We start from the raw sequence: 70,550 nt of genomic DNA on the forward strand, positions 1-70,550 counted from the left end.
CTGAGTGAATGCCTGCTCTTGAAGATGACAACCTCGGCTTTCATTAGTCTGATTTATACAAGTGCTGGGATCCTCGGGACTGCAAGACTGGGGAATGGTTGGCTATAATTTATTAGAAAACATGGCAACTGTTCCAGCTTCCCTTTCAGTGCAAAGAGAAGGTAAATTGATGGCCCCCAGCCCTGCACTGGCAAGGGCCCCCGGCCCGGCTAACGGTGCACAGCACGTGACATGGAGCTGGCCCCCGACCGTCCCCCACTTGGGCCCGTCCACCTGCTGCCTGGAGGTGGCCACAGGGGGGTCAGCTGCTTCTCATCGATCGCCCTGCTCGGGATGCCAAATGGTGCCTTTGAAAGTCCACAAAGGAAGAGACACCCGTTCGTCCCTGATCAATTACCTCTTGCCGCCCCTTGCCCGGCACGTGCGGGTGCAGCACAAAGCCTGCTCGTCACGGGTGCTCGATCACTGTAGCAGGATTAATGGTTTTTCAGATGAGAGAAACGCCCGCCTCCTTCTCCCTCATCCCCAGACCAGGCGTCTCCAGGACAATGCTGCAGTGGCCCCCGCAGCCCCCAGCTCCCTGCTGCCCTCCTTGATCGAGGTTGACGGATGTGGGGCGAGTGGGTCTATAGAAGCCCCCAGGCTCCTTCTGGGGGGCTGATGGGCAGGACAGCTGCCTCAGCCTTCCCAGATGTCCGGGAGAATCCATTCTCTTCTCCCCATCAACAAGGCAGCTGGGCAAGCCCTGGGAGCATCAAAAGGCAGCTGGGCGAGCCCTGGGAGCCCCACCTGAGGGGCCTTGGGCCTCGGGCCTCGGGGTCAGACCACATGGCCCTGCACAGGCAGGACTTCGATCCTGAGAGCTGGGGGGCTGGTTTGCTTCTCTCTCATCACCCCAGTAACAAGCTCAGGGCCCCCCTCTGCCTCCTGAGGCTGCCCCAGACTGGGCTTTGAGTGATGAAGAGGATTTTTCTGGCCTAGGAGGATGATTGCATTACTGCTGATAACTTGAAAATTAATCATCATAATAAGACCTGCCGGCTGCTGAAGGAGACGGATGGCTGCCCGCATTCCGGCAACACGGCGCTTCCCGCTGGGCTGCAATCATGTCCTCATCCTCACGGCTCCCCGAGGCCCTGCAGGATGTGAATATTTAATTAATGTCCTTCTCCTGCTCACTGGAGTGTTTGTAAATATGATTCATGGCCGCATTGTTACCTCAGCAGAGCTCTGCTCCGCCTGCAGCATCTCTCGGGCAGAGTCAGCCACCTGGCAGCTTAACATCTCCGTCCTTGTGGGTCCATCCACACCGTGTGCCCCTGCAGGATCTGGCAGCAGTGGGGGCTCCAGGCCGGGACACAGCCCACCTTCCCTTCCACGGAACCCAGGGTGGAAATTGGAGGCCACGCTTCATGTTGGGTTTGGACCACAGTTCATTAATGGGTCTTTGAGGAGGGTGCCCCCCACCCCTGCCCCGGGAGCAGAGGCCTGACTCAGGCTAGTTATTCTAGGGAGCAGGGGACGACCCCATGGGAAGGCCTGACTCCTCCCTAGCCCCACTCAGAAACAAGCACATACGAGAATAGTGGACCATAATTACCAAACATCTTCCCACCAGCGTGAACAAGGCAGATGGCGTTGCTCGGAGGGAAAGGCGTCAGATGGAGGAGCAGGAGCCCGGGGTTCTTTTGTGGACTGTGGGGCCATGTGCTTCCTGACTTTGGGTAGGTCAGCGGGCCTCAATTTTAGCTTCTACATCATGCACACATTAATACCTATTCCATCAGTCTCATGGGATGCTGCAAGTGCTGGGGAAACCATAAAAAATTCTGTGCATTTTGAGGAATGTAACACATAGTCAAGGCTGGAAGGGCTAACTCTCTCACCATACAGATGGGGGATTTGAGGCCCTGAGAGGAAAAGGGACGGGCCTAGAACACAGTCAAAACTGGGACTATGGATCGGCTTATTCTCAGCTAGAGGTTTATTCTGGAACAGAGTTTGAAAAAGAACCATTTCATTCTTTCAGCTCAGTTCCCAGATTGGCTCAGTGGTTCCTCACCCCAGGGAACCCAGGGTGGGCACTTCTCCCCGAGATAGAGTGCAGGCCAGGAATGTCCGTGTGATTGCCCAGGGTGGGGATGGGGTGCTGCAGCCTGGGGGTGGGTGGTCACATGCAGGGGACCAAAGGTAGCTGGTTGTCTGGGCAAATCCTCAGTCTTGGGGTCTGGTGTGGAGGACTGTCTCAAGCTGCCCCTGCAGCTCTCTTAGAGCCCAGGCAGGGCTGACCTTGTGGGGTATCCACCCAGCACATGGGGACAGGCCCTGGGGACACCACCATGGATGGGCCTTCTAACATGGCCCCAAGCTTCAGAATGGAGTCCTCACCTCAGCTTCAAGTGCCTTTGTGATCTAGGTCCCTCCACCCCACCTCCCCTCATTTCCCTGTGTCCGCCCCACTTTTCACTTCTGTTTTACACTGTTCCCCCTTCCATCTGCTTGATAAGACTCCTTTCTTACAATCCAAAACCCAGCTCACCTGTTCCCAGTTCTAAAGTCTTCCCAGACCCTTGCCTCTGGCACCCAGCAGCCCCCATCATACCATTCTCAGAGCATCACCATCCAGTTTATTTATACCTCTGTGTTCTCCCTAGTCTAAGAGCAGCTCTGGTTGAGTGCCTAGCCCAGGGCACGGTACAGAGCAGACTTTGGTGATGTCCAGTGAGTAGATAGGTTGGTGATTGAATGAGAGGACTTCTCTAGGTGGGTTCTCGGCTGGTTCCACAAGTATGCACGTCCATAGAGCAGCTCTTCTGGGGGCTGCACACAGCCCTGCCTTCCCCGGCCTTTGTCTGCTGTGCTCCTCAGGGCCAACAGCCAAGAGGCCCTGGAAAAGGGGGTGGACAGGACAGAGGAGGAGAAGGCAGAGGGGGAGGCTGGAGCCCCATGCATCTGGGGCCCGGCTCCAATCAATGCTGCTTCTCTGGAGTCCAGTGGGAGGCCCCAGAATCTGATGAGCTTATCAGGCTCCTAATCTATGCCCCTCCCCTGGGGGTGGGGCAGGTGGTAATGGTGGTTAGGGGCTTTTGTCCGAGGCCTTTCATCAGTCTCTGTGTCCTATTTTCCCCACGGTAGAGAGAAGCAAAAATATGATCCGAGATGTGGGGCAGCACCTGGCTTTACAAGGCGAGTGAGACCCTTGGGGTGGAGCTCCTGCCTTCACCCGAACTGGAGGCTCTTCTGGGCCCAGGTGACCTCACACCTCGGCTGGGAAGGCCTTTACCCACCTCTTGCCCTTTCCCCCACCTTGAAATGCGGTCATTATTGATGCTGGCTCTGGCTTGTCCCTAACAGATGCCTCTGTTCCTATTTGGCAAGGGTGCTTCAGAGATGGGGAGAGTGGATCTTACAAGGGGAGGTAGGGGTTCCCTGAAAAGTCATTTGGGGGGAGGGGCATAAATGAAGAACAGTAGCAACTGGGCTGCTGGTCTTCAGGGAGGTTAGGCCCCACAGTCATTAGAGCCATCGCCAGCCCACAAAGGGGGTATCAGACTCACTAACTCATTAACCATGGCCCATCCATCTTCTTTCTCTGCCTTGACACATCCATGGCTGCTGACAGCTGACATGACTGTCCTGGAGGCCTCACCCTCAGTGTGGGGATGGGGAGTGGGATTGTTGGGTGGGAGAATAAAATGTCTGCTTGGAAATTTGTTTCAACCACTAGAAAACCACAGAATGTTGTGGGGTCACCAAGAAGCCTGTTGGTGGACTTGTGTGGCAGATCTAGGTTTGGTGTGGGATGTATCGCTCTCTTGCCATGGGGCTTGGGGCAAGTCAGTTCCCTTCTCAAGGAACTTCAGCATCCTTCTCTATAAACTTTGGAGTCCAACCCCTCCCCAGATGGGGTGTTTGTAAAGTTAAGTAAGATAATGGATGGGGATCCTGGCACTGCCCACTTTTTAGATGCCAGGATTGCTACCCTGAAAATGACAACACTGTTTGGCTGTTCACATGCTCTCTTTGAAAACCCTGACCTGACAGCTTCACATCCTGGGCATCAAGTCCTTGTGCATAACTTATGAAGAGCCCTTGGAAATCTCGTCTACGCATTGCCAACTTTCTGGAGGGCGATGGAAGAGATCAGTAAATGATTGGCTGTTTCACGTTGCCCAGCTGTCTATGGTTCAGTCACCAAGATGGGGCTCTGCTGACCCTTGTGTAGATGTGGCTTTGGGCTGTCAAGCTGTTTTCTAAGTTGACTGGCCCTGGACCTCTTCTCCCCATCCCAAACCAGTTCTTAGCACTGCTCACCAGAGACCCGCCAAGAGGCAAGTCTACTGCCAGGTATCAAGTAGTGTGGGCGCAGAAGGGCTTCTCAGCCCCATCTGTGGAGACATACAGATTCCCAGGCTGTATTGGGCCTCAGGCATCTAGAACAGACACTCTCCACCGTTTGTGCATTCTGCCTGCAATTCCTAGGGGTGCCCCCTCCCAGGCAGCCCAAGCTACTGAACATCAATGGCACAGCCTGTGAGATGCCCTGGCTCATCCACCTTTCCTCACTCAGCTGTTTCTGCCTTTGTGAGGCTCTGGCCTCAGCCACAGCAGCAATGCAGACGTTTCAGCCAGAAGATGTGACTGGAACGTGCCATCTCCTCCCCAAGATTCCTGTCCCCAGCACCCCCCTAGTTGTTCTGATGAAACACGTTTGCATTTCTTCCTTACCCTGGGCTTCGTTTTGGAGATACATTCTCCTTTGTCAATGTCCTTCTTTTTAAAAATATGTGCACATATTTTAAAGATTAAAGTATTTTACAGGAAAATTAGGAAATGGAAAAAAAACCCTGTTCATATTTCTACATTTCCTTCCAGTTTTCCCCTCAAATAGGAACTATATTTGTTTTCTTACTTTTATAGCATAAGCAGTTTTCATGTTGCAGTATGGTGTTCACTTTACTTTTTTCAAATTTTCAAAAATAATGCAATGGGATGACTCAATATTATATAGTTTTCTATCCCAAGATACTCTATAAATTCAAGTCTAATCAACATAGTAATAGGATTTTTTTATATTTGGCAGGCTGGCTCTAAAATTTATGTGGAAGAATAAATATACAAAGATCACCAAAACAGCTTTGAAAAGGGAAAGCAAAGAAGGGGAACTCATCTCACCAGACATAAAATATTTCAGAAATCTTTAGTATTTTAAAACCTTGGGCATTGGCATAGGAATAAACAAACAGATCAGTAGGACAAAGTTGAGAATCCAGAAAAGTATCATCCATGTGCAGGTAGAAAAGTGGCACTTCAAGGACTCGTCTGGCAGTCCAGTATTTAAGAATCCACCTTGCAATGCAGAGGACGTGGGTTAGATCCCTGGTCATGGAACTAAGATCCTCGATGCCATGTGCTGCAACTGCTGAGCTGGCCCACCACAAGGAAAGATCCCACATGATACAACAAAGATCCTGTGAGCCACAACTAAGACCTGACACAGCCAAATAAATAATTTTTTTTAGAAAAAGGTGGCACTTCAAACATAATGCACTTACATAATATTCAAATGTTCCAGAATTAAATACCCTCCTTCTCTTTCTTTTTCCTCCCAATTTCAGAATATACAGCATGGAGAATTCCATCATATGGATGTACACTAATTTACTTAACAAGAAGTTTCCTTCTATTAGACATTTAGGACTTGCCCTTTTTTTTCTTTAATACCATGAAGAGCATTGCAATGAGCATCTGTGTCTCTGTAGGTTTTTCCCCTTCTGTTTTTGGATTACTTCCTTAGAAACTGTTCCAGGAGTGGGATTGCTGAGTCAGAGGGTAGGGCCATGCCAGGGCTCTTGGCAAATATGCCCAAAACGCTTTCCTGAAGGGTTCGGCCTTTAGTCACATCTTTCCTTCCTTCATTCATTGAGCTCCTCTGCTGGTGTTGGGACTGGGGAACCAGGTCAGGCAGAGTGTATGTAATTCAGTCAAAGGAGAGGCATGGAAATGATGATCTTTATCGACATACTGCCTAAAACCAGGCAGTATGTCAGCCCTTGGAACAGTACACTATGAGAATCCAGAGGAAGATTCCCCAGGGCCAGTGGTACTGAGACCAGCTGCCTTCCTGAGATGGGCACATGAAGTGGGCAGAAGGCCTCGGGCACCAGGTCAAGGAGTTAGGACTGTGCCCCAGGTCCATGGGAGATGGGTGAGCTATAACCAGCTGATGGAGGCAGGTTGGAAGCAGCTCTCTTGGCTTCAGGTCCTCTGTTCCCATCTCTGCTGGGCTGCTGGCCCTGCCTCAACCTCTGAAACAAGCCAGCCTCCCACATCTAGAGGCCACCCCAGCCTCAGGCTCAACTCTTAAAGGCCCAGAAATGAGCAAAAGCCGCATTCTGCCCTCTGCAGCCCTTGGGAACCTGAACTTCAGGGTCATTGGGGGTGTGTTGAGCTGGCTCTGGACCAAGTGGAGCAGGAGTTATCTATGGAAGTTCATCACAACGAGTCAAGTGCTGGTTCTGCTGTTGATTCCTGAAACCACCTTGGGTAAGCCCCTGGCTTTCTCAGGCCTCAGTTTCCCCACCATATACTGAAGAGTGTGAATCAGCTGGTCTGAGGATTTTGTCAGCCTGGACTTAACACAATGCAAACGGAACCCCAGTTCTAACAAGCATCAGCTGCAATGGGAGAAGCACTGGCACAGGCCAAGCAGAAATGCCTCCCAACTCGTGTGACTTTTCTGGCACACCTCTTCACTATTGCCTCTTTCCAGCTATCTCTGTTCAAGCCTCTTTGATCTGGTTCTGTCCGCAGAGGTGAGTGCAGGCCACTTCCCCTTAGTATCCAGCTCAGGGTCTGTCCTGGGCCCCTGATGTTCCCCCAGGCAGCAGAGGCCTAGCGACAGGCCTCATTCATCTTCCCCACCACCCCCAAGACAAAGGCCTAATGTGTGTGCAGATGGGCCTGCCCTCCATCATCCCTTACAACCAATGGCCGATAATGGTCCTCCAATGAGTCCCCTGTGGCCACCAGCTGATCAAGGGGTGGCCGGGCAATGGCGCATGCAAATACAGGGACTGGATGACAAAGCAAGTCTCTTGGGGGAGGGCATAGAGCTGGGAGGCATGATCATGGCCCCACGGTGAATCACATAACTCATTTCTGACACAGATACGTTATGCCTCTCAAAGACCACTTGCCCCTGGACACTGAGCTGCCAAATTAAGTGACAGGGGGTCTGCTGAGGCAGCCACTACAGAGCAGGAACCCCCACCCCCAGAGGCCTGGCCCCAGGAGCCATCACTTTCTGTGAGGATAGAACCATCCCCTGCCAGGCTTTCTGGGCTGAAGAAGACCTTGGCCACTGCAGAGCGCTCATGTTTGTGCAATTAAGAAAACGGGATCTCAGGGAGAGCCGTGATGTGCTCCAAGTACATGGCTGGTTGGGGGCAGAGCTGAGGCCAGAGCTCAGGTCTCCTAACTGCCCTCCCAAACTCTTCCCCTCACTCTGTGGACAAGTCCCAGGGGAGGCCTTGAAGGGCTCTGATGTACAGTGGGACCTCCCATCCTCTGAAGGGCAAGGGCAGTGACTCTAGCCCATCCTCTCACAGAGCGAGTACAGAGCCTGGACCTTCGCTGGAGCCCAGGGCCTGGTCTCCCACCTTGGCAAAGCCCCTGAAAGCCAGACCCTTCTTAAAAGCAGATACAGAGCAGATGTGGAAGGTGGGAGATGGGATGGAGGAGGTGCCAGCAGTCCTGAAGTCATAGCTAGCCCCTCACTGAAGCTAAAAAGGGCTTTGGATAGAGTGGGCTTCAAAGGCTCAACTCTGCTGCCGGCCCGTCTCAGGGTCTCCGTCAGACCTGCCCTCTCTTTAGACCTCAGTTTGCCTTTCAGAAAAATGAAAGATGACAGAAAAACTAGTGACTCAACCCCTAATAACTCCTATGTATGGAGCATTTTCTGGGAACCAAGCCCTGTGCTAAGTGTGGCTTAGTCATCTCATTAACTGAATCTTCATAACAACCCTAAGACGTTCTCGTCTCTTACAGATGAGAAAGCTGAGACACAAATAGCTGAAGGCACGTCTCTCAGCAGTGGTCAAGTCCAGGTTAGAACCCAGCCTGACAACAAAGTGGGTTTCAGAACATCAGTCTGCCTGTGGCACTCCTCTGGCTTGGGAACAAAGAGAGAGGGGGGCCAGGAAACAGGAAGGGACAGACTTCCAGAGGCCCAGCTCCCTCCAGGAGGGCAAGAAGCATGGTTCTAGAGTCGGGAGGCCCTGGGCCCCTGGGGAGAGACGCAGAGTAGAGAGGACAGTGTGGCTTCGCCATTCTGAGCTGCCTCGCAGCAGGATTTGCTGAAAGCCCTCCATTTTCCTCATGAACCTCTGCCTCCAGCCCCCTTCCTACAATAGGGAACCCTAGACAGCATACTGAAAAACAGAGACATCACTTTGCCAACAAAGGTCCATATAGTCAAAGCTATGGTTTTTCTAGTAGTCAGGTATGGATGTGAGAGCTGCACCATAAAGAAAGCTCAGCACCAAAGAATTGATACTTTCAAATTGTGCTGGAGAAGGACTCTTGAGAGTCCCTTAGACTACAAGGAGATCAAACCAGTCAATTCTAAAGGAAATCAACCCTGAATATTCATTGGAAAGACTGATGCTGAAGCTGGAGCTCCAATACTTGGGCCACTTGATGCAAAAAGTCGACTCTTTGGGAAAGACCCTTGTGCTGGGGAAAGATTGTAGACAGGAGGAAAAAGGGGTGACAGAGGATGAGATGGTTGGATGGCATCACCGATTCAATGGACGTGAGTTTGAGCAGACTCCAGGAGATGTGAAGGACAAGGAAGCCTGGTGTGCTGCAGTCCATGGGGTCGTAAAGAGTCAGACGTCACTTAGCGACTAAACAACAACAGGGTTAGCCACATCCTGGTAGCTTCAGCCTGGTTGTCATGGAGATTTCAACAGCCCCAAACTCTTAGCCTGCTTCCCCCACTCTATCTTTCTGGTTCCGTGTCCTGAGGCTACGTCATGGAGTGAGGTCACCTCGTGGGGCACAGCCTCCAGTACCCAGACACCCCACTGTTCCATCACCTGAGCACATCTAATCCTATGACTGCCCTCCCTCCACTTTCCCGTCACAGTGGCTTTGTCTCCACTCCTGGACCTGAACAAAAAGAGCCCCTGAAGGGGACTCAGAGAATCCCTCAGAGAAGGACTCCTGCATGGCTTGAACAGGGCATTGATGACCCACTGGACTTGGAGACTGTGAGAGGAGAAGCCACAGTGAGGGGAGAGGAATCTGCATGTAGGAAAAGCAAATGCTGAGGCCAAAGAGGCAAGGCCACATCCCAGACTGAGGGTCCCAAACGCAGTAGGTGAGGATTTTAAGTGGACCTTACAGCTCTGCATAACAGAAGTCCCCAAGACCTGGGGGCTGTGAGTACGGGGTTGCCCGGGGCGGGGGGTGGGGGATTCTGGTGTGGATTCAATGGATTTGGGGGGAGGGAGCAGTGCTGGGCTGAAAGTTTGTCCTGAGTCTAAGCCCCCTTCAGGCTTTTGCAGCCCTGCTGTCAGCAGCTCAGAAACAGGAGCAAATCCAAAGTGACTATGGAGGAGGAGACAGTACATACAGGGCAGGGAGAGCCCCGAGGCTACACTGTGGTCCTGGGATCTGCTCTGCCAGTCCCACATCAGGCTGTTAGGCTACACCTTCTACATTTTCCCCAGAACAAGAGGCTCACCCCTAGGAGGCAGTCCCTGCCCTGTGGAATGGTTGTGCTAGTGACAAAGAACCTTCTGGCTAGGAGTTCAGACACCCCTCTATGGCCCCACCTTGAGGTCAGAGCCTGCATTCATTTCTCTGACCAGCACTGCCTGGCAGAAATCTGTGGAGGAGGCTTAGGCACCTCCACTCCCACCCCAAACCCCCAGGTCTCTGCAGGTCAAAGATGCTATTGTCTTGTTTTTGTTTTTTAATTTTTACAATGTTGTGTTGGTTTCTGCCATACAACAACATGAATCAGCTACAACCAGACATATATCCCTTCCCTCCCTAGCCTCCCCCTCTCCCCATCCCAGCCCTCCAGGTCATCACAGAGCGCCAGACTGGGTTCCCGCTACACAGCAACTTCTCACCAGCCGTCCACCTGACCTCTGATAGTGCAGATATAATGAGGTCACTTTCTCCATTTGTCACACTCTCTCCCTCGCCGACCAGGTCTACAAGTCCATTCTCTACATTTGCATCTCCATTCCTTCCTTGCAATGCTATTGTCTTATAGCTGTTCCAGGGAGTACAACCTCCTCCGCCCACCTCTCCTCCGGGACACCTCGGCTGGGCGGAACCTTCAGTCCCATGACTGGGTGCAGGACAGCTGGTATCTACTGGCTGGCGCCCCCTACCTCAGCCTCATTCTCCCCAGTTCTGGAATTGAGGTCCACGGAGGACCTGGGTCAGTTCCTCTCCATCAAGGCCTTTGTTCCGAGAAGAACTCAGCTCTGCATGCACAGGACACTCCAGTAGCAACTACCCACCCCGCCCCCCCAACAATGTGATGAGTTTTCATCCTTTCATCAACATGCCCACCCACCCAGCACAGGCTCCTCACTGATCTCCCCTGGCCCCAGACCTTCCTCTGAAACCCCCTCCCTGGGGCTGAGCAAGGCTCCTCAGAGATTCCCTGGTTCCACCGGCCTTCTTACTCCTCCAGAAGTCATCTGAATGCAGGGGAATGAGAACTTCACTAGGACACGGAGTCACCCCCACTTTGTCAAACGGTGGATTATCCTCAGCCATGGGCCCTTAGAAACTCAGCCTGGATTCCCTCCAGAGCAGAGCCTGAGGCCAAGACTGCCAAACTGGGAGCTTATTAGGAAAGCGATCCCAAGAGCGGGATGGAGAGACAGGGGTGAAACAGGAGAGAAGGAAAGGCCAAACTGAAAATGCATTACTGGGCTGGCCCCCAGAGCCAGCAACTGGCGTTTGACCCCATGGGGCCTTTGATGGGTCATGTGACAGGTGTCTCAGAACTGGGGGAACACTTACCCAGTGGCTTCCGCCCCACATTGGTCAGGACCACCCCACCAGCCGTGATTCCCCCACCCTTCCTGGCGAACGTGGAGCAGCTCCCCAGGCAGGAAGGTGGGGAGTCACGGAGAGGGGAGATGCCATCGGCTTCCACTTGGGCTGAGCTGACTGAAACCTGTGCTGAGCAGGGCCTGGGGGAGTGGCTGGACTGAGCGACGAGGCTGAGGGATACTCAGGGCTGTGCAGAAAGTACCCCTCATGCAACACAGGTGGCTCACAGCCGACATGGCCAACTAGCCAGCAGAAACACCTCGGTCCAGAACAGCCGAGGTGGATCTGAAGGTCAAGGCTGGATGGTGCCTCAGAGCCGATGGTCTCCCTGGACAGACAGATGAGGAAACTAAGGCCCAGAGAGAGCTCTGGCAGAGGCCAGCCAGAGACTGTCCCTTCTAGATCCTCTAGTGGCTAAAGGAGACAATGCCAGCTTCATGCATGGCACACAATAAGTGCTAGGAAATAGGAATTTTATCAATAACAAGGGCAAGAATGATAACCGTTCCCAGTGTGAAGTTCCCTGTCCTGGCTGCCATACCACACAGCTTCCTGGGGCATCTTTGATATAACTGCCCAGCAGGTTCTCTACACGCTTTCATTCTTCTGCTCTTAACTCTGGTGCAGTGGCAGACAGGGGAAAATGTTGATACTTTCAGCTGAACGGAGCATCCCAGGAATGCACTTGAAATTCCTGTCTGGTGTGCGGCTTGGACCTCAGCTTCCTCCCTTAGTCAGGGCTGTGGGAGGTGGGGAGCTTTGTGGCGAGGCTCCCTTTGTTTTTTGTTTTGTTTTGTTTTATTCCCTTTGTCTCTCAGAAGCGCATTCGATACAGAATACCTGGTGCTTTCCCAAGTTTTCCAGCTTGGTGCTGGCACCTGTTTGTCCTGGCAAGAGATTCTGGGCTTAAGCTGTGGAGGGGAAGAGATCCCCCAGTGAGTTCTCTTTGCATGGCTCGGTTTGTCCCCTTGCCTCCCAAGTCCAGGCCCCTCTGCTCAGCATTTCCTTGCAATCCTGCCTTCCGCATTCTGTTGTCAATCTTTACTCCCCCTAATTTTGCAAGTAAACATTCCTAAATTTCACAGGCCCTTACTCCGATGCTGCTTTTCCCGGAGCAGCCTCTGGAGTGGACACCGCAGGATATGACCCAGGCACACCCTGGGTCAAAAATCACCAGTGGTGTGCTGGAGCCTCACATATCAGCTTACCAGAGCAGATTCTGTGCACTGGTCAGTGACATCATGTCAGTAACTTGAAATCACCCACGGGAGCTATATTTACACCACAGTAATTGGCCTATGCTATGAACCAGGTTTTGATGCTTTCTCTGAAGAGTCTGTTGTTAAAGATTCACCAGCACACGGCTGGAACCCCGGTCCTCCTCCTCCTGCTCCTCTGAGACTCTCATCATCCAGGGAGACCCCCACCCCCACTACCTTCCTCATCACCCTCACCTACCAACCTGTCCCGTCTCATTCTCTGCAGACTGGGGGACTGGCTTACAGCTTCCCACCCAATTCCCACCACATTTTTGGACACAGAGCCTCCTCTTGACAGCCCACCATCCTGGCTTCCCTGGCTCACCTCTGACACTCTGCATTTCTTCAGCAGCCTGTTTTTGCAGCCTGACTTTGCTGCTTCCTATGTCACTCGGTAAGTGCCCAGAAGGTTGTGGTGTGGCCCAGCTCCGGCAGAATTCTAGGTCCTACTGGGCTTGTCCAGCCCCCGTCTCTCCCTCAGCACAGCTGCACTCCCCCAGGAGTGTGACCCAGGCCCCTTGTCTATGGTGAGTTCACCCCTGGCTCCTGCCCATTCTTGAGTGGTGTGGGCACTGCGGGTAGTTGGAAGAGGAGGGACTCTGGCCCTCAGGGTCAGAGATACCACCTGCCCAGGGTCTCAGGGAGACTGGGTTCGCATTCCCATTTTTCTGTGGCTTTACTAGGTGTTCTGCATTAACCTTGCTCACTGTGCCAACTTTTCTATAAAATTGTGTGCTGTGTGCTCAGTCGTGTCCGACTCTTGGTGACCCCATGGACTGTAGCCCACTAGGCTCCTCTTCCCATGGGATTTCCCAGGCAAGAATACTGGAGTGGGCTGCCGTTTCCTTCTCCAGAGGACCTTCCCAACCTGGGGTTGAACCCGGGTCTCCTGCATTGCAGACAGACGCTTTACCATCTGAGCCACCAGGGAAGCCCCATACAAACCAAGTTGGTGGACATTGGCACAAAAGCCCTGGGCAGGAGGTGACAGTCAAGCCCTGGCCAGCAGCTGGTGAATCGAATAGAACAGAACCACACTGGTTGCTGGTCAGTGCTTGGGTGCAAGGCCAATCAGTTCCCCAGGCTGCAGCCCTTAGGTCAGGTGTGTGTGGAGGGTGAGGGCCTCAGCTGCACCTCTCCATGCTCTCTCTCCCCTGCTTCTACCATCTGCTCACACTCCCTTGGGGGATCTTCCTAGACTACGCCTGCGGGGATTAACAAGGGGAATCCCATAGCTCGGTCTCCAAGGCCCCTAAAGAAAATGGGGTTTCTATCCTCTTCTCACAGGCTTTGTGAGAACCACTACCTGTTCCAAGGAGCATAACAATAATCCTTGATGGCCGGCTTCCTCCTCCATCTTCTCGTTTGGTTGAGATCAGTAGTTTGCACATGTTCACCTGTATCATAGCCACCCTGGAGGGCTTCTTAACAGACTGCTGGGCCCAGCTTCAGGTCTGTGATGGGACCTGAGAATTTTGCATTTTGACAATTTTCCAGGTGATGCTGATGCTACTGATTTGGGAACCACGATTTGAAAACCATTAGCGGTTTAGGACATGCTATTATGACCTCCGCTTTTGAGGAATTTGAGGCCTGAGAGGCCCTTGCTTGGGGTCCCATAGCAGGGACTGAACATTAGGCAGTTTCTGCCTCTGGGGTCTGGAGGAGCCCAGGATAGCCGATTTCAGCTACTCCGTCCCTTTCTGCCTGTATAGGCTGAGTGACCAAGGGCAGGCAGTGACTGCCACCCTCTGGCCAGCAGCAGTAAAGCCCCAAGCTGGTAGCTTCACAGTTCTGGACTGTGTTTTGGGTGGAGACTGCCCAGACTGAGTGGGGACCACCCAGGGACCCAGGTTGCTCGGTAGGAAGACATTTTCCAGGAAGTTTCCTGACTCAGCCTCCCCGGACCAGCTGGAGAAGGAGCAGTAGGATCCCTGTGGGTTTGGATGTGAACCCAAACTCCTGCCTGTGGCCCAGTAAGACTTCTGCCCCCACCTCTCTCAGCCACCCCTGTCCTTCCTGTGACTTTCTATTCCCTACCTTCCCCTCTCCTAAAACTAAGGAATTGGGAATAAAAAAATATATAGACATCTCCCAGTTCAGCCTGGGTTTCAACCCGACTCTACAATTTGCTGGCTGACACTGGAGACATCACTTTCCCTTTCTTAGGGTCAGTTTCCTTCTCTGTGTAAAATAGCATTAATCCCTATGCAGCATGATCACAAGTATTCTGTGCAGTTGTGTTTCTAAGCGCATGGCTCCAGTCATACGTTCACCATTGCATCTCTCCAAATGTTTAAAACCAAAACAAAAATTTGGAGATGTTAGGATCTGGGATTTGTGTATACCAGAAAGTGAACAAGACCATCCACCGGGATATGGAAAGAAAATATTAGACTTCCTGATTATATTTATTTTTATTTCATCTTTTAAAAAAAATTCATTCACGTATTTATTTGTGGCTGTGCTGAGTCTTCATTGATGTGTGGGCTTTCCCTAGCTGCGGCGAGCAGAGGCTATTCTCTAGTTGTGATGCATGTGCTTCTCACTGAGGTGGCTTCTTTTGTTGCAGAGCCTGGGCTCCAGGGCACACAGGCTTTAGGAGTTGTGGCACACAGGCTTAGTTGCTCCATGGCATATAGGATCTTCCTGGACCAGGGATCAAACCAGTGTCCCCTGGATTGCAAGGCAGATTCTTAACTGCTGGACCACCAGGCTAGGCCATATTTCATCTTTTAAAAATTCTATTTCTGTATTTGTTCTATAAGATACACACATGTATTAGCAGAGTAGTACGTACACATCATTTATAAATAATAGTCACATTATGGAGTTGCGCAGAGGAACTGCCAGGGCCCTCTGTCCATGGGATTCTCCAGGGAAGAATACTGGAGTGGGTTGCCATTTCCTTCTCCATATGGGGGTGCATGACAAACATTTTTTAATGATGGGTATGTGAGATCACTGCTTTAGAAGAGGAAGGGTCCTCATAACTTTCTAGAAGTTTCCTTGTGAGGAAATGCACAGAGTAGATCATTTCTGGGTGATGTCTAAGGGTTCCCCTCTCTATTAGCTTCAGAGATGCAAATATGTTTAGGTGTCCAGGGAGACAGTGAGGGAAGGAGACCTTGAGACTTTTGAGACCTTCCTGCAGGTGAGCTGTATGTTTACAACTTCCCAGAAAATAATTGTAAGAGTAATAATAGTGAACGTTTATTATTTACTATGTGAGAGGCACTGTTCTAAGCACATTGTATGTATTAACTCTTTTAATCCTCATATCAACCTAAAAGGAAGGTACCAAAATTATCCCCAATTTAGAGATAAGGGAATTATCTTATTCACCCAGAGAGGTTATTTACCATAACCTCTTATGTATGTTATTTACCATACATAATTTACTCAGAGTTGCAGAGTGGAGCAGCCAAGATTGAACCCAGGCATTCTGGCCCTAGAGCCCGAGCTGTTTAACCCTTACATACCCAACGTGAAAACAGGAAGGGCCTGGGGGCCTGTCAGTGGGGGCAAGGAGGACGGAAGGAAGGCAAGTTGATCCAAGAGTGGGAGCGTCTTTGGGGGTGGAGTGAGGGGTCTGGCCGTAAGGGAAAGGCACCATGCGACCAGCCTGCAGGCGGGGCAGGAGGAGGGAGGACAGCGAGGAGGAGAGTGAGGGGTCAGCTGTGGGGGCCAGTGAGGGGAGGCTAGGATGAACCCCACACAGCCTGACATGGAGTTCCTGACATCAGGCTTTGCCAGACGGGGTTCAGGGAAGGACCACAGGAAGCCTGCTTGGAGCTCCTTGAGAGCCCTCACAGGACAGACGCAGCCCATAGATGCCCCCCTCCCTCCACCTGTGCTGAGCAGCAAGCAAGACTCACGCCTGCACCCTACTCCACACCCACCGACTCGGGTGTTTCCTAGGAAGTTGACAAAGTCTTCCTGGAACTGGAACAGAGGCAGCCCTTCCTCTCAAGGAAGTGGTGAGGTCCCTGCTTTTGGAGGTGTGCAACCAGAGGCCTCATGATTCCATGATGGGGTTGTGTAGAGAGAGATAGGTGTGGGTTAGACCTGCAAGGCTCCTTCCCCTTTTAAAATGCTCAGATCTGTGACTCTGAGTGAAGGAAGAGGAGAGGAGTTGAGTGGGAAGTCACAGTGGGAACTGTGACCTTTTATCACTTTACTTACCTCAGCCTCTGGCTGGATCTGGTGCTGGCTGGAAAGGCAGCAAGCCACTCTCTGGGAACAGCTCTTTCTCTGCAGGGTTGCTGCCTTTCAGGGCGGCCCCATTATGCCCTGCAGAGCTTTTCAGGGCAGGCTGTACACCCGAGTTATTTCACAGCTTGGATTTTCACTTGATTTTTTTTCTAAAATCCTTTCCATCCCTCCTGATCCACAAGATAATTTATAGATATTTAAATGGCAGGCAATCATATTATCAGTTCTCTCCCCATTTGCTCTGCTACTGGACTTTGAAGGATCTCTGGTTTTTGGTAGAAAATAATTATATATTTTCTTTAACGTCTAACTAGAACTTAGTATTTCCATTCCTTATAAATGTAGGCAATAAGTGCCAGAAGTATTAGTATTACCTGTGGCTTTGTTACCAATGCAAATCACAGATATTCTCCTATCACATCACAGCTGTTGCAGATCATTTGAAATATTGTTTATATGTATTGCCACTTTGAAATTATAGAAGTTGTTAGACCTGCTGCATTCATAAAGAAACACATATACTACTATTTCACAAATATTTTGATAATTATTTTGACATAATTGGTTTCCTCTGTAATCTGTGTTTTGTTTTGATGCATTTAAAAACATCACGCTAAGACTTCATGAGATGCCAAAGATGTTTATGACACAATAAAGGCCAGTTAACCTATTTGCAGGGCAGGAATAGAGACACAGACATAGAGTACAGACTTGTGGACCCAGTAGGGGAAGGAGAGGGTGGGATAAATTGAAAGAGCAGTGTGAAACATACACATTACCATATGTAAAATAGATAGCTAGTGGGAAGTTGCCGTATTGGGAGCTCAACCCAATGCTCTGTGACTTAAAGGGGTGGGGGGGGATGGGAGGAAGGTCCAAGAGGAATGGGTATATGTATACTTATGGCATCACACACTCAATGGACCTGAGTTCTAGTAAACTCTGGGAGTTGGTGATGGACAGGGAGGCCTGGCATGCTGCAGTCCATGGGGTCGCAAAGGGTTGGACACAACTGAGCGACTGAACTGAACTGATGGCTGATTCACTGTACAGAGTTTCTCCATCTTTGGCTGCAAAGAAAATAATCAATCTGATTTCAGTATTGACCATCTGGTGATGTCCATGTATATAGTTGTCTCTTGGGTTGTTGGAAAAAGGGTTTTGTATGTTCTCTTGATAGAACTGTTAGCCTTTGCCCTGCTTCATTTTGTACTCCAAGGCCAAACTTGCCTGCTTTTCCGGGTATCTCTTGATTTCCTACTTTTGCATTCTAATCCCCTTTGATGAAAAGGACATCTTTTTCTTTTCTTTCTTTCTTTCTTTGTTTTTTTGGACACTTTTTTCTGATGTTAGTTCTAGAAGGTGTTGTAGGTCTTCATAGAACTGGTCAACTTCAGCTTATTTGGCTTCAGTGGTTTGGCATAGACATGGATTACTGTGATGTTGAATGGTCTGCCTTGAAATGCACCGAGATCGTTCTGTAATTTTGGGGACTACACCTAAGTACTGCATTTCGGACTCTTTTGTTGACTATGAAGGTTACTCCATTTTTCCTAAGGGATTCTTGTCCACAGTAGTAGATCTAATGTTCATCTGAATTAAATTTGCCTGTTCCCGTCCATTTTAGTTAACTGATTGCTAAGATGTGGATGTTCACTCTTGCCATCTCCTGTGTGACCACATCCAATTTACCTAGATTCATGAACCCAACATTCCAGGTTCTATGCAACATTGTTCTTTACAGCATCGGACTTTGCTTTCACCACCAGAAACATCCACAACTGAGCATTTTTTCCCCTTTGGCCCAGTCACTTCATTCCTTCTGGAGCTATTTGTAATTGTCCTCTGCTCTTTCCCAGTAGCATATAGGGCACCTTCCAACCGGGGATGGGGACAGGGCGCGCATATCTTTTTGGCTTTTCATACTGTCCATGGGGTTCTTCAGGAAAGAATATTGGAGTGGATTGCCATTTCCTTCTCCAGTGGACCATATTTTGTCAGAACTCTTCACTATGACCCATCCTTCTTGGGTGGCCCTGCATGACATCGTTCATAGCTTCATTGAGTTACACAAGGCCCTTTGCCACAATAGAAACTGAAGAGATTAAGAAGAGCTGGGAAGTATACACAGAATAACTACACAAGAAAGGTCTTAATAACCTAAATAACCACGATGGTGTGGGCACTCACCTAGAGCCAGACATCCTGGAATGTGAAGTTAAGCAGACCTTAGGAAGCATCACTACAAACAAAGCTAGTGGAGGTGATGAAATTCCAGCTGAACTGTTTAAAATCCTAAAATATTATGCTGTTCAAGTGCTGCATTCATTATGTCAGCAAAATTGGAAAACTCAGCAGTGGCCACAGGACTGGAAAATGTCAGTTTTCATTCCAATGTCAAAGAGCAATGCCAAAGAATGTTCAAACTACTGTACAATTGTGCTCATGTCACATGCTAGCAAGGTTATCCTCAAAATCTTTTGAGCTAAGTTTTAGCAACCAAGAACTTCCAGATGTACAAGCTGGGTTTAGAAAGGGTAGAGGAACCAGAGATCAAATTACCAACATTTGTTGGATCATAGAGAAAACAAGAGAATTCCAGAAAGACATCTGCTTCATTGACTACACTAAAGCCTTTGACTGTGTGGATCACAACAAACTGTGGAAAATTCTTAAAGAGATGGGAGTAACAGACCACTTTACCTGTCTCCTGAGAAACCTGTATGGAAGTCAAGAAGCAATAGTTAGAACCAGACATGGAACACCTGATTGGTTCCAAATTGGGAAAGGAGTATAATAAGGCTGTATATTGTCACTCTGCTTATTTAACTTATATGCAGAGTCAGTCAGTTCAGTTGCTCAGTCGTGTCCGACTCTTTGAGACCCCATGGACTGCAGCACACCAGGCTTCCCTGGTGAAGTGCCGGGCTGAGTGAATCACAAGCTGGAATCAAGATTGCTGGGAGAAATATCAACAGCTTATAATATGCAGATGATATGCAACAGATATGCAGATGATACCACTCTAATGGTAGAAATTGAAAAGTAACTAAAGAACCTCTTGATGAGGGTGAAAGAAAACAGTGAAAAAGCTGGCTTGAAATTCAACATTCAAAAAAACTAAGATCATGGCATCTGCTCTTGTCACTTCATGGCAAATAGAAGGGGAAAAAGTGGAAGCAGTGACAGATTTTCTTGGGCTTCAAAATTAACATGGATGGTGACTGCAGACACGAAATTAAAAGATGCTTGCTCCTTGGAAGGAGAGCTGTGACAAACCCAGACACAGTATTAAAAAGCAAAGATATCACTTTGCCACAAAGGTCCGTATAGTCCAAGCTATGGTTTTTCAAGTAGTCATGTATGGATGTGAGAGTTGGACCATAAGAAAGCTGAGTACCAAAGAACTGATGCTTTCAAATTGTGCTGGAGAAGACTCTTGAGAGATCAAACAAGTTGACCTTAGAGGAAATCAACCCTGAATATTTACTAGATAGTCTGATGCTGAAGCTGAAGCTTGAATACTTTGGCCACCTGATGTGAAGAACTGACTCATTGGAAAAGATCCTGATGCTGGGAAATATTGAAGGTAAAAGGAGAAGGGGGCAGCAGAAAATGAGATGGTTAGATAGCATCACTGACTCAATGGACATGAATTTGAGCAAACTCTGGAGATAGTGGAGAACAGAAGAGCCTGGCATGACAGTCCATGGAGTCGTAAAGAGTCAGACACAGCTTAGCAACTGAACAACAACAAATGGCTGATTCATGTTGTTGTATGGCAGAAACCAGCACAACATCATAAAACAATTATCATCCAATTAAAAATAAATTGTTTAAAAAGCCAGCTATCCTTGCTTCACAGTCCAGATGTTTTTGTTGTTGTTGTTGTTGTTTAGCAGCTAAGTCGTGTCCGACTTTCTTTGCAATTCAGTGAACTGTAGCCTGCCAAGCTCCTCTCTCCATGAGATTTCCCAGGTAAGAATACTGGAGTGGGTTGCCCTTTCCTTCTCCAGGGCATCTTCCCAACCCAGGGATTGAACCCTCATCTCCTGCCTTGCAGGCAGATTCTTTACCGCTGAGCCACCCAGGAAGCCCCACAGTCCTGATACTAAGGCCAACAACGTCATATGCCTCGGGCTCTAGCAGTGTTCTGCAGGTAAAAGGAGGTGCACAATACATCCTTTGTGGAAGAATGATAAGAGTTTCTATCACAACTATAGAATTATAGAGTTGGAAAGTCTTTAGAGAGCAATGAATTTCAAACTTCATGGTCATAGCTCACAGCAGGAAAAACATTTTCCTTTGTGATCCATTACCTGTCTGTGTGAAACAAGTTTTTTTATAAAGTATGACATATCTTCAAATGCATGATACACTCTTCTATCTCCTATTTTTCTTAATCTATTGTATTTCTTTTTGAGAGATGGTAATTAAATTTTTATTCAGAACAACTATAATGGCTGACAAAGATTAAATTAATCCCCAAACTATTTGCTTCAATTGGAAATTAATAGTAGTCGATTTGGAAGCAGGCACAAAAAGGTGAAAGCCTTAGCATTCTGACAACAGATAAAAGGCATGAAAGTGGTCAGTGTGTTCTCAGAATAATCTAGAGTGGAATATTTACAGTTAATGCACAGAAAAAGAAAAAAAACACATAAGCCCAAATCACACAAATTAAAATTCACTTAATTACATAGTTGTAAGCACTTTTCTAGACAAAATTTCACCATTCTTAAAGTAGGAGTGTTCAAAAATATTTCTTTATAAAAGCTAAAAGGAAGTAAATATGACCCAATTGCCCTGGTTAAGAAATCATATAATAATCAGTCTATTTTCAAAACCCAGAGAAACCCAGAAACTCTGTCAATAAAATTAAAGGGACAAAAACCAAGATTGGCCAAAGCTGGCAACCAGTTGTACAGGAAGACAGTAGATCTCCTCATTTCACTGTTAAAAGCCATTGCATTGGGGATTGATATTAGGTCCTTTCCACACTCTATTAGCCTGGATCCTGGCCATTGCAGTGTCAATTTCTGTTTGTTGGGTTCTGTGGAATTTCCCTGAATGCTGTGGTCCAGTCAGCACTTACGTCAATATGATGGGAATCACCTCCAGTTTGAAGACACGCTTCCTGGCCTGAGGGTATAATTTGTACACTCTTCTTTAGCTTCAGGGACAAATGCACTCTGGTCAAGTATATCCAGAATGGTTACAGGGATAATGTGACTTTTAACAGAGGCCATGTAAAAGTTTTGACAATTCAAGGTTAACAAGTGAAGCCTGCTCATTTTGACCCAAATTTTCTAACCCTGTGACATGTAGGGGATCCACTGGGGCTGGATGAAGTTTCCATTGACAGAGTTGTCACTGAAGGAATTACTGAGGACCAGAGAACAGGCACTGGGAAACTTGTGAGTGTATTTAGCAAATTTCTGGGCCGTAAAATCTCCTCATAAGGCCCTCAAAGATTTTATCCAGTTGTACGGACAAGAGTTGTATGGTCTAACAGTTTTCTGAAATCATCATAAAACTCAAGATGTTTTAATAAACTAGATCCTGAGAAATTAACTTTCAGGGGTAGGCGGGGTAGGGTAAGGGTACATGGATATTTCAAGGTTTTACATTCACTATGACCATACTTTACCATCATCCCCTTCTTCTAGACTGTTTTTGGACTTCTAAACCAGTTTTAATCAGGAGAGACTGTGATCTCTGTCTCATGATAAGCTGAAAGAAAGCTTAACCCTTCAGAGTGCCCGCCCCCGCCACCCAGAACTTCCACTCCCTACTGCTCAGAGAGATTGGGACAGTGACCAGCAGCCAGGAGGGGCCGGGCAGCTTTTCAAGGATGGGGTGCAGTGGTTTCACCCTTCCATCTCCTTTTAAAATGCTGGTCATTAGCTTCTAAACTGATATGCATCACAGTAACCTAACCGGCTGTGTCCAAAATCATCACGGGCGTTGACTGCAGCCATGAAATTAAAAGATCCTTGCTCCTTGGAAGAAAAGCTGTGATAAACTTAGACAGCCTATTAAAAAACAAAGACATTACTTTGCTGACAAAGGTCCGTCCAGTCAAGTGACGTGAAAGTGAAAGTCGCTCAGTCCTGTCCGACTCTTTGCGACCCAGTGTTTTATACAGTCCATGGAATTCTCCAGGCCAGAATACTGGAGTGGGCAGCCTTTCCCTTCTCCAGGGGATCTTCCCAACCCAGGGATCAGGTCTCCCGCATTGCAGGCAGATTCTTTACCAGCTGAGCCACAAGGGAAGCCCATCTAGTCAAAGCTATGGTTTTTCCAGTAGTCATATATGGATGTGAGAGTTGGAACATAAAGAAGGTTGAGCACTGAAGAACTGATACTTTTGAACTGTGGTGTTCACAGTTGACAGTTGATTCTTGAGAGTCCCTTGGACAGCAAGGAGATCAAACCAGTCCATCCTAAAGGAAATCAACCCTGAATATTCATTGGAAGGACTGATGCTGAAGCTGAAGCTCCAATACTTTGGCCACCTGATGGGAAGAGCTGATTCATTGGAAAAGACCCTGATGCCGGGAAAGATTGAAGGCAGGAGGAGAAGGGGACGACAGGATGAGATGACTGGATGGCATCATCAACTCAACGGACATGAGTCTGAGCAAACTCTGGGAGACAGTGGGAGGACAGGGAAACCTGGCGTGCTGCAGTCCATGGGGTCGCAAAGAATCAGACACGACTGAGCGACTGAACAACAATCGGTTGTGACTTTACAATTGAAATATAGAGCTCTATTTCACTGAAAAAAATTTGAAGCAATAGAACTCTTGCAGTCATCAGGTGTAGTCTATCTCAAAGTACAAATAAAGAAATTAGAACCCAACAGTTGTTGAAACTTAAAACTTCCGCAAGCCGGTTCTCAGTGGCCCCGCCCCGGGGGAAACCAAGGTGACCGGGGCGTGGCCTCTTCCCCTTCTCGCCCATCCTCCTCCAGATCCGCCCCGCGTGCGTTGTAGCGACCGCAGAGGGCGCTGCGGCGTGGGCCTGCGCCTGCGCCTTGGGGACCGGCGAGATGCCCCGCCTCTTGGTGAGCTCATCACCCCGCGTCGCGGTCGCGCGGAACCTGGCGTCAGAGAATCCGCGGGGCAGTGCAGCCGGACAGTGAGGCGGTGAGTTGGTTCGCAAAGCCGTTGGGGATGGCACTGATCGGTGCCGATAACGGTCCAGGCTGGAGGGCGGGTGAGCGAGAGTGGGCCCAAGGCTACCTCTAGGAGGGTTTGCTCAGGAATGCCCCACGCCGCAGGGCCTGAGGGTGGTGGCTTCCGTGACTCCGTTTACTCTGGCTGCCTCTCGGTGTGTGGGGCCTGAGGGGAGAGGATAGGTGGCCTCATCTTGCATCCTGAGGATGTTCTGTGCAGCCTCGAGGTTAGGACTGGTCTCAGTGTCGATAGACAGAACTGTCTTAACCGAAGTTTTCCAGTGGTAGGCCACGCTGCCTTTTTCGGTAGCGAGCTGGACAGGTAGAGGCACAGTCTGAGTTATCTTTACTTCAAGTACCACGTAGTATTGCGGGTTACTGACCTCCCTGAGTACTTTAATAGGGGCATGTGTAGTGTTCTTTGGAAACATTGAGGAAGCAATGAATTCTGCCTGGGAAATGAGAGGAGAGTTCTCTAAAGAAGGAAGGTGAGAAAAGAGGATTTTGGGGTCCTCTTAACGCTGAAGTTATTGTAGGATAAGAAACTGATGTAAAAGGTAGTGTAACCTATACTATAGCTTGTATCCACCTTCTCCTGTCAGACTAACCTTGGGGGAGGTTTCTTAACTTCTCTTGAAGTCTCACTTTCCTTATGAGGAACGTAGAGATTATAATAAGAATATCTATTAAATGAGATGAGAGGGTTCAGTGAGCTAACCTACATGTAATACCTAAAACAGGGTACATCATGGTACCCTGACTCATGGTACATCGTCAAACATACATTCATTGATAGAAGCACACCTCTATCTTGAGGAGCCTGGCTTCTTGGAAGTTGACTTCTTGCAGACCTTCCTACTCTTGATTCTCCTTGTTGTGGGGAATTGTTTCTGTTGCAGGGATGTGAGGCAGGATTTGGAAGTGCAGATGGTTGGTGCCCAAGAGAGTGTGAATACTGTTTACTCCAGCGAAACTGGCATGACCTCCTGTCTGTCTTTCCTACCCTTGCCAAGACACTGTTCTTGGGTCACAAATGAATTAAGCAGTACCACCTTGACTGAGATCTTCACAGGCAAAGGTTATTTAGAAATTGTTTGTTTTTTCTGTTATCCTTGGAAAACCTTCACAGTAGTCTTTTTGAGTTTGCAAATTTAAAGCAAGTAACTTGAACATGGATGCCTTAGATGTGGCAGAGGATATGCCTCCTCTGTCCATGGTTAGAATTGAAGGGGCCATGAACTTGGATGAGAAGAAAAATTGCATCCCTATGTTCTCAAACTTCTAACTGAAATTTAGCATTTCCTTCAATTATAAATATAGTCAGCAAACCAAGTATTAACAGGGTGACTTTGTCACCAATAGAAATCACACATATTTTCGTATCTTAGGATATTGTATAAGTTCATCATAACTTTGAAATTATGGTAGTTGTTAGATTTGCTGCTAAATCTTGTTATATAATGTGTAAATAAAGAACCACATATGCTATCACAAAATCTAATTTTTGTATTTGGTAAAATATTATTTCTGTATACAGTTGATCCTTACTATTCTCAGGCTCTGTATTTCCAAATTCATCTACATTCTAAAATTTATTTGTAGCCCCAAAATCATTTGCAGCGCTTTGTGATCTTGGACATGTGCGAGGTGGTGAAAATTTTGAGTGAACTGACACACATTCTTAGCTGCAGTTGAACAAGGAAGCACTCTGCTTTCTTGTTTCAGTTATCCTGCTGTAAACAAGTGTCTTTTTTTCAATCTGTTAGTGTTATGATTTTTGTATTTTTGTGGTTTTATTGGTGACTTCACTGTTTAAAATAGCCCTCCAAACACAGTAGTAAAGCTCTCTTAGTGTTCCTAAGTCCAGGAAGACTGTGATGTGTCTTACGGAGAAAACACATCTGTAGATAAACAGCATATAGGCGTGAATTATGTTGCTGTTAGCAGTGAGTTCAATATTAATAAATCGCCAATGTAAAATAAGGTGTCTTTAAACAGAAACACGCATAAAATAAAGTTACTTATTCATCAGTTGGCCCAAATTTACCAGAGTCTTGCAGGAACCTAATATAGTGTCTCCCCCAGAAGTAGTGGATCAGTGTTCACTAACTTGGTATTCAGTGACTTTATGGAACTTAACTGACTGGAATAATGAGAATGGACTATACTTGGTTTCCTTTCTAATCCTATGTATTTTATGTATTTAAAAACATCCTGAAAAGGGGTTTATAGGCTTTACAAAGCTACCTGGGGCGGCTGGGGCGGGGGGCGGGTTCAGGGGTGGGCACGGAGGATTCTATAGCACACACACAAAAGTTTAAGAAGCCTTATTATAGCTTTTGGGAGACATGTAGTCTCCCTCTGGCTCACACCCTCATTTACGTTCCTGCTGGCTCTTATATGCATTTTTGGCTGAGATCCCTGCATGGACTGTAAGAACTTTGCTCCCCCGTATTTGCTTGTTGAGTTTTTAATAAAATAATATTTTAAATTAAAAGATCCTGTGGTTTTATCTCTTGGAAAAGCAGCAAGGAGGGAGACAGGATCCTCTCTGTAGTCAGCTTGAGGAGAAGAAAATATGAGAGGTGGTAGGTATTAGTTGAGAAAGAAGACCATGCCACCTGGTAGGGCTTGTGAACGGGGCCTCTGGGACCGATCTATAGAAAAGTGTCAGGTCAACCCTGGCCAAGAGTTGCCTTACAGTCTTGATCCAAGGGAACCTTCTATAGCCCTCTGTCCTGATGGCCTCCTCTTACTGAAACCCTGGTGTTGTTTCCACAGAGCTGTCTGGCCTTTAGCCCTTCATCCTTGGTTAAGGAGATGACCAACCAGGTAAGGCCTATGGAGAGGAAGAGTGCCAGTTGGTCTCTTTGGGGGTTCGAGCCCAATACATCGTCTGGGTTTGTAGTCAGAAAACTAGCATCTGATTCCTGCTTTGCTTGTGAAGAGGAGGGTATCCTGGGCACCTAGTCACCAGAGGGTTAGGTGGCACTAGTAAAAGGCACAGCACTGAGAGGAGGGTAATTTTATCTCAGTCTGTACCTCAGTTTACAAAGGGGTTGAGGAAGCTTAAAAGAATATGTACACAAAAACAAAAAAGAAAAATTAGAAAGGGAGAAACATGTCTTTGTAATAAAATTTGGGACAGAGTTAACAGGTTAATATGCAGGCTGTGTGGTTTTATACAACTACAAAAATTAAGCTGCAAATTGGACTCTGAGCTTCCTGGTGCTCAGAGCAGGAAAAAGCACATAATTTATTATTCTTTTTGGGTGGGTGGAAGTAGAAGAGACTCTAGCTTCTTTAAGAACTAATTGTTTTCTTTAAAAGACTATAGTTTCTTTAAGAACTAACACTACAGACCTTGCATGAGCTCACAGGCGGTCAGGCCACAGCAAGGGCGGTACCTAACACTGGTGATTATATCTGCTGGGGCACAGGGTGGTGAGTTGGGGGGTGTTTTAGGGAAAGGATGGGACACATCTGAAATCTGACCGTTGGTTTAATGTGTCTTCTGTTCTTTTTTAGTACAGTATTCTCTTCAAACAAGAGCAAGGTAAGCAGCTTGCCAGTTCAAGCAAATTCACCTGTGAAAAGCTGTTGTCCCTGGTTTAAGGTTTTTGTCATGCTGACCAAACATGCAGTTCCCAACCATACTCACTTTACATAAGAATTGGCATGGGCAGCTGAAAACCAAATACACTTCAGAACAAACAGCCACCAACAAAAAAAAACAACCATTAACTTAAGGAGCAGGAGTCAAATGATAGACTGGAGAACTCTGGGCTGAGGAAAATTTTTCCCACTTGGGGAAGGCGTGACTGAGCTTCCCGGCTATCAGAGTGAAAGAAGGAAACTCTTTGAGTCTCAGGACTCTGTTAATACCAGCTCACCTGGGGAGGTAAACTTGAGCCTGGCCATGAACGCAGAAGTTCTCTTGGGAGCCTTTATTCAGGCTCCTCCACTTAAAACAAGTGTAGCGATTCTCACAGAGGGCCTTTGACCCTCAATAAAAGAGGAGGATAAAATAAGTGAATTTCTGTCAAGTCCACTGAGGATATGAGTAGCAGTGATAGTGGTGGGGATGGGAGAAGGAGGGAGGGCAGTCTGTCTGGAAAGGTAACTGGTCAGTGATAATGGACTTCATACCTGGAAAGGAGGGTGTGCATGGACTGTTCACATGTGTCTCATTTCTTCACGACAGCCTAGATAAGTTACATAAAGCCTGGAGAAATTTGTGGAATGCCTAGTAAAGCTCTTCCACTTTAAGTAGTGACATTTAGGCAGTCTGAAGTTTAAACCCAAAGCATTCTTTCAAGTTAGCGAGCATAGGTAACTAGTCAGCTTGTCAGTCAGCTACCTTGTATGCACCTAATGCCATCTGGTGCCAAGCTGGCAGACTTGGGTCAGGTGGGGATTGTAATGGAAGCCGAGATGCTATATGTAACTCACAGCTGTTTAAGTTGAATGTCCTTGTATTCATGTCTTGAAAAGGTGTTCCTGAAGAATTGCTGCCAGGTGTGAAGAAAACCTTCTTATGCATTTGTTACATTTATATTCCTATCCCAGGTCTGCAGACCCATCTGTATGGCCCACCAGATATACAGCTTACAGACTTAGGATTTAAAGTGGACTTTAGTTAGTAGGGAGGTTAGGTTTTTAGGTTTGAGTACCAGCTCTGCCTTTTCATAGCTTTTGACTTTGGGTGAGCTACTAGGCTTCTCTAAGCCTCTTGATTTTTATCTGTAGCATGAAGATGCTGTTCATAGGGATGTTGTGGTTAATTGAAGTAATCCCTACAAAAGGATTAAAGTATTAACTGGCCCATTAAGCATAATAGACTTGTGGCAAAAGGCAAATCATGTGGCACCTATTTTAATTATTTATTTTCGGACCTGTATTATTTACAGTTGACCTGCCTACTGGTTTCCAAAGATCTCTAAGAAATAACTCTTAACAGGTTTGATCTCTTTTGGGGGTGGGTTTTGCTTTAGCCAAGTGAGAGCTATTCCAAACTAATGCATGTCAGACAGCATACTAAAGTTGAAAGGACACTGGACTATTCCAGTACTGCTCCCCCACCTGGTAAACCTGTGTTTGGGGCAAGTAACTTCTTCAGAACCTCTGGTTTTCTTACCTGCCTCCACTGTTCTAATAAAAGCTGTGTGGGAAAGCCATCTGCAAAACAGTAAAGCGGATACAGGTGGATATTACCTCAGAATTGGTGTAACAGTGTTTCTGGTTTATCTTAGCACATTCAGTTTAGAAGTTGCATGAAGACTTTATATGAATGACTTTCTCTTCCAGCCCATGATGATGCCATCTGGTCAGTTGCTTGGGGGTCAAACAAGAAAGAAAACTCTGAGACAGTGGTCACGGGATCCCTGGATGACTTGGTGAAGGTCTGGAAATGGTGAGTGCTCTTTCCTCTACAATACAGCCTTGGAAATTGGGGTTTTTCTTCTGGGCTCCCAAGTTGCAATCAGAGAAGTATTGACTAATTATCTAAGCAAGAAAGCAATGGCGATATGGTGGTATAAAAAGGCAGACTCTTTTTTTTCTCACTTGTTTTCCTGTTATTCACTGTTAAGGCCTTATAGTAGAAAGAAAAAAAAATGCTATGGTTAAAAGTTGGCTGCATTTGGTGTTCTGTGGCTCTTCATTTCCTCTCTTGATTCTGCATTTCACAGACCTCTGGTAATGCATAGTTACAGGAACCCCAAATTTCAGATGCCAGGTACCATGTGTTGTGTGTGAAGAAATCCATTTCTCTGTCCCCCATTGAAGGCGTGATGAGAAGCTGGACCTACAGTGGAGTCTGGAGGGCCATCAGCTGGGTGTGGTGTCTGTGGACATCAGCCACACCCTGCCCATTGCTGCATCCAGTTCTCTTGATGCTCATATTCGTCTCTGGGACTTGGAAAACGGCAAACAGATAAAGTCTATAGATGCAGGACCTGGTAAGAGTTTTACTCTTAGAGAAGATACTAGAGGTTTACGATCCCTTTTTGATACCTTTAGGGAGAGATGTATTTTAGTGTTTAGAAGCTTTTGGATTTGAGATTGGTAATATGGGTGTATGAACTGCATGTTATGTAATACCTTCAGTGGGACTGGGATAGCACTCTAATGAAATACTAGTATCTCAGCAACTAAACATGAGTATTTACATTAGGAGATAAAGATAAGCTATAAATAGCCTTATATCAGTTCCAGTTTTATGGCCAAGTGAGTTTGGGTACTAAAATTATTTCTAAAAACTCAGTTTTCATCACCTTTGGGTTTCACATTGCTGACTCGGGATTGTGGACCTGTGTTTGAACGGTCCACAGTTTCTCTGTTTGCCACATTCTGAGTTGATCCACTCATTGCCTTATAGAGGTCTAGAATGTAAAGCACTGTGTCCTCCTAGAGCTGTGTCATGGTAATCTCAACTAGTTATGATTAAAGTGCTGATTTCCAGTATATGATTGATACATGAAACTTCTAAAGAAACAAATCGATTTTTTTAAAGTTCTGTAGGACAGCATAGTCTTGTCCATTAGCCTTGATAAACATCTGAAGTAATGGGAATTAATAATTTCATTGGGACAAACAACATGGCATTTCGGATTCCTTGTGGCCCTATATTTACTTGTATATGACCACGTAGCTTTCATGAGCAGAGCCTGTTCTGCCAGAATGGGTGATGACTGGAAGAGAGTACAGAGAGCCTGGTGCCTCTCTGGCACAGTCCTCCATGGAGTGATTACAGAACTGCTCAGGGCTTTTCTTAACATAATTCCCTGGATAGGAGCCCCAGTAGATTTGCTTCCCACCAGTTATGTTCAGTAGCATCCTATAGGTTGTACTTATTTTGGAAAGAATGATGGTCCCAGGGTTTTAAGGACTCTGTGTTGTCTGAAAACTGAGTTCATTTCCTCTCAGTGCCAGTATTCAATATCTCTGAGTCTTAACTGTTGGAGCTTTTTAAGGAATACATATGTTGTTGTTGTTGTTCAGTTGCTCGGTTGTGTCTGACTCTTTGTGACCTCATGGACTAGCATGCCAGGCTTCCATGTCCTTCACTATCTCCCGGAGTTTGCTCAGACTCATGTCCATTGAATACATATGTCCAGTTCCTATTTTGGATCCACTGAATCAGTTTTGGAGTGTGTGGGCCAGGATATGTATTTGAAAAAAGTCACCCAAACACTCTGACTCCCCAGATAATTGTTTTTGCATGTGTCGTTGCCCTATTGGTATCTCTTACGGAGGACCTGGGTCCCCAAACTAATGCACAAAGTCTGTGAAGCTGAGAAGAGGAGGAAGAGGTGGATCTATTGCTGCCTCTTCATCTTGGGCACTTAAACCCTCCCATGACGCTAAGGTCACTGTGTGGCTTTGTAGCCCCGGGCACACCACAGTTGAAGAAACGAGTGCTGGATTGGTTCTAAGGAAAAGGATGAAATCTGTATCCAGCTTGCGTTTCCTGACAAATAGTATCTTAAACTACATATTGGTTCCAGTTGTGGCAAGTGATCATTGAAAGATTACTGTTAGGAAAGAAAAAAGATACTGAGATGAATATAAGGTTGGATTTATTTTCTCTTTTGGATAGGAATCTTCATAAAACTATACCAGACCGTTAAACAACAGTTATTTGAGTAAATAATAAAATCAAACATTGCTATTGACAACTAAGGAGCAGCTCAGTTGAATTCACCTAAAGGTAAAACTAGTAAATCTAGGTCTAATGAATTTAGGCAAATGGACATTTACGTTATACCAGTCTTGAAAATATGCCTGGAGAATGTGAAAGGAGGAACAGAAGGAGGAGGAAAGAGAAAGATCTCAGATCCTGAAGAAGAAAGTGAAGAAGTAGAAGAAAGGGAAGATGACAGGGAAGATCCTTCATTTGATACCTCACCCAGGCACTGGCTACAGCAACCTGATGTCAAAGATGTCGAAGAAGAAAGTGGAAGCATAGGGGCATCTCAACATCAGATGGTTCAGGATGTCACAGTGTAAAGAAGAGTTACTCTTTTCACTGATGAAGTGGAACTTAGTGATTAAAATAAATATTATGCAAATGTTAAAGTAAATTTTAGAGTGCAAGGTTAAATTGAGGAATAAAAGTTCCTTCAATTTCTAGGAAAAGGACATTCATCACTACAAGTTTTATATTATTAAACAGCTAATAAGGGAAATGTAAAAGTAATTCCAAAGTGATTTTATTAAACTTCAAGGAATCATAATCAGATTTTCTAATAACCATTATTCCTGTAAACAACTAATTATAATAGGAATAAGAGAACATAATCCTCCTAGAATAAATGGCATAGTCATTAGATAGACACTAAAAAGCAGTCTTGTGAGAGATTGATTATAATAAAAGCTTTTTTAGATCTTCTTGGTTGATTGAGCACTTTTGAAGTTAATTTCCTGTTTGAAACAAGTATTTCTTAACTGATAGAGGTAAATTAATTACTACTTTGAGTATGTGTGTTCAGATTTGCAAGAGATTTTTATTTTAAAACTCACTCTGTTATATGGTACTGACTCATCTGTGGTGGGAGCCCCTATCTGCCATGAGTCAAGTTCAAGGAGACCTCTCTCCTGTGGGCTGAGAAGGGCTTGACCTCTTTGAGCCCTGCCCTCAGAGTAAGGAAAGTGACTTGGGAAGGAGCCTTTCTTCTCCCTTTCATCTGATAAGCACTGTTTCTGGGCAGGTACAGGAAGGGCAGGACTTAGGGAATGTTCCCATGCAAGACTGGGCATGGGCAAAGGGACCTCGACCAGCACTGAACAACTGGACTATTCCTTGATCTCTAGGCTCTGACCCCAAGGCTCCTAAAGCTCTTTGAGATTGCCTGTGAAGAGTTTCCCACATAACTGAGAAAAGAAATGCTGAAATATCATCAGTGGTCCAGATGGAAGTATAAACCACATGTGCTTACCCAGGCTGCCCATGAGTCTGGAGACCTTTACACAGAAGCACTGTAATACAGAAATAGCATCTGAATAGAACCTTTGAAATCAGATTGTGTGATATAACTTAAAAACTAGTTGATTAAAAAAAAAAAAGCCTCTTTCCAGTCCTTATTCTCTTGCTAGTTTGTGATAAATACTTTGTCATATTATAGTTTTATATAAGAATATTTTTGGTCTCTTCATTTATTTGCAGCTTATTGAGGTAGACTTTCACCTCTATAATTACACTCTGAAATTAACCCATTATACAGTTTAACAAGTTTTAGTAAATTTCCACAGTTGTGTAGCCATCACTCCAATTCAGTTTTAGAACACTTCTATGTCCCCCAGATGTTCCCTCACGCCCATTTATAGTTAACCTGTGCTCCCACCCTCAGCCTCAGACAACCACTGATGAGCTTTCTTGTCTCTATAGTTTTGCCATTTTGAAAGATTTCACATAAGTGAAATTGTATTGTCTTACATATCTTTCTTTAGCATAATGTTTTTGAGGTTTATCCATGTTGTAATATGTATCAGTAGTCTGTTCTTTTTTATTGCTTACTAGTAAGTATTCCGTTATAGGGATATTCCACATTTTGTTCATTCATTCATCAACTGATGGATACTTGGATTCTCTCCAGTTTTTGAGTATATTTAATAATGCTGCTGTGAGCATCCAGCTTCAGTTCTGTTCATGAAGATGTGTTTCCATTTCTCTAGAAGTGGAATTGCTGAGTATTATGGTGTGTGTTTTCAATTACGCTGTCAAAACTGTTTTTCAAAGTAGCTATATCATTTTATATTCCCTCCAGGGTATGAGGATTTTGGTTTCACTACACCCTTGCTAACACTTGGTATTGTCCTGTCTGTCTACATTTTTAGTGAAAAGTTAAGAAACCCTTAAATTAAATTGGTATAGAATTAATATCTTTACAGCATATTAATGTTGGGCATATTAATGTTGGGCTTCTGACTGAAGCACCTGAACAGTGCAACTCAGTGACTTAACAGCCGTTAAAAATGACATAGTTCGTGGAAACCTGTATGAGGAGATAGGAGACAGTGATTCTCCAGCTTCACAAGGGTCTTTGTGAATTTCAGGCCATGCTATGCCCATATTAATACAATTAATATCTTTACAATGTCCTATTCTGAATCAGGACACTATTCCTCCAATTTTAAAACATGTATCTTTTGGTAAAGCTTTAAAATTTTTAAAATTAAGGTCAGATCTTTTCTCACTATAGTTTTTCCTTTTTTTCTGTTCAGTGGATGCCTGGACTTTGGCCTTTTCTCCTGATTCTCAGTATCTGGCCACAGGAACTCACGTGGGAAAAGTGAACATTTTTGGTGTGGAAAGTGGGAAAAAGGAGTATTCTTTGGACACAAGAGGAAAATTCATTCTTAGTATTGCATATGTAAGGAAATATTGTTTTGTTTCTGTCTGATTCTTTGAGTTTACTCTTGTAGCCTGTTGTATTCCTTGATAAACGTTCTGCATTGGTCTCACTAGGAAGCTGCTGGCTTGGTTTGCCCGCCAGCCAGTTAGGCCATAACCAGCAGATTACTTGTGTTTGAGGGGAGATGGCTTAACAACATGGGAGTTTCAAATGATTTTCGTATGTTCTCTACAGAGTCCTGATGGGAAATACCTGGCCAGTGGAGCCATAGACGGAATCATCAATATTTTTGATATTGCAACTGGGAAACTTCTGCATACGCTGGAAGGTGTGGTTCATCATTTTGTGCAAACTGGGTTATCAGATCACAAAGGAAGACTTACTCTTTCATTAAAATGCTACTAAATGGCAAACGAGCCTTAGATTTGCAAAATACCACTCTCAGTTAGAAATCCGAAATGCCTCTAAAGTTCACTTTTGTCACTGTGCTGCTGCTGCTGCTGCTGCTAAGTCGCTTCAGTCGTGTCCAACTCTGTGACCCCATAGACGGCAGCCCACCAGGCTCCCCTGTCCCTGGGATTCTCCAGGCAAGAGAACTGGAGTGGGGTGCCATTGCCTTCTCCGTTTGTCACTGTAGTTGTAACCTAGACATATTAGTTTTTGTACCAGTGTTTTAAATGCTTATTTTGGTGAACAGGCTTACTTTTTATTTATGTGTTAATATATCCTAGCTACATGAGTATCTTATTTCTGTCATGTTTGGCTCTAAAGAACTTTGTGATTGGAAAATAGCCCCTTTTTGTTGATAGTTTGAAGGTAAAGGAAAGTTCTGTGCCCACTCTGCACTGGTGACCTCTGGATAGGAGGATGGGGTACTAGGACAGGGAAAGTGTTGGAGGGAGACCTCTTCAGTGCATCCTTTACCCTACAACAAAGGATTTGGTAGGGAACTAGCATCCTATTTGTTCAGCATACAAATCAGAAACAGTGCATATTTCCATGTTTGACCATATCTTTAGGGGCAGAGGAGTTTTGTGTAAGCAGTGTATCCTGAGGTCCAGTTGGTCAGGGGAGGGATCTGAGGAGAAATGGATCCCAGGAGGAGGGGCCTGGGTTTTGTGCATGTTTCTAGAGCCTTATAAAGAAGGGTCCAATCTGTAGCTCGCCTCTGACTGAAGCACCTGAGCAGTGCAACTCGGTGATTTAACAGCCGTTAAAGATGACATAGTTCGTGGAAACCTGTATGAGGAGGTAGGAGACAGTGATTCTCCAGCTTAACAAGGGTCTTTGTGAATTTCAGGCCATGCTATGCCCATTCGCTCCTTGACTTTTTCCCCGGATTCACAACTCCTTGTCACTGCTTCAGATGATGGCTACATCAAGATATATGATGTGTAAGTTACCTGTTGGGATTCAACACTTCTCTCTTAATGTCAATGCCTGTTTTGTCTCTTATCATTAGGAGGAGCCCTAGCAAGTGAGCTGCTCCCTCTTATGTCTAGGAAAGACATGTGTTCAGGTCCTTTCAGACTCTGAGGTCTCCCCAGTCATTCCTCCCCTGTCAGTATCCCTGCTTTGAGCTTAGGACGATATAGAAGAAGACGTGCGTGGGTTACCAATTAGGATCAGCTACTTGCTACTTCTTTTCCAGCATCCTGTCATTTGTGGGGCATGCTGATTTTAAATTCTTTTGGACAGGTGAGTAGTGTACAGATGAACAGATGGAGCCATGGGCTGTAGCTAGCTTGAAGTAATGATGAAAAAGTTAGAACATTTGTTTTCCGAGGGTGTGACGTTCTAGAAGGCATTCCTCTGCCCTAGTTAGGGAGTTGTCTGTTTATCAGCCAGCTTACAGCAGGTCTAGATAAGGGAGCTTTTTTGTTGTTGGTTTTTGACTCCAGGTATAAAATTGAGTTAGTTAATCTTCAGTTCACAACTCACTTTCATTGTAAACCTGTGCATAGGCTCTTTCTCTTTTCCTTTCCCCCTATATTTCTCAGTCCCCACTCTGTTCCCCGCTGAGGTCTCTCCTATAAGGTGTTTGACGTGTGTCCCTGATTCTTTGACTCAGTACTGCAATCAGTGTGCCTGGTTTCTGGCTTCCGAATGCGGCATTCGAATCCACTGGGTGCATCCGTCACCCTTCTCTATGCCCCAGCGATGGGTGCCACACCATGACCATCCACGTGTGTGTTACTTTGTGGGCCTGTGAGAGTTTTGCAGGAGTTTAAATTTGGGAGCTTTTGGACAATAGAAAGTTGTCAAATAGACATGGAATTAGAATTGCAGTTTCTGGAGTTAGAGCTGAACGAGCTGTTAGGGTCCAAGAGAAGATGTCTGTCTCAGGTTGTGCTTGCTTGTCAACAGCAGGGCCAGTATAAATACTAGCAATTTCTTAAGGGTTCAGCTCTCTTTAATAAGGCTTTCACTGTTAGAGTTTCATCATCTTCCCACCTACTGGTGAGGAAGCACAGGTTAAGGTCCCAATCATATTGCAGGCGAGGAACTCATGCTGAGGTGGTGGTTTGGCCAAGATGCTGATACTGAATGAACATCTGGGACTTTTACCTTCTCATGGTCCCCCAGCTTTCTACTGAGGCCACCTCTCCTCTTAACTGGGGTCTTCTCTACTCCGCTGACTTCAGGGGTGAAACTGCTGACCTTAGTCAGGTCTTAGGATTGTTCTCCTGCCATAGGTGATTTGATTTCACTTTTTTAAAAGGGAAAGTGACTATAGTCATTAGACCTGTCTCATTCTTGGTTAAGTTAAAAATAGTCTGTCCAAGTCATACCTGTTGTAAAGAATACATTTTGATACCTTCCTTAGACACAGGCACTGGCTCCACATGGAAAGGATGCTAGGTGGGTAGGGGCAGAACCTGCAGCTACTCTGAGATGGCTATTTGCCTGCTGGTTCTGTTTCCTCATCTTAGGAATTGGCTTGTTGAGCCTTCTTTATTTTGAATTTCTAAGCTCTGCTTGTTTAGGATCCTATTTTTGGCTCTTGGAGGCTCTGACATATTTGGGGTTAATGCTATTGAAGATTTTGTTTCTGCAGTATGTGATGCTACTTCAGTGAAAAGAGAATTTCTATGTTAATACTGTCATTTTAAGGATAGCAGATTGGGTCCAATTAAATGGACACAGTACACCTTCCATTTCAGTGATTATATTCTAAAAGTTAACGTCTCCGTTTTATTTGAAACTTTCCCATTTCAGACAACATGCCAACTTGGCTGGCACATTGAGTGGCCACGCATCCTGGGTGCTGAACGTTGCATTTTGTCCTGATGACACACACTTTGTTTCCAGGTACTTATGACTCTTATCAGTTCCTAAAACGTTAGGAAGATGAAGATGGTCATCTTGTATGAATTGCCTTAAAATTTGAAGATGGTGTGACCCTTTTCTTATTCAGGTAGCCTTTGTTTTCTGCAGTGTTTTTTAAATTGTCAGGTTAATTGTTCTTAGCTGGAACAAAGGTGGATTTTTTTGAGCAACTCAGTTCTTATTTCTTCCTTATAAATCTAGGCCTCTACCTACAGTAGGTAGGTATCCTTTATAAGGATACCTGTATTCCGATAGTAACTATAGATATGCAAATCTGTAAAATGTTATGCTTTGAGACCCCAATGTTGTTTAGGCCCAGGATGGCCAAGACAGTTGAAAAACAGGAGATGGATGGCTTAATAGCACTGCACAGAGGTTTCTGGAAGACTCTGAGAGCCTTTATTTTGAAGCTTTAACCAGTTTCCCTCCCATCCAGAAGGAGCCTCTCATCCAAGACTCCTGACAAGAATATTTAATATGAGGGCCAAGCAGATCAGAAGTTTGGGGAGATAGCTGCTCTGTGAGTGGGGAAAGCCAGCCAGTTGTGCCAACATTCTTGACCACCTTTTGGGGACCAGGTCAGCCGCTTATGTACACACGCACCAAGGGGGCCTTTAGGTAGGCTGAGTCAAGGAGTGTGGAATTTTTGGTCAGATTCTTGCCAACTTCACACCTGTCTGAAAACTTTTCTGATACTGATGTTTCCTTTTTTAAAATAGTTCATCTGACAAGAGTGTTAAAGTTTGGGATGTTGGAACAAGGACTTGTGTTCACACCTTCTTTGATCACCAGGATCAGGTATGGCATAATTAACATTTAAATTCCTTTGTCTTTGGATTGCTAGCATTGTCTGCTCTGCCAAAACTCATTCATTTCCCTAACCTTGCTGCTCAGGTTGTCAAGATCAGGTGAGCCTCAGAGCTGAGCTGCTCTGATTGCTTGGATGTCTATCCAGCCAATGTTCCAGTGGACACTCTGGGGTGCAGAGGCTAGGAGTGTGTTGTCAGCCTGGAAACCCACAAGGCATGATATGTCTACCCATGATATGGGTAGACTGGAAAGCTTGGACTAGCTGCACAGCCTTTAAATGACTTCTTTGAAACATGTTGCAGCAATGCCTAGAGCATGCCTGGGCCTTTTTCTAGATACAGCTGGGCCATGGCTGTCTCAGGAAGGACCTGCTTCTTCAGAAGCTTCCGTTCCATCTCACAGCCATCACTTTCTCTTTTGGAGCTGCCCAAAGAAGTGATGTGATTTTTTTTTCTTTGAATATACTTGAAGCCAGAAATTGTTAATAGGTTGTTTGACTTTAAAGATATTGCTAAGTTTTATTTCAGCCTTTAAATTAGGAAAAGAGGCTGTATTCTCACAGGAGTCTTCCTGTGAGATGAATGTGAAATGTTAAGGCATTGTAGGGTAGGGCTTCTCAGTCTTTAATGTACCCTGGGGATCTGGTAACAATACAGATTCAGTAGGTCTGGCCTGCGCCTGAGTTTTTGTCCCAAGCTTCAGGTGAGTCTAGCGCTGCTAGTTCCAACAACTTTTGAATAGCAAGGGTCTTGGGGAAGCAGTATAAAAAATAAAATACCCATGGCAGTATAAAGTCATCTTTCATTAATTACGTATTTTGTATGTTCTTAGGATCATCTCATAGAATCTCTTTGGAATGCATTTTAAAGTTAACAAATGTTCATGCTTTTTTACACTTAATCTTACATTGTTGCCCATGAAGTTGAGAGGATTTAATCTTGACATTCCACTCCTGGATTTAAATATTGTACTCAGGAAGGAAGTCCTGGCTGGCTGTGTTGCTTTGTGTGAGAGAGTCAGTGTGTGGTGCGGTCCTCAGAGGAAGACATTTGGAGTGGAAATAAAGCCATCACCTGGCCCGCTCACAGCACTGAAGTCAGGGCTAGAACACCCACCTCGGGGATAGAGTGACAGGCTTGACCTGATGAAACTCCTACCACATCAGTTCTGTCTGGGAAGAAGGTGTGAATCTGTTAACTCAACATGTAGCAAATGAAATCAATGACATGCAATACCAAGTTATCTAGCTCCTGGGGTCAGGCAGGTTTCATAGGCCTCTAAGAAGAGAGTGAGAATTACTGACGTAAGTTGTAGGCACAAGCAGGTGGACGAGGAGCACAGTTTGCAGTTATCCCCATAGGTGGTGGTGACCTCAGGGTAGCTGTGGGGCCTTTTCCTTCCTGGAGACCTGAGAACCCGTGCTGGTCCCTCATGGGTTCCATCTTTACAACATTAGGTCACTTCCTCAATTGTGAATCTTGGAAAGGTTTGTAAATACCTTGATTTATGTTTAGAAATGAATTATCTGGAGTTGGGAGTGATGATAATTAAACAGTAGTAATAGAAGCTGCGTGATTAAAGGAAAAGCCCCATTCTCACTGTTGAGAAAGCATGAGAACATCCTCATCTCAGTGTTTTTTCTGGATTCAGTATAATGAGAGTAGGGTAAGGGTATTTGTTCATAAAGAATAAAGGTTTAGTAGAACTTTTTCTCTTTATTTACAGGTCTGGGGAGTAAAATACAATGGAAATGGCTCAAAAATTGTGTCTGTTGGAGATGACCAGGAAATTCACATCTATGATTGTCCCATTTAAACATCAACATCTTCCAGGCTAATGCTGCAGAGAATGTATAGATTGATCATGACATTCCTTACCTTTCTAGCTTAATATAGCATTTATTAAAAAGTTTATCAAAAACTTAAATTTTGTAGACACATGTAAATCTTTTCATGTTTTATTGGAAATGCGATTCATACTTTAACATAAAGTATTCTTAATGCAAACACTCATGTTCTTCAACATGCTTCTTTCTCATTTGCCCTGTTACTGATAGAACAGGAAGAGGAGTTGTTGTCATTCTGTGACAGTGAGGATTGCCTCAGGAACAAGGACATGCAGGCATGTACTAAAGTTTCCAGTATAGAAATTTAGGCTCACTCTTCCAGGGGATGAGCCATGCAGAGGCTGTGATAGGAAGCTAATCTATTTTAGAATGTGATCCTGAAAGAAACAGGTTATTTGGGTGGGAACATTCTTTAGTCCTTTCTGAGCATTCTTCTATTTGGTAGATTAAAAATGCCCCGTGCCATACTCTTTTTCACCCTGTTAATTTTAGAGAAGCCTGTAACTTGCGTGGGTATTACTGCCTTAATAATGTTTACAGGCTCAAGCCTGTATCTACTCTGGTTGACCTCCAGCCCTCCCTGTTACCCCAGAGCTCCTATACCTGTTTTCTCAGTGGCCCACTTGAGACATGGTCTGCATGTAACAGGAAAGGTGTAAGTAGCTAACACTCCAAAGTTTGTTGCTTTTTACTGATCATAACAACTTCATATGCTTCATGTCAGGTCCCATGCTTTTCCTCCAGACTCCCCATAACCCATAAATCAAGCCCATCCTCTCTTTTCTCTCCTGCCTCTGCCTTGTTCACCCTCCTATAGCTGAAGCAGGAGGTAGACGGGCGCCCAACCAGAGTAAGGCAATTGGAAATTCATTCCCTGTGGACGGAAACTCCCAAGACAAGAAGAGCAGGATAATTAAGGGAGGAAGCTGGGCCCTGGTCATACTGCATATTTCTCATTCTCAAAGTCAGGAGACCTCCCTGACCACACATGCACAGAAAGGCTCCTTGGAGGTCAAAGGGGAGTGATGCCAAGGGATGTTGTACCCACAGGCCTCTTCAGTAGAATCCATCTTGACTAAGAAATGTGTGCACACACATAGAGGAAGATCCTGAGATACACCAAATATGGACTGTGAACTGGGCAAATCTAAATGACTGGCCAAAGGAAACCCAGAAAAAAAATGCCCTTTAAAAGGCATTCAGACTGTCAGGAGAGTGCAACTCAGGGACTCTTCTCTGAGTCTGCCCATGTATCTATCTACACGTGCTATACTCCTCCCCCCCCCCCCCCCCCCCCCCCACCCTTTTACTTGCTTTACTGCTTTTTGTCTTTGTGTAAATTCTTTTCTGCAAAGCCAAAGGGCCAGGGCCCCTTTCCCTGACCTCTGGGCCAGTGATTAGGATTCGGTGCTTTCCCTGCCATGACCTGACCTCAATCTCTGGGAACCCAAGCCCCGCTTTAAGATGCTACAGCCTGAGGCCACCCAAGATCATAGCCACATAGCCCTGGCCATTTCCTCTGCCTTCCTCAGATGTTCCTTCCTGACTTTCATAGGTTTCACTGCTTTCAGGTTGTTCTCAGGTGTCTGCTCCCAGTAAGAGGCCTTCCCCTGGTCCCTTTCCCATTATTCTCATTCGTCACTGCAGTCTTCATTGCCTGATGTATTTATCCCCACCCCAAATATAAGCTCCATGAGAGCAGAAACTCCATTCCATTTTATCAACCAATATGAGGCAAACTGGCACCTTAGCACTGGTCATTGGAAATAAAACTAAGTAAAAAAATAAAAACACAACCATCTGTCTCATAACAGCTCAATTTTAATTTTAAAGTGACAAATGTACAGGTGGAATAAATTTTAAGCAACACCCTCCAGATCCCATTTACATGACAAGGAGCTGAATGCAATTTTGCCTTATCATCAACTACAGTAGTTTTCTGGCAATAATTCTTTAGGAAGTCACAGCACAGAAACAGAACACCCTGGAGTTGTGGTCCATTTGTAAACTGATTTTCATACAGGCTTAGCTGGAAGAATAGATTTTCTTTCTTTCCTGACTAATGGTCAAAGTGGGGCAGGCAGGCTCCTTCTGTACCTATCTTGAGTAAATTATGCCCACCCACCAGCCAGCAGTGTTCTGCTAGAGTCTGGTCCACCCGCTGAACCTACCTGCCGTGGGTCTGATCTGCCCTTTGGGTCTCCTGGGGAGGCCCCTGGTCTGAGTCACACTTGCAGGCACTGTATGACCAAGTAAGGGTGGATCTGAAAAGTGGCCTCTGCTTTAACCCAGCAGCTGAGAAGGCAGCAGTTTTTCTTTGTGACTGTTACGGGAAGGAAAGGAGCAGTAATGGCTGAAGGTTGAGGAATCTAAATTTATATTGTAGTCTACTTGCCAGGAGTAAACAAGTAATTAATATCTTTTCGAACAAGTTATCATTTACAGTGGTAGTCCATACAGACTGCGGTCCAGAGTAGAACTTTTAAGTTCTCACTAAAACTTTACCTCTTGAGCAGGAAGCCCTTTGTGATATGGCTGTGCAAGGAGATGAACCATCCATCCTTTGGAAAGGAGCTGAATCTGGGAGAATGAGGTGGAAAACACTGAGATGTCCCCTGCCTTCCCAGAGCCTCAAGTCACCCAGGATCACTGGTCAGGCAGGGAAACGGGCTGTGCCACGGCGCTGAGCCACCAGCATCTCCCACGGCTTCTGTCGCTGCACTAAGGCTGCTGGGGATGTGGATGGTTTCATTTTCTTTACAAGTAAGCACTTTGGTGGGACAGCACTGCAAACGCTGTCAACAGAAAACAACAAAAGGCAAGGTGCAGGGGTTGCAGGCAAATAGTTTTATCAGTGTTTCATTTAAAACACTGGTTTGTCCTCACCACAAGGCTTGGAAGGCTCAGGAAGCTTCCAAGAGAGATGATCAGACCCACCCCACTCCAAACACTCAAGGGCATAAGACAGCAGGAACCAAGTTGGCCCTGCAGCCCACTCAGTGTGAGCCAGGCACTGCAGCCAAATCCAGCCCACAGATGTGCTTTTATTCTTGAGGAGAACCATCTGGAATCAAGATTCAGAAATGTCACATTAGCAGCCCTGAGATCATGCCCTCTATAACTTTGCCTTGGGAGGCAGGTGCAGAGGGGAAGAAACTGCAGAGCTGGACATGGGCCAGGTCACCCACTTCGTGCCTGGAGGTTTGCTCAGGGGCTGAGTGCTACTGTCTGGGCTGTGCTTTATTGGTGGAACTGAATTATGGCAAAGCCACTAGAAGCACAAAGTGTCAGTGCGTTCACTGGCATCTCAAAAATATCCTGAAAATGTAAATAAACAGATTTCATATGCAGACTAGAGGTGATTTACACTTAAAACATTTAAATATAAATTAAGCTATAACTTAAGTTACAACCAAAAGAAAAACAAAAAAAAAACCAAAGACACTCAGCAGTTGAGAATGCTGAACACATACACAGGACACCCCAAACACGAGGCCATTAAAGCGATGCCATTTTTCATTGCGCCAACTTTACATTCATGATGTGCTAGTCCCGCCAGGCCACGCTGCACGGGGCCGCGTCATGCCGTCTGGCACTGCACTCCGGCCCGCGGCCCGTCATCGTCCTCTTCATAGGCCTCCCTGTGCTGGCGCCAGTTCTGCTCGTTGGGATTAAACTCCTTCAGCTCCACCTGATCCATGTCCTCTGTAATCCTGACTTTCTGTCGAGGCGGGAGCAGAGCTTCCAGCTGGGAAAGCTTGTCTTGGGGAAGCCAGTGTTTTTCAGGAAAAATAACCTGTAAAGGGTGAGGTGGGAAAGAGCAGTTGTTTCTTCCCTTCCCAATTAAGGCATTTAATTTTATGTCCCATGAGAATAACACACACACACAGACACACAGACACACACACAGAGGCACTTACTAAAAACTGTATGATCAGAATCCCTTTCTCCAGAATAACACACACACACACACACATACACAGGCACTTACTAAAAACTGTATGATCAGAATCCCTTTCTCCAGAATAACACACACACAGACACAGACACACACACACACACACACACACACACACATATACACAGGCACTTACTAAAAACTGTATGATCAGAATCCCTTTCTCCAGAGGTGATTTGTAGATTGGCATTCCTTCATTACGCACACATTTCAGGTCCCCATGCTTTATCACCTCACCTGTCACAAACACACACAAAAAAGGTTTACTTATGAAATAGGAAGATGGACAACGACCTGGAGCCTGGGGCAGGCCCGAGCACACTCACAGCAGCAGGCTAAGGCAGGGGTCATGGAGCATCTGACTAGAAAGCTGGCCCCAGCCAGAATGGTCCCTGTCAGAGGAACTGGTGGGCGAAGGGGATGAGAGGAGGGTGGGAGTGGGACCCTTTCAGATCCATGCGTGGGCTCCTGCAGTGTATCCAAGGAGAAGGGGCTGGAGCCTCCATCATAAAGCAGGTTTAAAAACATGAACTAGGAATCAACACTTAGTTTGGGAAAACAGGGCTATTGTGTTAGCCTGCCTCTTCAGATATTACAAATGACTTTCTCATGAGTGGGAAGAGATTCTCCTCCTCACAGACTCGAGCACAGCTTAGAGCAGGAATCAGCCTCGAAGGAGCCCGGCAGGAGAGCCAGCTTCCTGGGCAGGGAGCTCAAAAGGCACAGGGGTCTCCTCACATGCCCATGGGCCAGAACTGGCCCGGCTTGCACTTGCTGGGTCTTACATTTCTACACTTTTTCAGAAGGTATCATGGGAGTTCAGCACCCCCAGAGCACTTGGTTTACCCCCAAATCTAAAAATATTTTTTCCTTCCAAATATGAAGAGATAAAAGGGTTTCTTTAAAAAAAAATTTAAAAAAGGATGCTTTTCAGCTCAGTAATGAAAATGGGTAGAGAAATAAATACTCAGGAAAAATATGAATGGCGGGGGGTGCGGTGGTGCAAACACTCATTTATTCAGCACCCTACTCCCCTGGATGAACACTCTCCAGAGGAAATCTTTTAAAGTATCTCATGGGAATTTTTCAAAATAAAGCGTGTGGAGGACTCTCCTTGGGGGTCATCCAGCACAGGGCTGTGGCTCACACAGGGCCCTTAGAGCTGCTGACGGCAGCCTTAGCCAAACAGCCCCATGCTACTGGGCTTGTTACGGTTTTCGTTTTGTTTTTAAATAGCTTTCTGTCTCTCTGTTCCTATCAGATGTCACTTCTTATTGCCCTCAGCACCGCTTCTCAGGCTTCTGCTTTAACTCACTGTGGGCAAGGAAGCCCTGGGACCAAGTATGGACAACCACATGTAAGAGAGGGAAAAGAGGATGACTTGGCTCTTCTGTGAGGTACAGATCTGCCTTCAGTCAGGGGGATCACAACCTGCTGAAGCTCTTAAGGCACGTTTTTCTCTAATCTGACTCTCAGCCATTTTCAAGACAGCCTAAGGGGCTCTAGCAAGGAAGGCACTATAATAGCAAAAGAAGGAAGAGGAAATGAAGGAAAGATAAATAAGCCAAAACAACAGAAAAGCTGAAAAGAAAAGGAAAGGACTCAAAAAAAAAAAAAAAAAAAAGATAAATGGGCAAAAAGAAAAAACACAGGTGAAATCTCCAGCAGGAGGTTTTCCGGACACCCTGCCCTCATAACTAAGCAAAGAAATGGGTTTCTCAGGGTTCACTTCTCTCCCTCTGGGGCTCGCCTCCTCTCTCCTGTCCTTGGCCTCTAGGTTCCCTGTGGCTGGGATTAGTTGGGAGGCAGCAAGGAGCCCTGGGCTCCCATCCCATGGCACGGGCCCCAGCTCCAGGGAGCTTGGCCAAGGATGAGCTTTCCCAAAGAAGTCACACAGCATCCCAAAGATGCCACCCAGCTCCTATTCCCAGAAGGACTGGAATCAGGGTTGAGGTGATGTTAGGGGACGCTGGACATGATACCAGGGGTCTTGGGCACACACCCACTCACAATCTAGGGCTTTGTGCAAACTACAATCCTCAAACTTTCCTACACAAGTGAGGGGAGGAATTGGGTGCCTTGCTAACTGCTAAGTCACTTCAGTTGTGTCCGACTCTGTGCGACCCCATCCCTGGGATTCTCCAGGCAAGAACACTGGAGTGGGTTGCCATTTCCTTTTCCAATGCGTGAAAGTGAAGTCGCTCAGTCATGTCCAACTCTTCGCGACCCCATGGACTGCAGCCTACCAGGCTCCTCCATCCATGGGATTTTCCAGGCAAGAGAACTGGAGTGGGGTGCCACTGCCTTCTCCATGGGTGCCTTGGGAGGCTTACAAAATGGAATCTAAAGGAAGATGTTGTATTTAAGTTTTTCATGCATATTTGTATTATAGTGCAGTGCTTTTCCTCAATCCTTAAGTATATCTATATGCAAATACAGCAAAAAATCATATGGTAAAATTTTAACAATAGGCAAATCATACATCAGTGGTCCTCGTGCTACTTTTATTTTCACAACTTTTTGTTAAGTTTGAATTTGTTTCCAAATAAAATGTAAAAGACAAAAGAAAACCTCTGATCAAGACTGGGGTATATAATTCCATTTCATTTATACCCAGAAAAGGAAGAAACAGAAAGAGCCAAAGAGGAAAGTGGCAGAGAAAGAGAACAGGCCAGAAAAGGGGAGAGAGAAATGGATACAGAGGAAGGAAAGGCCCAGAAGGTGGTTGGGGAGACCAGGTGGCTCACCCCACTGGACTGCAGGGTCTTGCTTATTTCCAGTGCTGTTGGACAGGCTCATTGGCTGGTTACTGCCAAGCCCAGCCCTGAACCCATCCCATCTAGCTTTAAGTCCCAGATGCGCACATGAAAAGTTAGACTCCCCAATAACCCTGTGCCCAGCGAGGGGACCAGAACAGCACTGCTCATGGCCAAGAATGGGGTCAAGAATATCTGGGTGGCTCAGCCACCACAACACCCATCTGGACATTCTTTGACATGGACAGCTGACCTGAAGTGCTGTTCACAGGCAGCTGCGAGTTGAGTGTCCCAGCCTGGTCTCTCTCCCTTCTCCCCACAGCCCCTTCCAGGCAGGTCCTCTGAGGCCCTAGCTACAGTGAGCACTAGCCCCCCTGGGAGCTGGGAGCCTGGCATCTAGACACGTGCTGGCAGGCTGAGCTCTCAGGCCCGTGAGAATCCTTCTGGTCCAGAGGCAGCTCCCTCCAGCTCCTGCGCACGTGTGCAGATAAGCAGTTCTCTAGATGCCACCAAAGGTAAGCTGGCAGGCCACATCTTTTTTCAGGAATATTCTATTTTAAAATGTCTCATATGTAACTGACAACAGAGAGGCTAGAGGAATGTGGATGAATCAGCTCAGATCACCACGTGATAGGGGAAAAAACCACCTATTATCAGCTGTGTTTTATTATACCAAAGTTAATTTTTTAAAAATTTAAGTCAGGTTGGTAGGTTCCAGGTAGAATTTTAGGTTCCCACAGATTCCAACTCTGAATTTTTTTCAAGAAGACTATAAAAGAAATTCAAAAAATTCTCGAGACTCTACTGATGATTTTAAATTTACAGAAAATCATGTCACACTAAACTTGAATGTGAAACCAAGGCTAAGTTGCCAGGTTCATCGGGCCAAACACACAGAAGAACTACAAGGAAACACACATTTGAAACATTACCTGATTTGGATGTAATAACAAGGACTCGATCATCCAGTGTTTTTATCGTCTTCTTGAAGCCACAAAGGGCTTCAGAAAGCTGAATTTTCATTTTCATGATCAAGTCATGGCCTCGTCTCTGAAAGACACTATGATCCTTCTGATCAAGCACAATTATGACATCACCAGGCTCCAGCTCGGGCTCCTGATCTCCTTCTCCATGAAATAGTATCTTTTGCCCATCTTTCATACCTATGAAACATCATCCCTTTCTGATTAGCCATTTCTCTTAAAAACCATACTTTCAACAAAGCTTTAGAAGAGGCTCACAGAGCCTTTGGGGGGTTCGTTACTCATCAAAGCTCCCAACTTTGTGCAGGCCTGGGGCTGGAGTGGTGGCTAGGAATACCGGTGACAGAGGCCTCACTCCCCTGCACACATCCCCGGTCCTCAGCCACACGCACAGTAAGGAGAACGGGAGACGAGGCCGCCACCTCGGCACAGCGCAAGCGTGCACTGTCTCCCCAGGCCCCGACGCCACAGCTGACAGCACACTGTGAGCACACGTCCGTTTCTGAGGCACAAGCAGTGCTCTAACCAGTCTCTGTGTGCACCCAGGCACAGGGCCAAGTCCTCCAACCTGTGTGCTGGTTTGGGTACTGAACTGGGGACTTTGGTCTCATCTCTCACCTAAAGTATATTCTCTGGATTAGAAAGACACAAAATAATCAGGGGAATAGCTAAGAGGGGGAAAGCCCTTAAAATGATGCCCCCAGGCAAAATCAATAGCAGGGGGAAGGTGCTGGATTTGGGAGAATCTGCTGCAACAGAGGGGAAATGTGTGGAAAAAAAGGGACGCACAGCTGTGAAGATGTACATGAGCTCTCACGGCCAATGCATGACAAAAGTCATTAGCAAATGACTCTAAAGGATGGTTTGAGAATTGCAAGGGAGGGCAATTAACCAAAATCAAGGTCAAGTGACTTCCGGAGCACTGGAAAACCTTAAGAAGATGCTTTCGATCCAAAGAGCCGATGGCACACACCAAGGGTGTCCCAACAGCAGCTGTGCTGTGGCTCCCTCCCCTGACACCTAACCTGCGTGTTCCACAGTCAGCACCTGAGACGCACTTCTACCAGCCTGGGGTGCTAGTGCTGCGCTGCCTCACCTTTCTCCACGTGCACCTCGATAATCTTCTTCTCTCGGATGACCTTGGCACCGTTGCAGCTTTCGCAGCGGTCCTTGGGGTTGATGCGCTCGCCCTGGCCCTTGCACTCGATGCACACGGTCTGGATCTGCTGCACCATGCCCGGCCCAATCTGCTGGATGTGAATCTGCATCCCTCGCCCCTTGCACACCGGGCACTTCTCCACAGACCCCTTCTTCCCACCAATGCCTGCGAGGAGAGAGGAACGAGGCTGTACTCTTCCCTTAAAAGAGGCTCTGCTGGACGCCACCGCAGAAGGTGATGAGCCATGAAACTGGACACTGGGGTTTGAATTCTATTCACAATCATAAAAAGCCACGTGAGAGAGTCTGGATGATTCTAGGCAAGCAGACAATATCCAGATATTAACATGTGATTGCAAATATTTGTGGTTTTGGCTGTGCCAAGGCAAATTCATCACTTTAACGTCACCAGCTATTTTCTTCCACCACAGAGTGGAAAAACACCCATGCCTGCACGTGACCGTGGAGGCTTGAGAACACATCCCTGCCCATAGGAGCAGCTACCCAGCCCAGCCACTTCTCTATGGGACAGCGTGTGACCAAGTCACCGGATCTGACGTTTCTTGAAAAATTAGATTTTAAAGACCCATGCTAATTACATTTACGTTTAAGTCAAGGACTGTAAACTATGGCCAGCTACCTGGTTTTGTAAATAAATCTTTATTAGAACACAGGTGCATCATCTGTTTCTCTGCTTATTTCCTGTCTATGGCTCTGTCAACGGTTACAACAGAGACACTATGGCTCACAGAGCCCAAAATAGCTACCATCTGGCTCTTTACAGCAAAAGTGTGCTGACCCCTAGGGCTGGGTGAACTGTCTTCATTTCTATATTTTTAAAATAATTGACAACACATTAACTAAATGTGCAATCCAAATAAAAGATGAACAGGGCCAAATAAAATGGGTTTGGCCCTCAGGCCACCGGTTTGTAATTTCTGACCTTCATATTTGAAAAGATCAATTGTTTTTCTCTGAATTGTAAAACAATAAGAATTGTTTACAGATCTGAGGAACCAGAACTATGAGACTCATTCAGAAATGAATCCTTACCTTCACATTTCTCACAAATTACATTTTTCTGGAGAGCCAGTTTCTTTGTGACTCCATTATATAAATCTTCAAGAGTTACAGACAACTGATGTACCACATTCTTGCCTTATGGAGGAGGAGAAGAAACAGTCAGTAATACTGTATCAAATATACCACTGTATTAAATACCACCTATATGACCTTTAGTTGTATGAAGTCTCCAGAGACTCAGACTGTGCCTGTTGTCATTCATTCCCTTCCCTGGGGGAGGCAAAGCTTTTGTTACACCTGGCCCATCCTTCTGGCCCTCTGCCAATATGAGAACTAATACTGTTACAGCTATGAGCTAATTATTCAATCATTTATAGATGTCACAAAGACTTTCCATCTTCATTTTCTAAGAACAAATCTGAGAATCAGAGATCAATGAGGAAACCCATTATGTTAACCCATGAGACTGGTGAAGCAGGCTCCCCATGAAAAGAGACCTTTTCTTACAGATGACACATGAAGTCAGTCTCTCGACCTTCAACTGAAACTCTTTCTTGAACATAATGCCCTTTACTTTTTGAGCCCTTCTGTGACTTGTGACTGACTGCAAACTCTTTCATCTGTGGCAATCTTGTCTGTTCACCCAGGACAGTGGGCCTTTCACCTTCAGGGAGGGCGTCTGTCTGCTCTGGTGCCATCCCAGCCTCTCAGGACCCACAGCATCAGGTCCCCCTCTGCTGCCCATAGGGCTCTTGAGGTCTGAGAGATGGACTGAGATGAGGACTCATCTCAAGGACTGAGATGCTGTCCTTGGTTATTGGCTGTCAACCTTGAGAGATGACTTAATTAAGGGTGTGAAGTTGTTCATCTCAAGACAGTGAGAGAGCTGGGCAAGAGGACACCCAAAGGTTTTAATCACATCCACACTGTCAATTATATGAGCAGGCAATGCACCCAGACAACAGGGTAAAGATTTTTGCCTAATAAACACTTTGTGATTTTTAACACACTATATTCACAGAATTGACAGCCAAGGTTTTAAAGCCCGAAGTCAATTATAATGTGAGAATCAGTATAGCCTTATTCATCCAGGGGCCTCTTGTTGACACCAAACCACCCTTCTTAAACCTCAATGCAGAGCTTGTTTGTTTTTATTTCATTCAGGATTGTAATAAGCTTGGCTATCTATCTGGTTTTGAGGTCTAAAGAAGAGTACCAACTGTAAGCTGGACAGGGGAAGGGGGCTGTAAGAGACCACTGGTAATAGTCAGAGGTGACAGCCTAGAGCCTGTCAGGAGGTAAGGGATAGAAAAATTTGGAAGAACAAACCCCAGAATCAAAAAACAGAGCCCTGGGGCCATTCGCTAAGAGTCAAGTTCCTCATTCCCCTCTGGGGATGAAGCTGCTAGACCTAATGCATTCTGAAGAGATGGGCAAGGTAGTTTCTTTTACAAAGATGTTCAAACGTCAAGGGGTGAATTTTGCTACCTAGAGAATCTCCTGAGGAGGCTGAGGAAATGAGGCTGCACTCCACATGGCAGACCACCAGCTAGAAATAGAGCCCACGGGCCCCACCCGGGTCAGGAGACTCAGAGAGGAGGCGGGCACTCTGGCAGAGTCATCAGTAATAACCACAGGAGGTGCCATTCACAGCTCTTAGGACACTGGGAGTCTGACCCCAACAGGAGAGAAAAGGAGGGCAAGGTAATCTTGAGCTTCCTCCTTTCTCCTCACCCCCATTTGCTCCTTTGTGGGGGTGGGGTGGAGTGGAGCACACCACTTGGGGGATCTTAGTTTCCCGACTAGAAATTGAACCCAGGCCCTGAAAGTAAAAGGGCAGAATCCTTAGCACTGGACCACCAGGGAATTCACCATCCGCTCCTTTATATGTGGGGTTTGGAGAGCGTCAGGCAATTAACTACTAGCTGTATTTAGAGACTCCGGGTAGCCTGGATACTAGACCAGTGATGAACTACTTAAAGTTAATGATTTCTCAAACACGGTAACCACACCCTTTTAAGGCAAGATCCCTCCTGATATCAGTAACACATACAATTTGGAAACTAAAACTTGCTTAACGTCTTTATTTACCTCTTCTCTCTCGAGCCATTCGTCCTCCGCCACCAAAGAACATGTCGAAGATGTCCATGGGGGAAGAGAAGCTGGGGCTGCCTGAGCCTCCTTCCTTAATGGCCTGTTCACCACCCTGGTCATAAATGTCCCTTTTCTTTGGATCTGAAAGCACTTCATATGCCTGGGATATGAGCTTAAACTTTAAAAGAAAAAAAAGAAAAAGATTAAAAAGAGAGAGAAGGTTTGAGTTGTTTATGAAGCAAACTCACCATACGAATGCAGTATCAAAGGGATTCTGCACCCAATCCCGCAAACTGGTGGGTCTATATGTTATCTGGAACCTGACTTTTCCATTCAACCCCCTTGTAGCGTGGGATACACAGGGCAAGCATTACTACAGGATGAGATGCAGGACCACTGCCTCTCTGCAGAGGGTAAGGATACAGAGCGGTAGGGAGGACTTTCTGCATCCTCAGGCTGCACCAGACAGGAAGACGTGGAGCAGAATTAAGACATCATGAGACCAGGCCAGGACTGAACCTACAACCAGAAAAAGCCCAGTGCTCCCAGCATACTGCTGGCTTTCCAGCTCAGGAGGGCTGCTTTCTTAGTTCATTAGCATGAAATTCAACTACAAACATCTTGTGAGCAACACTCTGCATTCGGGCTGCAGACAGTGTGCATAAAACTGTCCTGATCACCCCTCAAAGTCCCTCCCCTCTTGCAGTCTCCCCCGTATCTCACTTATTGGCAATGCCAAAACCTCATTTCCTCTCCCTCACATCTCATCTGTCAACAAATCCTTCTGATGCTACCTTCAAAAGTCTATTTCCAGTGCCCTGAGACAGACAAAACACCCAAGTCTGCCAAAAATGTATCTTGTAATCCAACTGTAAGAATAGAATCAGAGAACCCAAACTGAAGTAGCAAAACTCCAGGTGGCACTAGTGGTAAAGAACTTGCCTGCTAATGCAGGACATATAACAGACCTGGTTTCAATCCCTGGGTTGGGAAGATCCCCTGGAGGAGGACATGGCAACCCACTCCAGTATTCTTGCCTGGAGAATCCCATGGACAGAGGAGCCTGGAGGGCTACAATCCATGGGGTCGCTAAGAATCAGACACGACTGAAGTAACTTAGCATGCATGCACGCACACATTGCAAAACTAAAAGACAGGAAAACTAAATGTAACATGTGACTCTGAATTGGATCCTGTACTGAATCTTACATTGGAGAAAAAAATGGCTACAAAGGACATTAGAACAACTGGAAAAACAGGAATTTTTTTCTCTATGTTAATTGGATAATTTCTCAATGTTAATTTGATAACTGTACTGTGGTTATGTGGGGCTTCTCAGGTGGTGCTAGTAGTACAGAATCCGCCTGCCAATGCAGGAGATGCCGATTCAATCCCTGGGTCGGGAAGATCCCCTGGAGGAGGCAATGGCAACCCACTCCAGTATTTTTGCCTGGAAAATCCCATGGATAGAGGAGTCTGGCTACGGTTTACATAACTATGGTTATGTAAAAGATATTGTTTTCCCCAGGAGAAACATTTAGGGCTAACAGGTTATGATGTGTGCAACTTACTTTCAAAAGCTTTAGCAGGTAACAGAGATGGGGAAAGCAAATATAGTGACATATTTATAATCAGTGAAAGTGGGTGAAAGAAACACACGTTTGTTGTACCATTCTCGTCTTTTCTGTAGATAGAGAAGTTTTTAACATAAATCACTATAAAATATCCAAAATCCATCCCTTCTCACCACCACTATGCCTGCCCAGGTGCAGGCCACCCTCTTTGGCCTGGATAACCACAGTAACTTCCTAATGGAGTCCCATCTTCCACCCTCACCCCAGCTTTTAGTCTTCTGCACACGGCAGCCAGAACCTGTCAGCTAATAGTGTCAACCCTCTGCCTCCTGCCTTCCAAGGGGCCCATTTCACTTGGGGTAAAACCTAATTCTTATTTTCATCTACAAGCTCAACTTGACACCACTGCCTCCAGCTCTCCAAAATTCTGCTTGTGCTTTACCGGCCTCCTGGCTGTTCCCCAACACCTGAGCAATTACTGCTGGGGTTGTGTCCCCCACTGCCACGTCAGTTCCCTGAGGACAGGGAGTTAGGTCAGCTGTGTCCACTAGCATATCCCCAAGCCTAAAACACTGCCGAGCATGTAGAAGGCGCTTGGGAAATACTTGCTACATGAATGACTCAATTCTGGGAATTGAGAAATGAATAAATGAGATAGAGTCTTGGTTCTTCAGAGGTATGGTTTAATCTGTGAGATGGATGTCTATATAAACATCCTATAATGCAGCTGGCTCCAGAAAACACATAGGAAAAAAAAGTGCTCTGAATATACAAATATGGAAATGACAGAGACACTAGGTTTTCTCCTGTACTGCAGATCCCGGATGGAGATCTAGTAAGTAATAAAAAATAACAGATGATAGCTAATAAGTAATAGCTAACAACTGGGTAATTTAAAAAACTGTCTCAGAGACATCAGAGTTATACTCAAGGTAATTAGGTCTTTTGATATATTGATTCTCGCACACCATTTATGTAAAGAAAGAGGCAGCACTCACTACTTACTCCTTTCCACAGCAGAAAAAGAGGTATAGGGATGAGGTGCATAGCACAGAAGATCAGAAAGCAATCAGGCCAGGCTGCCCTGAGAGAGTCCCTGGGGTCTGCACTAGGTAAATATACTTCATGCAACTGTCCACTAGAAACACTCACCAAATATTATGGATACTTGAAAAAGACACTTGGACTTAACAGAACAGATGATTAATCTACAAAGGAAAAGGAATGCCCTCTTCCAGAAGGGCAGATCTCATGTGGGCATGGGGCTCCCACAACCCTGGGGGTCTCGGCACTCCAGAGTCTAATTCAGCTCTGTGCCTGACCCCGTTCTCACAGCAGGAGACTAGTACTCTGTCCAACTCACCTTTCAGACAGTAATAATTTGCCACAGGACTGTTTTGGGTTTTTTTCCATTGGTCTCTGTTGCAGCATGTGGGCTTAACAGCCTTGTGGCATGTGGGCTCTTAGTCCCCTGACTAAGTTGTTGTCCCCAACAACCTGCATGCCCTGCATTAGAAGGCAGATTCTTAACTACTGAACCACCAGGGAACTCCCTGCCACAGGACTTTTAAAAAAATTATTATGCAGCTGGAAAAATGGCTTTGGAGACTATGCAGCAACTTGGGAAAGCACTGATGGTAAAATATTAACTGGTGAGGGAAAAAGACTTATGTGCCTGGATGCCTGTGTACAATCACCCTGGGAAAAGGCTGGAAGGAAGCACAGCGACAGCACTTAGGGTCATGTGTACTTGGTGGGTTTTCCTCAATATCCTGACATTTTCTGTACAGTGCTGCCCTCTTAATATTTTTGAATTTGAACGTCTGTCATTCAAACTAAAAGTTACAGTGAAATTGGCCAAAAGAGCAAAGTCCTCTCCAAAGCTGGCTGGGGTTAACAGTCACGACTGTATCCCCAGTCATGGCCCCCAAAAGGGGCTCGCTTACCTACACACTGCCTGTGTGTCTTTCAGAAAACCAGCTGCAGGGAAGTAGAGACTCCAGGCAAAGCACCTGACAACAAACACAGGCACCCAGCGCTTAGCAACGCAGGACAACAGGGCACAAAGCGAAGACCAGCAGCCCAGCAGCCTTCCCCGCTGCCCCGGAGCAAGGAGCAAGGGACGGGCTTAGTCTATTTTTGAAGAGATGTTAATACAGTGACTAACTCAGCAGGAAAAAAATAAAAAAAAGGTTCCGCCTATGGCAGATAAAACAGACTTGCACAAAAAAGCAAAGGCCTACACATTGTGCCCACTACATAGAAGGACCAGAAAGGAGGTTATCTGGTGAGTGAACGCATGAGTCCTCTCTAGGCAACTTATAGTAGAGTTTCTATAAACCGGGTCCCCAATCTCCTCAACTCCTTTCGATTCTGGGGAATATGGGCAGCAGACAGGAACCACAATTAAAGAAGGTTGAGGACAAGTGGTTCACGCTGTGGTCAGAGGCAGTCTCCTAGAAGAAGTTTTAGCAGAGAACTAAATTAAAGGACGGTGGGGAGGGAGAAGTATTGTATTCCTGAAACATCACAGAACCCCTCCCCCACCTCCCCCTAAAGCTGCAAGGGACCTGCCAGACACTTCAACAGCCTCACTTACATGACACTAATTCAATACCTGGTTATAAATATTAGCTTAAAACAAATCAACCACCTCTGCTCAGACAGGTATACATATATGCAAGGCAACACCTACAGAAATGTATTACCAGTCAAGTCTAATTTTAAAAAAAGCTTCAGAACACCAGCAGCCTACTCACTCCAACTGCAGGCACACAGCCATGACTTACGCTTGGACAGCGCTCTGAGATCTGACCTGAACTGGGGTCAGAAGGCTTTCCCACACACTGCCCCTGAAACGTGAAATTAGAAGCCTGGCTGTGCTCTCCTTAAAGGATGTTCTCAGAAACAGCTTACAATGAATATAGGGAGCAAATCTATGAATCACCAACACTACATAAAAAGCCAGTGACTTTCAAAGCTACAGTAAGCCACCTAAATATAGATGAGAAAGAACACAAGTAACAGACAAATGGTCTTACAGGAAAGCATTTTAAACTTGTGACAGCCACACTGGGCACATGTGGCTAAATATAAACATTGTATCACTGTTGCCACCCAGCCAACCTTCTTAGGCAGCTTTCTCCAGCTTGCAAACGCTCCCACAGACAGGTATTTTGATACTAGCGCTGTTTCGGGCAAGTCTAAGTGCCAGCCGAGTGAACTACCGCTTCAAAAGTGGTCCAAGTGTCATCGCTATCACCTACTATAAAACCCCACCTCCCAACAACCATCCAGGACATCCCAAGTTTTATAAGACAACAGCAAGCAGTCAGAGGAAGAGTGATAAGGCCAATAAGCTTTCCCAAGGATGAATGCCTGATCCTTCTAATCACCTACTCTGGTGGGTAATGAGCCTCCTTGGGCATAAAAAGCAGGTTGATTCTTCTCCTATGAACAGGATGAAGAAGTTTCATTTAGGCCTTTCATTTATGTATGCAGAGTATTTTTCAGCCTATTATTAGTCCTTCGGGTCAACTGCGGGTCATCGGTCACAGAAAACCTGAAATGTTCATATAAAATGATGTGTCAGATTAAAAATCTCCGTGTCCCTGTTTAATAAAGAAAAGGTGATTATTCAGTGTCTGACAACCTTGATCAGGCAGGAGATAGGCACACAGGACAAACTCAGTCAGCCATTCTCCAGAGGGACACCGGGGTGTCCAAGGTACTGGTTCAGATTAAAGAAATTCATCTCCAGGGCTTGTGCATAAACAGGGAAAACCAGAACAAGAATAATTGAAATCCAGTCGTTCCCAGCAGGAACACAACTTCTGGTCGTGTGTGCCTCAGTTTCCCTGCGTGTTGGCTGCCTTTCTAAGAGGAATGTCCGCAAACCCTAGGAGAACGCGGCCCCCACTTTTCCATCCCGGCCCTCCCCAGCATTCGGAGGCGCCCCCTAAACACTTGTGGAGCGACCAGAGGAATGAATGGGCCGAGCGGGGGGTCGCCAGGGGTCACCAGTCCCGATACTCCACCCGGCGAGCCCGGGGCTCGGCGAAGTGCCCTCCATCTGACCGCGCCGCGCCCCCTCGGCCTCGGGCCACCCCAGGCCCCGGCCCGGCCCCGCGGCGGGGTGCGCGCAGCACCTGGCGACCGCCTCATCAACAAGCGTGGCTCGGGTTCCCCGCCGCCTTCAATAATTCACAGCCCCCGAGCTGCGGGCTGAATAATTGACGGCGGGCCCCGCGCGAGCCCGGCCCGCGCCGCCCCGAGCCCGGCCAGCACCTTCTCGCCCTCATCCGGGTTCTTGTCTGGGTGGTACTTGAGCGCCAGCTTCCGATAGGCCTTCTTGATCTCCTCCGGGGAGGCGCTGGGCTTCACCCCCAGGATGTCATAGTACTGGGTCTCCTTCACCATCTTGTCTCTGCGGGGTGGGGCGGGCAGGACGGTCAGCGCGCCCCGGACGCCCCAGCCGGGCCCCTGGCCGGCGCCCCCGCCGCCCGCCCGCGCGTCACGGTCACGGCCGCAGCCGCCGGCGCCCCCGCCCTCCCGCCCGCCCGCGCCGGGCCGACCTCCGCGCCCGGCACCGCCGCACTCGAGCCGCCGGCTCCTCCGCGGCGGGTTTTATTCGGCGCCGGCGGAAGGTTCCGCAAGGAGACAGTGACGCCACAAAGGCCCAGAACCTTCGCGGAGGTTCCGGCGGCGCCTGGACCTGGTGGGCTGGGGCGCGGCGGCAGGTTCTCAGCGGACACTCCCGACGCCCCGTCCCGGCGCGACACCTCCGGCTCACCCGGTATCCTCTGTCGTCTGCTCGTCCGGCCGCCCTTCTGACTCCCCGGAGGTCCAGTTCTGACTGCCGCCCCGGGCCATGTTGGGGTGTTTGGAAGACGGCTTCGGCGTGGAGGGTGCCTTCCGACGGCCGTCCCGCCGACCCGAGGCCGTCCCCTTTCCCTTCCGCGGGTCCGTGGGTCTGGCCGGCTCGAGGATCGGGTGGCCTGGAGGGCAGCGTCGGCGGGAACCCTGCCCCAAGGGGTTGGACTGGGAGGGCTGCGCCCCGCGTTCCCCACCCGGCCTCTCCCTGGGGGTGTGGCCGTCCTCTGTTTGGTCATGGCTGGGATGCGCCCTGAGGCCTGTCTCTTATTGTTGCATTTTTGAGGGGGTTGGAGTGGGTACAGGCCCTCTCCGGTGCTGGGGCCGCATTTCCCGAGGCCCTGCAGCTGCTGGCATCCCCCGGGGCATCTTCAAGGCTGAGCTGAGCCTAAGCCCTTCCAGATGCGTACAGTGGTGCTTTGCTGGCATCAGCTGTGGACGGTGGTCTCAACTACCCACAACTGAGAACCCCTGAAGTCTTCCAAGAGTAAGCAGTGACGTCCCACCAGATGATGCCCGTTAGACAGGAGCAGTGACGTCCCCCATGTCTCCCAAAGGTGGGCAGAGACCCCTCCCCTCCGAACCACCGAGGTTGGTCCAGGCTGGTGGGCACAATGGGCATGGGGAGTCGGGTAGGAGAGTGGTTCTGGAGACTGCAGCAGGACCCTCCCTGCCTGGTGCGGTAAGAAGACCCTGACTTCCTTCCGCTGTGCCCAGCTTCCAGTGGGTGCCTGGGAGCCAGGACCGCTACTTACTGCAGTGACGTGGGCGTGGCAGGCAGCACTATCAGAGAATTGCAGGCCTTCTGCTCCAGCCCAGCCTTGGCTTCTGCGGGTGGAACACTGTCAGGGAGGGGAGGCCGCTGCTCACCTGCCTGGAGTCCCTTGGCCTCGTTTTGGGTCCTGTGGCTGAGGCGAGCACCATCCCCTTCTCCAGGTAGTCCGTGGGGGTGAGAAACGGCTTTTAACTTCCAAGAGAAATTAAGCTGCTCATTTCTGTTCTTGGAAACCTTGCTTTTCCCCTCTCAGTTAGACCACTGGAGAGCAGAGAACTCAGAGCAGGAAGTCAACAAGCTTGATTCCATATCCAGATGTTATTAACTAGATGAGCCTTAGCCTCTCTGAACTTGTTTCTTCATGAGCAGGACATGGTCATTGCCACTTGCCTGCCACCCCCACGGGGCTCTTGCAGGAATCAGATGGGATGATGACTGAGGGCTTCTAAGACTGTGGATCTCAAACCTGGCTGTTCATGGGCATCATTTGGGAGCATCTAAAAATCCCTGTGTCCAGGCTGCACCCCAGACTAATCGCATCCAAACTTCTCTTGGTGGAACCCAAGTGTCAGTCCTTTTCAGGTTCCTCAGGTGATTCCAGTGTGCAGCCAGAGCTGAGAACCATTGCCCTGCACCACACATTTACCCAGATTCAATAGTCTGAACCAGTGACAGTGGCAGGAAGGGTCTATGTGAGTGGTCAGAGCCTAGATGCATGGAATGGGACTGTGAACTCTGGAACCAGTGAGAACTAAGTTCCAGTTGCTACATCAGGCTGCCTGCCCTTGGGCAGGTGATTTAACTGCGCCTTAGATTCCTCAGCCTTTTAATAGGGATGATATTAACAGTAACTGCCCCACGACCTCCTGAAGCACCTGGCACGCAGTCTCATCACACCATGATGCATTTTGTTCTTTTTCCTTTTATCTAAGCCGAAAAATGTTAGTCACTCAGTCGTGTCTGACCCTGTGACCCCATGGACTGTAGCCCACCAGGCTTCTCTGTCTATGGAATTCTCCAAGCAAGAATACTGGAGTGGGTTGCCATTTCCTTCTCCAGGGGATCTTCCTGATCCAGGGGTTGAACCTGAATCTCCCACATTGAAGGCAGACTCTTTACCGACTGAGCCACCAGGGAAGACCTATCTAAGCTGAAGAGGATGACAAAGATTCTTTCCTTTATGAAACTCTAGCCAGGCTCCTCAGAGCCCTTTTCTCAACTTTGGCCTCAACCTTGACCTGTAAAGGCTTGAATAAGTACTAACATAGTTTCTAACTGCTCAAGACTGCCTCCCTAAGATGACACAAACACTGCCCCAGACTGCTTGCCTGAGAAAACTCAAGGCTGCCAAAGATTTTTATTGTTTCTTCCAGCCAGCGCCTGAGGACAGGGCCTCTGTCTTCCAATCTCCATGGGACAATTGAATTCTAACTTCGGTAATGTCAGTTAGCAAAGGCTATTGGCCTAGTTGAATTTACACTTGACCTTTGGTAATTTTTCACTTCTCTGACTCTCCTGAGCACCGCCCCCCTTGCCTCCCTCCCGTCTCCTTCATTTTCACTTTAAAATACCCAGCTATTTCTGTGCAGATTAAAGCAGAGTTCAGTTCATGCTGATATCTTTTCCCTACTGCAATAGTTACTACTCATTAAAATCTCTCTTTACCACTTCAGCTAGCGTCCAGGTTTGTTTCCCTTTGACAAAGGCTTTGAAGATCTAGGACATTTGTTTCCTCAAATTATGCACGGGAGGATTTGAGGCTGTGCATAGACATTTCTTACTCTATCAGTTCTGTTTGTTTTCAGGGTTCACTTTTTCTTCATTGCAACCTTTATGGAAAGTGACATTGGTTTTTGAGTCACAGAAAGCAATGTAAAGTTTCCTTTTTATTTTTTTTTTTTGTTTAGGTTAAAAATGTAGATAAATATGTAAGGTAAGTAGTACTTGTTAAGTAAGTATATGATAGTGCAGGTGGCACAAGGAGAAAGCAAGAGTTGTGGTACTTGGAAACTAGGGAAATGCCGGTCCAATTCCACCCCCGTCACTTTGCAGCTGAGGAGACTTCTCGATGAAGAGGCAAAACTAAAAGGCATAGATTGGGCATTTTCCCTGACTTCCAGTATCAGAGTCCCCTTGTGACCCAGGGTGGGAGGAGAGTCAAAGCAGGCACAGAAGTAGCTTTCGCCAAAGCTGCCTGGAACAGGTTCTCCCTGGAGTCAGCTGAAGTGGGAGAGCCACCCATGAGTGGGGAAAGGGTCTGGAAGGACTTCTGGGGGAGGGTCTGAGCCTTAGACCAGGGAGTGAGCGCTGCCTGGCATAAAGGTGGGAGGGAGGGGGTCCTGCTGAAGGGACAGCAGAATAAAGGCAGAGAGCCCAGTGCTGGCCTGGATGAAGGCCTCTGATTTGGGGGAGAGAAGTGGAGATGGGTGCCGTTGAACCCTGAGTGCCTCGTGGGGCAGTTTGTGAGTTTGTTCCTCTTCTGACAGCTCCTTGGAGCCACTGAAGGTTTCAGAGCAGGAGCAGCCTTCTGGGAGGAATCAGCAGTAGCTGTCACCAGGGGCTGGACATGCAGATTTGAGAGCCCCCTCCACGGGGTTGACAAAGGCTGGCCTAGAGAGAGCGTGTGTAGAGGGAGGGAGATAGTGTGAAGGAGAAGCCTGGGGAACACTTGCCTTTAGGAAGTAGGAGGAAGACCAGCCATCAGGAGATCAGCAAAAGGAGAAACCGGAGCATGGAGTGGAGCTGAAGCCATGAGTGCCAGAGTGATGAGAGGAGCAGAGGGCCAGTGCCCAGGTGGCACCCAGGCCAGGAACTGTGAAGCTGGTGCTTGGCGTGGGGGTGGGGGGCAGGGGGTCACAGGGTTTCTCCAATGGGAGGATGTTAATTTGTTGGCCCCTAAACTAGCAGGTGTCACTCCAGGCCATTGTTTGACTGTCCCTAGGGACTTCTGCTTGGAGAGGACCTGCCTCTCACTGGGTGTGTGCCTTTGGGCAGATTACCTCTCTCTCAACCTCAATTCCCACCTCTGTAAAATGAGGGTAAGAACACGGACTTCATGGGTTTATTATAAAGAGTCGTAGGGACAAGTATGTATAAAGTACTTCATGTGTTCCTGGCAAAGAGCCAGTGCTCTCAAGATGGAATTCCTTGGTTGCACCAAAACAGATGGTCAATGTGCACGCACTGTGTGCCTAGGTCTGTGCTGGGCACCAGCAGTACAGTGCTGGACGCAGGCCGGGTCTGCCCTGGAGGAGCTCACAGACTGGCCAGGCCTGAGCACCTGAACCTAAGCACTCTGGGGAACCCCCAGCATGGGCCCATTTTGCCAGCACTCCTAGAGCTTTTCCTAGAACTCATATTGAGATAGGTATCCTCTGCCATCGTGCCTTAACAGACAAAAGCCAAGCTCCTGTCATGTTTGTGTTTGAGGGCATGGTCTCCCAAGAGCCCACTTCCTCCTGGAACTCAGCCTGCACACAGACAGACTGCCCCCAGAGGTCAGGGGTGCCTCCCATCGAGGGGGAGAAAGAACTAAGAAAGTGAGGGAGTGGTCAACCTGCTCTGTATTTATACTTTACAGTGTTCCCACGAGGGCACCCCACCCCCCTTCGTGTGGTCACAGAGCCCAGAGAGGACATGCATCCATGCTTTCACGTGTCAGGACAGTACCTTCTGCCTCCCAGCACTGGGGGAGGAGTGCAAGAAAATCCAAGAAGAGACTCAGAGCCCACACGGACCAGTGGGGAGGTAAACCTCTACGTCCAAGTTGTGACGAGAGCCACGAAGGAGTAGTCTCTTGAGATCTGAGTGATCATGGAGGTCGTGTGTGCGTGTGTGTGTGTGTGTGTGTGTGTGTGTGTGTGTGTGCCACGAAGGAGTAGTCTCTTGAGATCTGAGTGATCATGGAGGTCGTGTGTGTGTGTGTGTGTGTGTGTGTGTGTGGTGTGATGTTCATGTTGAGACCTAGAGGTTGAGAAGCAGACTTCCCTGCGGCGCCAGTGGTGAAGAGTTCCAGGCATAGACAACGGCACAGGTGAAGGCTTCAAGGTGTGTAACAATTTGACCTTTTCAAATAATCAGTGTTTCTGGAACAGAGATGGAGTGGGGTGTGGACCAGTGGACAGGGTTGGATTTTCAAAGTTAAAGCCCCCAAAGGGCTTTAAGTGGTACACTTTAAGAAACTGTTGTATATTTATTCCATCATATTTATTGTTTTTCTTTACTTCAACAAAATTGCTATATTGTAATAAACAGCCTCACTGCATACTTTGTGTTCTATTTTCAGTAATGCCAGATGACAAAACATTTCTTGAGTCATTGTGGCTCCAAGTTTTAATTTGGGGACACTTTGCTCTTCTGAGCAAAATAGCGCTTAGATTCAGAAGTGAATCACAGATTTTCTGCATCATACTCAGACATTGCAGTGGGGTCACATAAGAGTTTCTGAAGAAATTACAAATATTTTAATTTCATCATATAGTTAACAGTTTTTAAAAGCAGCTTTATTGAGGTGTAATTGACATACAATGACAGGCATGTAGTAAAGTGTATCATAAGGTTTGATATATGTATATATCTATGAAACTATCACCTTAAGGTCTTGAACATTCATCACTGTCCACCGTCATGAGAGCATACACTTAAAAGATGACCTGCCCCACCTTGCACTAGTCAGCTGCTGAGCTGGGTCCAGAAGCCTATTCTGCTGTGTCCTAATTTTCTTTTCAGGAAATAAACCCATTAGCACCCTTGGGTGTGTTGCTCGCTCTGCCATTCTCTAGCTGTGTGACCTTGGACAAGTTACTTAACTTGACTGCCTCAGTTTCTCATCTGTGAAAGATGGTCTGTGAGGCATAGATAAGATTATATATATGATGATACATACACATATATAAATTATCCAAATGAAAAGCCCTTAAGACAGTACTTGGCACAGAATGCAATAAATATTGGCCCTTGCTATTTGATGCAGAGAGCTGTGTAAATGCATTTGCCTAGAAGTATTACACTGGGGAATACAAAAAGCATAGTAGGATGGGAAACTGAAATCACTCTTCTCCAAGGGAATTGAACTGAGACACTCACCAAATGATGATGCTATTGTCGGATGCCCTGTGTGTCTAGTTAATGCCACTCTTACTTAATAGTTTCTTCAGATCTGTGCATGTCCTGGGCTGGTCCCATCTCATGTTAAGTATGGTTCTTAGCAAATTACAGACTCTCCCAGACCAGGAGGAAGGAGCTGGCGTCTCCCTTAGGCACTCAGGCTGTTAGCAATTCCTCTCTCTCTCCCCCCTTCCCTATTACCAGAGGCTGTGGCTGCTGCTCAGAAAAGTCTCCCAGATCTGTCCTCTGGCTTAAGGCAAGCCCTGTCCTCCTTGCCTCGCCCCCTCTAAGCATTCTCCTTCCTTGCCAGCTACTTCTGCAGCAGCCAAATGGTGAAATTCCAGAAGCTCAGTTCTGTTCCAGTCACAGCCCAGCTCTAAAGCGTCTGATGGATCCCTGAACAGGATAATCAAACCCAAATCCTTTCCCTTGGCATTGAAGTTTCTCCATGGTCTTAACCTGGCTCACCCTTCTTGGCTCCAGGTCCCACTCAGAACCCTTATTTGTACTGTCAGAATAGCGCAGTGCTGTTCCCCAGCTCAGGACTTGGGAGAACAAGCCTGGAATTTGTTCAGAAGCAGAGAGACACTGCAGTTCTATTATGACGACGGGGACATAACATTTAAAGAAACATGGACATCTCAGTACCTGGCTTTGAGCTGTTCTCAGAATGGAAACCATCTTTGGAAAAAATAGGAAACGCATTAGAGAGGAGTTTGGGATTTTCTAGGCAGGGCCTTAAAAGACGATGGCAATCACTTGGCATGACACACAGGAAGACTATTTACATCCTGAGGAAGGAGTGTGGAGAAGAGTAAAGGTCAGAGAGAGTTGGTGAGATGAAGAGTGGCTTGAATGATGGGGGCTGTCAGCACCTCTGTCTCCTCACCTCCTCCTCACCCCACCCATCTTTAGTCTGCTAAACTCACAGACATTTGAGGGGTGGGGTGTGAGTGAGTATACATGCATGCATGTGTGCAAGGGTGTGTGTGTGTGTGTGCAGGGTAGATCTGGAAGAAGGGGTTGAGCATATTATACAGGGACCCTTACTTAGGCTCTGGGAAACATAAAATTTTGGGGGAGAGCTCTAGAATGCTACACGCTGTCCAGTTTGGGGGATTTGAGCCTATTTTACCTGCTTCAGTGATCATTTAGTTTCATTTATAATTGTTATTTTTGTCATTACCAAAAAAAAAAAAAACTCTCTAAAAACCTCCTGGGAGAAACACAGAAGAAAAAACAGAATTTTGCTGCAAAAAGAGATCCTTTAGAAATGCTTGCTTGTCAGAAATATATTTTTCTTTTCTGGTTAGCTAACAAGTGGTTTGTGGAAGAGGGCCCTAGAAAACATCAGGCTCTGAACAAAGAAATGAAAATGGCCAGTAACCATCCTTCAGAAGTTCAGCCTCACCACTCATCAAAGAAATGGAACTTTAAACAGCAGTGAGGCATATGTTTGCCAGCAAGGGCCAGGAGAGGCTGAATCTTTGCAGAAACCTCTGGTCGCTGTGCAGTGGAGAGAGAGTGCCATGTCCCTCTGCTCCAGCCCTCCCAGTGGCCAGGTGACAGGTGTCCCGAACTTGGGTCCGCGTCCCACTCCCAGCATTCACAAGAAGCACATCCCCCTACACACCCAGAGCCAGAGGGCAGAGCTCAGAAAATCCCCGCATTAACCTGAGAGGGACCATCGTAACCCCCCAAAAGGCCAAACTTTTATCATATTAAGAGTTTTGTGTACTTTATTAAAATATACATTATACATAGTAAAATTCACAGTCCACTGATCAGTGACTTTACACATGTGTATACCATGTGACCACCACCGAGATGGAGAGAGAAAACTTTCGTCACCCTAGAAGTTTTCCTCATTACAGTAGTCACGCCTTACCATGGTTTCACTTTCCTCCATTTCAGTTAACCTATGGTCAATGTTTTAATGTCCAAAAAAAAATCCAAAAATAACTCAAAAATTTTAAATTGCATGCCATTTTGAGTAGCATAATGAATTCTCACACCATCCTGTGTATCCCACCTTCTAGTCACTTAGTAACCATGTCTGTTATCAGATCAATTGCCATAGTATCGCAGTGCTTATGTACAGGTAACCCCTATTTTACTTAATGGCCCCAAAGCCCAAGAGTTCAGTTCAGTCGCTCAGTCGTGTCCGACTCTTTGCGACCCCATGAACCGCAGCACGCCAGGCCTCCCTGTCCATCACCAACTCCCGGAATTTACCCAAACTCATGTCCATTGAGTCGGTGATACCATCCAACCATCTCATCCTCTGTCGTCCCCTTCTCCTCCTGCCCCTAATCCCTCCCAGCATCAGGGTCTTTTCCAATGAGTCAGCTCTTCGGAACAGGTGGCCAAAGTATAGTGATACTGACATTAGAGAGAACACCAAAGAGAAGCTGTAAAGTGCCTCCTGAAGGGAAAAGGTAAAGGTCTCAATCAGAAAGAAAAAGTGTATGCTGAGGTTGCTAAGATCTAAGGTAAGAATGAATCTTCTATTAGTGAAATTGTGAAGAAGGAAAAAGAAGTTTGATCTAGATTTGCTGTCACCCCTCAAACTGCAAGAGTTATGGCTGAGATTTCCCTGGTGGTCCAGTGGTTAAGGCCTTGAGCTCCCACTGCAGGGGGCACAGCTTTGATGCCTCTTCTGGGACTAAGATCCCACATGCATTGGAGCATGGTCAATAAAATAATAAATGTATATATCCTTTTAAAAGAATTATAAAAAAAGAAAAAAAAAGATTTAATGGCCACAGTACATGACAAGTCTTAGTGCAGGTGGGAAAGGTGTGAAATTTGTACAATAAGGAATTTTGAGAGAGAGAGAGAGGACATTCACAAAAGTTTTACTATAGTGTATTGTAGCCATTTCCTTCTCCAGGGGATCTTCCTGACCCAGGGATCACACCCGGGTTTCCTGCACTGCAGGTGGATTCTTTACCGTCTGAACCACTGGGGAAGCCTTAAACATGTTTCCATCCAGTTTCAAACTGGGGACTTTTTGCTTGTGAGACAAATGTGATAACCACTACACTGTGGAAATGCTCACAATAATTGTATTTTATTATTATTGTTATCAATCTCTTAATGTGCCTAGTTTATAAATTAAACTATCACAGTTATATATGCATGGGGAAAAACCTAGTGTATGTGTGGCTCAGCATTGTCTGTGGTCTCAGGCATCCACTGGGGATCTTAGAACGAGCGTACCTACAGATAAGAGGCAGCCACTGGATCCTGAGCTGTCTCCGCAGATTGAGTCAGCTTACTGTTGAACTCCACATCCATGGGGCCATATAGTAAGCATATTTTTTAGTCTGGTTACTTTTGCTCATTGTATATTTCTTTGAGATTTATCCGTGACTATATATGTATCAGTAGTTCATCTGCACTGATGAGAAGTACTCTGTTGTTTGGATAGAACACAATTTGTTTATCCATTATCCTGATGATGGACTTTGGTAGTTTGTCATGAATAAAGCTGCTGTACAAATCTTTGTTTAAACGTATGTTTTAATTTCAGGGCTTCCCAGGTGGCGCTAGTGGTGAAAAACCCGACTGTCAATGCAGGAGACATAGACACAGGTTCAATCCCTGGGTCGCGAAGATTCCCTGGAGGAGGGAATGGCTACAATACACTGTAGTAAAATTTATGTGAATGTCCTCTCTCTCTTAAAATTCCTTATTGTACAAATTTCATGCCTTTTCCACCTTCTCTAAGCACTCCAGTATTCTTGCCTGGAGAATCCCCATGGACAGAGGAGCTTGGCAGGCTACAGTCCATAGGGTCGCAAAGAGTCAGACATGACTGAAGTGACTTAGCGTGCACACACACACGCACGTGCCTTCATTTCTTATCAGTAAATACCCAGGAGTGGGCTCACTTGGTCATAGCATAGGTGTATATTTAATTGCTAAACAGTTTTTCCTAGTTACTCCTTTGTGGGGCTTCCCTGTCGTCTCAGCAGTAAAGAATTATGCCTGTGCAGGAGACAAGGGTTCGGTTCCTGGGTTGGGAAGATTCCCTTGGAGAAGGAAACGACAATCCACTCCAGTATTCTCGCCTGGGAAATCCCAAGGACAAAGGAGCCTGGCGTGCTGTACAGTCCATGGGGTTGCAAAGAGTTGGACACGACCGAGTGAGTAAACAACAAGCCCCATTATACATGCCCCCCAGCGAAGTGTATGAGTTCCAGTTGCCTGTATCTTTGTCCGCACTAGGTTTTGTCAATGTTTTTAACTTTAATCCTTTTTAGTAAATGTGTAGTCATACATCATGGTTTTAATCCTCATTTCCCTGAGAACCAAAAATGCTGAGCAACTTTTTCATGTACTTATTGTTTCAAAATTTACTGGGGCGGATCAAAGACCCAGAAAATAATGGAGTGAGATCCCCTGAGGACAAAACACCTCCAAATTGAGGAGTTGATTTTCTTTTCTATCCCTTTTGCTTCTATGCACTGATGCCAGGAGCCAAGGAAGAATTGAAGGCAATTCTTGGCAGCCATGGTAGGGGTGGCTCTGAGTGGCTGTTGACACTAGCCTGCCTGGCTATGAAGTAGTCAGCATATTTATTTCTCCCTGCTTCTTTGCTCCCTGGAGCATCTTGAAAAACCTCGTTCTCAAGGCTGGGCCCCCCCTCATCCTTCCTATAGCCTTCCTGTTAAGTGGGACAACATTACTGATTCCTGGCTAATGGAAAGTGAAGGGAAGGTACAGACACAACTTTAGGCCCACAGAATCCTCCTGCGTAATCCTCCACTCTCTCTCTCTCTGTCTGCAGGCTGCTTATTGACTGCTGACCTCAGAAGCCACATGTGGAATGGTGGAACCACCTTAGGCCTGGGCATCTATACAGCTGTGTGAAGCAGAGTGCCCCCCCACACACACACATACCCATACCCCTCAGTAACAGCCATTTGGGGCTTTATATGTGCAATAAATAAATCTATGCTATGTAAGACTGTTGCAATTTGGGGATTTTCCTAATACAGCAGCTAACTATATCCTGATAGAGACCACCAGAGCCAATTTCTGTCGCCTGCCATCAAAAACTCTGACTGATAAAACATATCTGGCCAGGAACTTCAGAGAGCCCATTGGATTAGCAAAAGTCATGACCTTAGGCTCTAGAGTCACAACCCTAGGCTCTAGAGTCTTCCCTGAGCTACACTGCCCCCATCCCAGCAGTTCCTTCGGCTGTCCCTCATGTGTTGAGATCCTTCCCTGGCTCCCCAGGACCCTTCCTCAGAGTCCTGTTTGTCAACAGCCACTCAGAGCAGGGCCCAGAGCTGAACACATCAGGCTGGACCTCCTGGCACGTGTGGTTAGCTCATCTCTGAGGCACTGGGAAGTCCACAAACGCAGGCCCCAGGAGACTGGCCTGTGCCCCTCCCTCTGCTCGGATCCCTGTCCAAGCCCCAGCCTCCCAGGCCCTCATGGGCAGGCCCCTGGGTGGAAGGACCCCAGGACACTGTCTCTGCACCACCCGTAAAGGAGGGCTCTGCTCTCCAATGGCTCCCTGTCCATTTTACCTATGCTTTGTTTAGTTTGGGTCAGCAAAGTGTCTGAGTGGTCAGATAGACATCTTCTTTGGCCTGGTCCCAGCAGGACACCTAGCTAACCCAGGGACTTATGGGGTACAGGGAAACCAGATACGCCCAGGGGCTGGGTACTGTGTTTTTTTTGGCTGTACCATAGGGCATGTGGAATTTCAGTTCCCCAACCAGGGATCGAACTCATGTCCCATGCAGTGGAAGCATGTTCCTAACCACTGGACCACCAGGGACGTCCCTGGGCACTTTTTACTTAACCTTCATACCTGCCCAGAAGAGAGGGTGCGCTCACTTTATTTCACCAGTGAGGAAACTGAGACTCAGAGAGGTTCCGTAGCTTGTCCAAGCTCACACACAACTAAGATAGGAGCATTGCCAGAACTCTGCTGCTGCTGCTGCTGCTAAGTTGCTTCAGTCGTGTCCGACTCTGTGAGACCCCATAGACGACAGCCCACCAGGCTCCCCCATCCCTGGGATTCTCCAGGCAAGAACACTGGAGTGGGTTGCCATTTCCTTCTCCAATGCGTGAAAGTGAAAAGTGAAAGTGAAGTCGCTCAGTCATGTCTGACTCTTCACGACCCCATGGACTTCAGCCTACCAG

The 70,550-nt window shown here is 46.8% G+C and overlaps 2 protein-coding genes and 1 long non-coding RNA gene across 5 annotated transcripts; 2 read left to right on the forward strand and 1 right to left on the reverse strand.

The window, feature by feature from the left end:
• Positions 1 to 23,632: 23,632 nt before the first annotated feature.
• On the forward strand, positions 23,633 to 40,163 carry WDR61 (WD repeat domain 61). 2 transcript variants are annotated; one of them, XM_043489758.1, is made up of 11 exons: positions 23,633 to 23,713; positions 26,524 to 26,574; positions 27,271 to 27,298; positions 29,050 to 29,155; positions 29,530 to 29,702; positions 33,967 to 34,115; positions 34,332 to 34,425; positions 35,398 to 35,491; positions 37,317 to 37,409; positions 38,147 to 38,225; positions 39,963 to 40,163. In XM_043489758.1, exons 2-11 carry the CDS (start codon positions 26,563 to 26,565, stop codon positions 40,050 to 40,052), a joined length of 918 nt encoding a protein of 305 aa, XP_043345693.1. In that variant the 5' UTR covers positions 23,633 to 23,713; positions 26,524 to 26,562; the 3' UTR covers positions 40,053 to 40,163. The 2 variants fall into 2 exon arrangements, with proteins under 2 accessions (XP_043345693.1, XP_043345694.1); XM_043489759.1 differs by having other exon boundaries at positions 23,644 to 23,783.
• Positions 40,164 to 41,886: 1,723 nt separating this feature from the next.
• Positions 41,887 to 58,976, reverse strand: DNAJA4 (DnaJ heat shock protein family (Hsp40) member A4). Of its 2 annotated transcripts, none has more exons than XM_043489756.1 (8): positions 58,422 to 58,976; positions 57,917 to 58,055; positions 52,053 to 52,233; positions 49,992 to 50,096; positions 48,877 to 49,104; positions 47,730 to 47,960; positions 44,178 to 44,278; positions 41,887 to 43,879 (listed from the first exon to the last, which is right to left on the reverse strand). In XM_043489756.1, the coding sequence occupies exons 1-8, from the start codon at positions 58,499 to 58,501 to the stop codon at positions 43,664 to 43,666; spliced, it is 1,281 nt and encodes a 426-aa protein (XP_043345691.1). In that variant the 5' UTR covers positions 58,502 to 58,976; the 3' UTR covers positions 41,887 to 43,663. The 2 variants fall into 2 exon arrangements, with proteins under 2 accessions (XP_043345691.1, XP_043345692.1); XM_043489757.1 differs by lacking the exon at positions 58,422 to 58,976 and adding an exon at positions 58,204 to 58,337.
• A 9,502-nt stretch (positions 58,977 to 68,478) lies between these two features.
• LOC122455014 lies at positions 68,479 to 69,355 on the forward strand. Its single transcript, XR_006273567.1, has 2 exons — positions 68,479 to 68,533; positions 69,178 to 69,355. It is a non-coding gene; the product is annotated as an uncharacterized LOC122455014 (long non-coding RNA).
• The last annotated feature ends 1,195 nt before the right edge of the window (positions 69,356 to 70,550 follow it).

The sequence above is a fragment of the Cervus canadensis genome, chromosome 17 (assembly GCF_019320065.1).
Source record: "Cervus canadensis isolate Bull #8, Minnesota chromosome 17, ASM1932006v1, whole genome shotgun sequence".
Lineage (NCBI taxonomy): Eukaryota > Metazoa > Chordata > Mammalia > Artiodactyla > Cervidae > Cervus > Cervus canadensis.

What these genes read in the sequence shown, in the direction of transcription:
- DNAJA4 (XM_043489756.1), bottom strand. Translation starts at nt 58,501, where the DNA reads ATGGCCCGGGGCGGCAGTCAGAACTGGACCTCCGGGGAGTCAGAAGGG. An exon ending in CAGACGACAGAGGATACCGG is followed by an intron (nt 58,056 to 58,421) that starts GTGAGCCGGAGG and finishes CCCACCCCGCAG; the next exon opens with AGACAAGATGGTGAAGGAGA. An exon ending in CGAGGTGCACGTGGAGAAAG is followed by an intron (nt 47,961 to 48,876) that starts GTGAGGCAGCGC and finishes GATGTTTCATAG; the next exon opens with GTATGAAAGATGGGCAAAAG.
- WDR61 (XM_043489758.1), top strand. An exon ending in TCTCTTCAAACAAGAGCAAG is followed by an intron (nt 27,299 to 29,049) that starts GTAAGCAGCTTG and finishes TTTCTCTTCCAG; the next exon opens with CCCATGATGATGCCATCTGG. An exon ending in GACACACACTTTGTTTCCAG is followed by an intron (nt 37,410 to 38,146) that starts GTACTTATGACT and finishes TTTTTAAAATAG; the next exon opens with TTCATCTGACAAGAGTGTTA.